The 72089-nt window shown below is 41.9% G+C and overlaps 1 protein-coding gene and 1 pseudogene across 1 annotated transcript; one reads left to right on the top strand and one right to left on the bottom strand.

Moving 5' to 3' along the window:
• Positions 1-24860: 24860 nt before the first annotated feature.
• LOC134357652 (U2 spliceosomal RNA) lies at positions 24861-24992 on the bottom strand (annotated as a pseudogene).
• Positions 24982-71768, top strand: aldh7a1 (aldehyde dehydrogenase 7 family, member A1). The gene is made up of 18 exons (XM_063068734.1): positions 24982-25377; positions 32487-32540; positions 32656-32721; positions 36206-36286; positions 41784-41907; positions 45715-45847; positions 51397-51441; positions 52382-52459; positions 55097-55194; positions 55315-55356; positions 59353-59447; positions 60381-60465; positions 62113-62219; positions 63033-63149; positions 63411-63508; positions 64045-64118; positions 66508-66583; positions 71409-71768. The coding sequence occupies exons 1-18, from the start codon at positions 25192-25194 to the stop codon at positions 71461-71463; spliced, it is 1614 nt and encodes a 537-aa protein (XP_062924804.1). The 5' UTR covers positions 24982-25191; the 3' UTR covers positions 71464-71768.
• Positions 71769-72089: the final 321 nt, after the last annotated feature.

Below are 72089 nucleotides of genomic sequence, written 5' to 3'. Positions count from 1 at the left end.
AGCTCCAAGAGAAATGTAGGGAACAGAACAAGGGATTGTACGTGATGTTTGTCGACCTTGCCAAAGTGTTTGACACCGTGAGCAGGGAAGGTCTGTGGCAAGTCATGGGATTTCCTCAGCATGGTCATCCAGCTACATGAAGATCAGAGTGGCCAAGTTAGACACAACAACAACCTCTCAGAACCCTTCCCAATAGGCAATGGAGTAAAGCAAGGCTGCGTTCTCGCGCTGACTCTCTTCACCACCTTCTTCAGCATGATGCTCGAAAGGGCCACAGAAGACCTTGATGACAAGGATGGTGTTTACGTCCAATACCGCACCGATGGCAGCCTGTTCAACCTGAGGTGACTACAGTCTCACACCAAGACATTGCTTCGCAGAGGCTGCTAAACTGTTCGGACTGGAAGTCAGCTTGAAGAAGACAGAAGTTTTCCATCAGCCCGCACCTCAGGAAGATTACCACCCTCCCCGCATCACCATCAGTGAGGTAGAGCTGAAGACAGTCCACCAGTTCAGCTACCTGGGGTGCACCGTCTCGTCAGATGCCAAGATTGACAAAGAAATTGGCAAAGGCAAACAGCGCATTCAGCAGGCTGTACAAAAGGGTCTGGAACAACAAACATTTGAAGAAAGGCACAACGATCAGCATGTACAGAGCCATTGTACTGACCACCCTCCTGTACGGCTCCGAGTCGTGGGTCACCTACCGTCACCATCTACAACTCCTTGAGCGTTTCCACCAGCGCTGCCTCCACACCATCCTCAACATCCACTGGAGTGACTTCGTCACCAACATCGAAGTTCGTGAACAGGCGGAGGTCACCAGCATCGAGGCCGTGCTGTTGAAGACGCAGCTGCGCTGGGCAGGGCACGTCTCCAGGATGGAGGATCATCGCTTGCCCAAGATTGTGCTGTCTGGCGAACTCTCCACTGGCCACCATGACAGAGGGGCACCGAAGAAGAGGTACAAGGACTCTCTGAAAAAATCCCTTGGTGCCTGTCACATTGACCATCACCAGTGGTCTAATCTAGCCTCCGATCACGAGGCCTGGCGACACGCCATTCACCAGTCTGTCTCCTCCTTCGAGAACGCATGCAGGGCTAGCATTGAGGGCAAAAAGAGAAGGAGGAAGAACTGTGACACAACAGCACCAAACCCAGAACAGAATTTCCCTTGCAGCCGCTGTGGCCGGGCCTGCCTGTCCCGTATTGACCTCGTCAGCCACCAGCAAGCCTGCAGCAGACGTGGGCAGCCCCCTTCCTAAATCTTCGTTCGCAAAACCAAGCCATGATGATGGAGGAGAACAAACAGTTGACTTTTTTGGGCTGAAACCCCCCTCATCAGGGCAGGAAAGAAAGGAAAATCAAGCCAGAATAAGAAGGTGGGGGGAGTACAAAGAGCTGGCAGGTGATTTGTGAAACGAAGTGAGAGGAAGGTGGCTGTGAATTTTATGTCATATGTCAGTGATAATAATTCTGATTCTGAAGAGGTTTAGATGAAGGATTTGTTAGGTGCATACAGGAGAGTTTCTTAAATAATCATGTAGATTGACGCACAAGAGGAGGGGCCAAAATGGACTTGGGGTTAGGTAATGAGATTGCCCAGGTGGACTGACTTTTTAGTGGAAGAACAATTGGGGAACACTGACCACAACTCTCTGTCTTAAGATAGCTATATGTAACGATAAGAATGGACCTTGTGGGAGAGTATTCAATTGGAGCCAGCCAAATTGTGAGAGTACCAGGCAGGAACTAAGGGGAGTTAACAGGGAACAGCTGTTTTGGGGTAAGGTTATATTTGACACGTGCCAGGTGTTTAAAGACTATCTACACTGACTACAGGACGGGTTCAGAAAGAAGGAAGGCCAAGGTAAGGGAACCTTGGATGTTGAGCTCCAATGAATATCCCTAGTCAGCTCAACCTCTCTCTCTCCATTTTATTTTATTTAGCAATACAGAGCAGAGTAGACCCTTCTTGCCATTTGAGCCATGCTGCCCCAGGAGCCCTACAGTCCAGATTCACCCTCACCCAATAATGGAACAATTTAAAATGACCAGTTAACATACTCAGTAGGACTGTGGGAAGAAACCTGATCACCTGAGGAAACCATGCATTCCACAGGGAGGAATCAGAAACAGATTTATTATTACTGGCATGTAACATGAAATTAGTTAACCTAGCAGCAGCAGTTCAATGTAATACATAATCTAGCAAAGAGAGAACAAATAATAATAAATAAAATAAAACAATAAATAAACAAGTAAATCATTTACATATATTGAATAGATTTTTTAATGTGCAAAAGCAGAAATACTGTATATTAAAAAAGTGAGGTAGTGTCCAAAGCTTCAATGTCCATTTAGGAATTGGATGGCAGAGGGGAAGAAGCTGTTCCTGAATTGCTGCAACACACACAAAAAATACTGTTTGAATTTCCAGCATCTGCGGATTTCCTTGTGTTTGCGTTCCTGAATCGCTGAGTGTATGCCTTCAGGCTTCTGTATCTCCTACCTGATGGTAACAGTGAGAAAAGGGTATGCCCTGTGTGCTGGAGGTCCTTAATAAAGGATGCTGCCTTTCTGAGACACCCCTCCTTAAAGATGTCCTGGATACTTTGTAGGCTAGTGCCCAAGATGGAGCTGACTAGATTTACAACCTTCTGCAGCTTCTTTCGGTCCTGTGCAGTAGCCCCTCCCATATCAGACGGTGATGCAGCCCATCAGAATGCTCTCCATGGTACAACTACAGAAGTTTTTGAGTGTATTTGTTGACATGCCAAATCTCTTCAAATTCCTAATAAAGTATAGCTGTTGTCTTGCCTTCTTTATGACTACATCAATACGTTGGGGACCAGGTTAGATCCTCAGAGATCTTGACGCCCAGGAACTTGAAGTTGCTCACTCTCTCCTCTTCTGATCCCTCTATGATACAAAGGTATGCATTCCTTCATCTTAACCTTGCTGAAGTCCACAATCAGCTATTTCGTCTTACTGACGTTGAGTGCCAGGTTGTTGCTGCGGCACCATTCCACTAGTTGGCATATCTCACTCCTGTACGACCTCTCATCGCCACCTGAGATTCTACCAACAATGGTTGTATCGTTGGCAAATTTATAGATGGTATTTGAGCTATGCCTAGCCGCACAGTCATGTGTATACAGAGAGTAGAGCAGTGGGCTAAGCACACACCCCTGAGGTGCACCAGTGTTGATTGTCAGCGAGGAGGATATGTTATCACCAATCCGCACAGACTGTGGTCTTCTGCTTAGGAAATTGAGGACTCAGTTGCAGGGGTAGGTACAGAGGCCCAAGGTTCTGCAACTTCTCAATCAGGATTGCGGGAACGATGGTATGAAATGCTGAGCTATAGTCATTGAACAGCATTTTGTGTTGTCTAGGTGTTCTAAAGCCATGTGGGAGCCATTGAGATTGCGTCTGCCGTTGACTAATTGTGGTGATAGGCAAATTGCAATGGGTCCAGGTCCTCGCTGAGGCAGGAGTTCAGTCTATTCATAACCAACCTCTCAAAGCATTTCATCACTGTCGATGTGAGTGCTACCGGGCGATAGTCATTAAGGCAACCCACATTATTCTTCTTTGGCACTGGTATTATTGTTGCCTTTTTGAAGCAAGTGGGAACTTCTGCCCATAGCAGTGAGAGGTTGAAAATGTCCTTGAATATTCCCGCTAGTTGGTTGGCACAGGTTTTCAGAGCCTTACCAGTTCCACTGGGACCTTCTGCCTTACAAGGGTTCACTCTCTTTAAAGACAATCTAATGTCAGCCTCTAAGGCAGAGATCACAGGGTCATCACAGAGACTCCTTAAAGAATGGCACTGGAATTGAACTGTGAACTCCAGAACACTCCAAGCTGTAACGGCAGTGAGCTAACTGCTGTGCTACCATGCCACACATTTCTAAGTCCCTTGAGTCCCAGCAATATCTTCATAAATCCCTTCTGCACTTTTTCCAGCTAAATGGCATCTTACCTGTAGCAGGGTGACTAAATATTAAAATAATACCCTCCGGCACATCGGGCAGCAACCTTGCCGATCTTTAGCGTTTGTATTTTCCACGTGACTGAGTTGCTAGCTCGAAGCTCAAACCAGCATGGATGGAAAGCGTGCAAGGAGCTGGCCAGATTCGAACCAGGGACCATTCACCCCCAAGTCCGCTGTGAATGCCACTACACCAGTAAACGGCAAAGGGTGACTAAAATGTGACACAACATTCCAAATGTGGCCTCACCCAACTGCAACATAAGATCCCAAAATAACATACTTGGACCCCTAACTGATGAAGGCCAGCGTGCCAAAAGCCTTTTTCACCACCCGGTCTACCTATGACACCACTTTTAGGGAACCACGTACACGGGAACCAGGTCCCTCTGTTCTAGAGTACTTCCCATTCACTGTGAAAGTCTTGGCCCGGTATGCCTTTCCAAAATGCACACCTTTCACTATGTGAATTAAACTCCATATGCCTTCTCTCAGCTCACATACCCAGCTGATTAAGATCCTATTGTAGCTCCTAATGACTGCAAGGGATTCAGGAGTTATGAAATTACATGAATAGAGCATATATCAATTTGGAATTAGAAAGCTAGCTATGTAAACAACAAAATGCTGGAGGAATTCAGCAGGCAGTTGATGATTCGGGGCGAGACTTTTCTTCTGGCCCAAAACATTGAATGTTTACACTCTTTCCATAGATGCTGCCTGGCCTGCTGGGTTCCTCCAGCATTCTGTGTGTGTTGTTCGGGATTTTCAGCATTTGCAGATTTTCTCTTGTTTTTGTAAAACAAGCAGTACTGGATACAGGCACATGCTGTTGACTCACAGCAGGGACTGGCTGATCAAGAGATATGGTCTGCAAAGCTAAGTGACTAGGAGATTATTTTTAGACATCTGCCATACATAAAACAATGGGATTCATCAAACCAGGCAATGTGGACTAAGTTAATTTGCACCATTGTGACTGAGTTCAAGAAAACTTGGAGACCAGGCTGATATTGTCACTTACCAGATTAAGTCTGGTCACAGTCACATTTGATATATCAATAATTGGGATATCTGTGTTCTCAGAGAGTTAGCCTAGAGTTTGGATTCTCTGTCTTCAGAAGCTTTTTGAGCATCTTTGTAAATTACTTTCTCCCAGCAAAATTTGAACGTTCAGAGCTGGCTCCCATTGGGATATATGTAGCTCAATGGAAGCATTGTTAGACTCAGAATATTGAAGTAAATAATGTCAAAGTAAAAATAAGTTTATTATCAAAGTACATATATGTCATCATATATTACTGTACCTTGAGATTCATTTTCTTGTAGGTGTTTACAGAAAATTTTTTAAAACAATAGAATTTATGAAAAATTATACATAAACAAAGACTGACAAATAACCAATGTGCAAAAGGAGACAATTGTGCAAATTAAAAAAAAAACACTGAGAACATGTATTTGTAAAGTCCTTGAAAGTGAGTCTGTTGTTTGTGGAATCAGTTCGGAATTCAGGTGAAGTCATTGTAACTTGAAATTTGATTGAATCACTTGCTGTTAACTTTGATCTCAAGAAATCAGAAGATGACAAAGAGCTGATCAAGGACATAAAAATTGTGTGTGTGTAGAACTATCTGACAGTATTGGGTAGTTTGGTGAGACATGGCCACCAGCTGTGAAATTAGGTTACTGACTGTTGAGGAGATCAGAGAGGTTGTATGTACAGTACATCTTTGGGAGACAGTATAGTATTGTATTTATTTGTGAGTGTTTTTTTGTGTGGTAGTAGTTTTGTGTGGAAGGAATACAGCAGGCTTTATAAGCTCAGTAGCACAGGAGGAGGAGACTGTAGAGAACGTACCCTCTGGTTTTAAGTATGTGGCCTCTCAAAATATAGAAAAACTACAGCAAACTCTCAGGTCAGCTGTAAAGGACATTGGCTACAGTCCACCATTACTGCAGGACGTGTGTGTCCAGGATAAAGAAGCACGCAGTAATTCATTATGGACACTACCTACCCTGCAAACTGCCTTTTCCAAAAGCTCTCTTCTAGAAAGCACCTTTGGGCTATTAAAACAAAAAATTCATGCCATCTTAAAAGTTTTTTCCCCCAGGTAGTTATTCTGATCAACCATTCGAGTTAGCCCTCCCCGCCCTCCTTGATCTGTTGCCTCATTTATTGTACTGCGTTGTACACACTTTAAATCATTTTTTTCATAATCCTGTTTACATTGTAAATACGTGCTGGCATTTATTTATGCACATTTTATTCCAGATCTGTACTTTAATCTCTAAATTTATTTTTATATAATTTGTTTATCATTGTTGAAAATTGTTGCTTTTTGTTGCATGTTGTGCCAATACACCACAGCATATTGCTAAGACATGCCAATGTATATACAGTGAATAAAGTTGATCCTTATCTTATTTTTACCCTTCCTTTCTCTTTGTTTAGTATAGGAGTTAGCATGGAAGTACCTGCAGCAGAGAAATAAATGTCCAACATAGAAAGAGACAAAATGGAGAAGGAAAGGGACAGGTACAGAGAAGAGCTAGACAGGATGCAAATTGTGACGGGGATATAACGGACAGTTAGGGAGAGGAATTAGCAAACAATAAAAGGATGGAAAAGTGATAGACCTTGATAGGCTGAGTAATAAATGGAAAAAGACCTTGTAGGTGGGTAGCAGTTATGGGAATGGCAAAACAATGAGGTAGATTTGGTGGTATTGACCCATGAAGTTGAAAGGACGGAATATGCCAGCAACCAGGAGAGGTTGTAGCCAGCCACGCCTGTTGGGATGGCACGTAATAAGATCAGACAACGGCCAGGGCAAGAATCCTGATGTAGACAGCCAGCCCTTAACATTGATTACCATTATCCATAAACCCTTCACCCCTGGGAATAAACAGAACATTTTGACTGAGCTGCCCTCAAATAAAATTGCTTGTGCGAATGCAGAATTCCAGTGCAAGCTTGAAGAAATGATTGAAGTTCATCAAAAGCATCCCAAAGTACATAAGTGTTGGTTAAAGCTAAATGGCTGAGGAATATGTGGGCGCCTTGGTAGCCTAGAGGATAGTACGATGCTATAACAGCTTAGAGTTTAGGATTTTAGGGTTCAATTCCAGCGCCGTCTGTAAGGAGTTTGTACATTTTCTCCACGGCCATGTGGGTTTCCTGTGGGCCTCCTCCCATGGTCCAAAGATGTACTGATTAGTAACTGGCCATGTAAATTGTCCTGTGATCAGGCTAGTGTTAATTGTGTCTGGCTTGTTGGACCGGAAAGGCCTGTTCTACACAGTATCTCGAAATAAAATAAAATAAAAAAGTATAACCCGCGTTGTGGGTTGGTATATGGGCAACAAGGGAGTGGGCCAGTAACAAGGAAAGATATTGCTACTCTGGGGAGGAGAAGTGTAACTGGGAATAATAGTATCAGTGGTTCAGAAAGATGACAAATCCACCATGGACTATGCAGAGCAGGAATACTCAGGGCTGTGCAATCCAGGAAGGGATGAACAGCTTTCCTTATAAGGAAGGCCTGAGCTCAGCCCACCAGGAAGTTTTGGTCTTGGGAATAGCTGTGGGATGAAACTACTCCTTAACAGTGTCATGGGTCGGGGAGAAAGACCAGAGGAGAAGGAAGAGAGTAGTGCTGCAAGGACATGGAGGACTTATTTTGTGTGCCAGTGACTGGGACACTGAGTGAGGGACTGCACAGAAAGGTAAGTGAGATGATTTGTTACAGCTGGGGTTTCTCAGGCCATGGTTGGAGGCAGTGTCCTAATAAGGGAGGAAGATGTGAAAGTTACCCACCAAAACAGATCGAGACCACAGCAGCACCCTTTTCTGTCTGGTAAGGTCATAGAATCAGTGAGGACAGTATCCAAGTCAGGCAAATGTCTGGTGACAGTGTCCACTATTAGTACCGATCAGCTATGGATGCATACAATAGGGCTATCACGTATTCAGGAAAGGGAGAAATTACATGGATGAGTCAGGGTCAGTAAACAGTAATTATCCACAAAACAGACATCATGGCCACAGCAACCTTGATAAGAGGGTTAGGAGACAAGATAATGTGTGTGAATCATGCCAGGAGGTCCCAAGGGTAGGGGCCATACTCAGGTTAGATCCTTAAAAGCAGATCAGCTGCCTGCAGAGGTGGCAGCAATTAAAGTAAAAATACACCAGAAAGAAAACGCAAGGAGCAGAAAGCGAATCAGTGGCCATTTAACAGGACAAAAAATGACATGAGACAATAGAAATTAAAAGAGTAGAGGAAGAAATTACAAAGGCCAATTTCTTTAGATTATACGGAGATGTAAAGGAAAATCGTAACCAGGATGAAGTGTTGAGGGACAGAACAAAACAGCAGCAACATATTGCTGATCGGACAGAGCTGGAGGGAGAGAAGATAATGCTCCCACAATCGGGTGACCAAGGGAGTTGCCTGAAAAGCTGCCTAGGACCACAGGGAGTTCTATTGATGAATGACACCATAGTTTGTGTGCAGACCCAGTGAGGCAGCCAGTGGAAACACTGGACTCAGGGCAAATGGTATGACTCATTTTCTTGTTGCCCTCACAGGCAGACCGAGGGACCAAGCCCACCAACTCATGATGTAATGGCAGAGAACTTAAATGGCCAGCCCGCTGCGTCACCACTGATAGAAACATAACAATGAATGAAAAGGAACAAGAACCCAAAAAGTGTGTGCCAGCCAGCCACAATAAAGTGTCAAAGTATAATGGTAATTGTACTTTGTAATAAAGGCTAATCTGGAAGGTAGATGATTAGCTCTATAGATCAAAATAGAAAGATATTGGGAGAATAGATGGTAAAGTATTTGAGGTATGAGAGACATCAAGTTCCACAATATCAAAAGCAAGGCAGACCTTGGGTGAGGGTGGTGGGAGAGGAGTGAGAGTGTGTGTGTGTGTGAGAGAGAGAGAATCAGAGTGAGAGAATGAGAATTGGAGAGGAGAAATTGTAGAGCATTTGAAGGCAGTCACTCCAGCCTGGATGGGAGTGAACCTAAATGAGATGTGCCCCTTCAGTGGTTGCACTAGTGAATGTAAGGACACTCCAGGAGTCATCTTTGGGGTGAGATCCTTACCGCTACTCAAATTGAGACTACCCCAAACCATCTTGTAGACACATCAATAGACTGTGAGATGTGATTATTCTGACAATTTTCTGTCATGGCATGGAAGATGTTGACAAAATGCTGACACAGTTGGTGCCCTTGGTCACACAATTACTGACAGCCATATCTGATAGTTTCAGTTATATAGAGACTAAATGGGCAAGAGTTGTGATGTATACCATGATGGATCAGTAGGGAAGGAAACAGCAAGGAATGTGTTATGAGAGACAAAGCTGCATTCTAAAGACTGGTTAAAGTTATCAAGGAAAAATGTATTCAGGAAGAAGATATGATCAAAGATCTGGAATGTGCATCACAACCTGGTATGGAAGTTGTCCTGTCCAAGACCAGAAGAAGCTGCAGAAGATCGTGAACACAGCCCAGCACATCACACAAACAAATCTTCCGTCCATGGACTCACTTTACACTGCACGCTGTCGGAGCAGTGCTGCCAGGATAATCAAGGATACGACCCACCCAGCCAACACACTTTTCGTCCCTCTTCCCTCCGGGAGAAGGTTCAGGAGCTTGAAGACTCGTATGGCCAGATTTGGGAACAGCTTCTTTCCAACTGTGATAAGACTGCTGAATGGATCCTGACCCGGATCTGGGCCGTACCCTCCAAATATCCAGACCTGCCTCTCGGTTTGTTTTTTGCACTACCTTACTTTCCATTTTCTATTTTCTATTTATGATTTACAATTTAAATTTTTTAAATTTACTATTGATTTGTAATCCAGGGAGTGTGAAACACAGAATCAAATATCGCTGTGATGATTGTACGCTCTAGTATCAATTGTTTGGCGACAATTGACATCACTACTAGAGTCTTGCACATAGCTAATTAGGGAAGATGGATAGTTCAGATGTCGATCCACTTAGGGACATGTTAGTCGAGTGATTGGAAATGAGACTCTAAGCAAAGAGCATTTTTGCTACCCCTATTTAATTATATCCTCCTTAAAGTTTGGCATTCTGGGGACAGATTTCTTTCCGGGGTCAAGAATGGGATATATAGTAGGGATTCTGTGAAAGTAGTAGCTATTAATTCAACCAAGAAACAATGTTCTTAATGTAAATTGCTAAACAGATTGAAGCTGGAAAGGTTTATAAAGAAACAGTACTGTCTACAGAGACTGCTGGCCCACAGTAGGGAACTGGATGCTCAGCGGACATTGTTGCAAAGTGAAGTGACCATGAGACATCCTTGTGTGTATTAGTCAAACATTAGACAATGGGGTCATGTTAATTGTTCTACATCAAACCAGGCAACATGGGCTATGTTATTTTGAACCACTGTGACCAAATTCAAGGAAGCTTGCACACCAGACTGATATTATCACTTACCACATAGGCATGGTCACAGGTATATTTGATCTAGCAATAGCTGGGATACTTGTGCACTCAGAGAGCCAACCCTCACAACATTAACTTTGGGTGTCTGGGTTCTTCAGAAGCTTTAAGACCATCCTTGTGAGTTATTTGTCCCGGTAAAGATGTTTAAATATTCAGAGGTGTCTCCCATTACAGATACGTAACTCAGACTCAACATATTGAAGTATGTAATCATTGTAACTATGGAAATTATATTGAATCATTTACTTTTGCCTTTGATCTTAAGGGTATAAAATGTGATACTCATTTTATACTTTTTCTACCAAGAGGTTCTCTGGGTGTTTGCCTAATTATTGTGATGAATAAAGACTTCAGTATCACCTGTTTCTGTGCCCCTTCAGTAAGTTAACATCACAGTCACAACAATAACTATCTTGGCTGTCTATGACACCACTTACGTTAGTGTCATCTGCAAACTTAATAACTAGACCTTGTGCATTCTCATCCAAATCATTCATATAGGTGACAAATAACAATGGGCTCAACCTGACCCCTGAGGCACACCACTAGTCATGGACATCCAGCCGAAGAAACAGTCTTCCACCATTAGCTTCTGCTTCCTAGCATCAAAGTCATTGTATACACTGTTAGCTAGCTCACTCTGGATCCCAAGCAATTCCAAGCCTGTTATGTGAAACTTTAATCAGTGTCTTTACTGAAGTCCATATAGACTAAGTCTACTACCATGCCCTCATCCACCTTCTTGGTTACTTCTTCAAAAAATTCTATCGAATTCATGAAATACTATCTCCCTCACACAATGTGGTGTGGACTATTCCTAATCAACCAGTCTTTCCGAGGGCATGCATATATAATTGCTCAGATTCCCCTCCAGTAGCTAACACAGATGTTGGGCTAGCTGGTCTATACATTCCAGGTTTTTCTTGACAACCCTTCTTAAATAAAAGCACAACTTTAGCCACCCAGCAATCCTGTGGTCAACAACTGGTGTCCTTCAATTTCTTGTATTGCTTCTCGCAGTGTTCTCATCCGGTCCCGGAGATTTATTTACCTTTCTACATTTTCAGATGTCCAGAACTTCCTGTACTGTAATCAGGACCATCCGCAAGGCATTCCCATCGACTGTTTCAAGTTCCGATGTCTTTCTCCACCGTAAAAGCGGAAGAGAGATATTCATTAAGGACCTCACCCATCTCCTGTGACTCCACACACAGATGTCCACTTAGCTCTTCAACTACTCTTTTTTTTCTGAATATACTGATAAAATTTTTTTTGGATTCTCTTAATCTTCTCCGCCTACACTTCGCCGGCTGCCTGTATCAGCCCACTTTTCTTGACCAGAGCCCCGGTATCCCTCATCATCTCAGGTTCTCTGCTTCCTCCAGCCTTGTACTTCACTCTAACTGGAACATGCAGGCATTGTACCCTTGCTATTTTACTTTTAAAAGCCTCTCACTTGCGGATCTCGTCCCTTTGCCTACAAACACCCTACTCCAATCAACATTTGCAAGTTCCTGTCTAATCGATTCAAAATTTTCCTTGTTCCAATTTAGAATTTTAACTTGTGGTCCAGATTTCTTTCTTTCCATTACTAATTTATAACTAATAGAACCATGATCACAGGTTTTAAAGTACTATATTAACACTGCCCTTCCCTATTTCTCAAGAATAGACAAAACTTTGTTTTTTCCCTCTTAAGACCTTCTATAAATTGCCTGAGGAAGCTTTCCTGAACATGCTTAACAAATTCCACCCTGTCTAAGCCCTTAGCACTATGGCAGTCTCAGTCTACCTTTCTTTCTGCGTGCTGCTGCCTGTCTTTAGTCACACATTTATGCACTATATCCTTCTATGCTTACCTACACTAGTAACTGGCACTGGGAGTTATCCAGAGATTACCACACTTTAGGTCTTGCTTTTTAACCCATTTCCTAACTCTAATATTGACTCCACAGTCCTGCACCTATATAGCATTACAGCACAGAAACAGGCCCTTTGACCTGTCTAGTCCATGCTGACCTGTATTTCTGCCTACTACTATTACCCAGACTCGGACCATATTCCTGTATGTCCCTCTCATTCATGTATCTATCCTAACTTCCCTTATATATTGCAGTTGAATCCACAACCATCACTTCTATTGGCAGTTCGTTCCATACACCCTCTGAGTAACAAAGTTCCCCCTCAGTTTCCCCTTAACTATTTCACCCTATGATCTCTAATTCTAATCTCACTCAACCTTAGGGGAAAAAGTACATGCATTTACCCCTCCATATCTCCATAAGATCTCCCCCCATTCTCCTACACTGTAACCTTTCCGTATAACTCAGACCCGCAAGTCCCAGTAATGTCCTTGTAAATGTTGTCATTGTTCCACCCGTTATCTGTGCCAATGTGCACAATGACTGCTGGCTGCTCACCCTCTCCTTCGTGAATGTTCTGCAACTGCTCAGAAAAACCCTTGATCCTGGAGGCTTCAGGAAGGCAAGATACTATGCTGGACATGAGAAAATCTCCAGATGCTGGAAATTCAAGCAACACACACAAAATGCTGGTGGAATGCAGCAGGCCAGGTAGCATCTATAGGAAGAAGTACAGCTGACGTTTCGGGTCGAGACCCTTCGTCAGGACTAACGGAAAAAAGAGATGGTAAGAGATTTGAAAGTGGGAGGGAGAGGGGGAAACCCAAAATGATAGGAGAAGACAGGAGGGGGAAGGGATGAAGCTAAGAGCTGGAACATTGATTGGCAAAAGGAATACAAGGCTGGAGAAGGGGGAGTATCATAGGACGGAAAGCCTTGGAAGAAAGAAAGGGGGAGGGGAGCACCAGAGGAAGATGGAGAACAGGCAAGGAGTTATTGTGAGAGGGAAAGAGAGGGGAAAAAATTAGGAATAGGGTAAGAAGAGGAGGAGGGGCATAAACAGAAGTTGGAGAAATCAATGTTCATGCCATCAGGTTCTCTACCCTTGCACCCCTTTTGCCAATCAACATTCCAGCTCTTGGCTTCATCCCTCCCACTCCTGTCTTCTCCTATTATTTTCGATCTCCCCCTCCCCCTCCCACTTTCAAATCTCTTACTATCTCTTTTTTCCGTTAGTCCTGACAAAGGGTCTTGACCCGAAACGTCGACTGTACTTCCTCCTACAGATGCGGCCTGGCCTGCTGCGTTCCACCAGCATTTTGTGTGTGTTACTATGCTGGAGCCCCTTTGCCACCATAAAATCTCCTGTCTGCTCTCCCCAAATTGTGCTGCCCTGTCCTCCCAATCAAATCTCCCATCACTATAGTCCTGACAGACTTCACCTTTCCCTGCCATGCCTCAGCGCCACTCTTTGTTCCAAGTACTTGGATACCGATGCTACTCCTTTTTCCTGAAGTGTTATCCCTCCCCCATCAGTGTTCAAAATGGTATCACGAGGAATTCTGCAGATGCTGGAAATTCAAGCAACACACATCAAAGCAACTTTGATGTGTGTTGCTTCAAAATGATATTCTCGTTTTCAAGGTGAAAAACCACGTGAGAACCCTGCACTATCTGCCTACCCTCTCTACCTTTCTTGCTGGACTTGCAATTAGCTGCAGAAGCCTCAGGTTACCAAGGCTTTGTGTTTTTTAAGGGCGAGGCTGGAGTTGGCTTGACTGGAAGCTGGCTGTGTTTTGCTTGATGCGTGAGTGTGTTTTGGAACCTGTTGAGGGAAAGAGAGTGGGGAAGGAACAGAAATTGCTGGGAGGGGGTCGTGTGGGTCTGGTAATGGCAGACAAGATAAGAGGCGGGGTTGAGGGAAAGAAAGTGGAGAAGGAGAGGGATAGAGACTTGGGACCAGAGGTAGGCAGCTGGGGAGAGGTGGATTATTGTGAAGGGAGAAATAAAGGGAATGAGGAGGTAGTGAGGGGTCGGATGAATAAAAACCAAGACAAAGGGAATAAAAGAATAAGAAATGATAGTGGAGAAAGCTCTGAAAGTGAGGAAGATGAACAAGCTCAGAGAGGAGGTGTTGTCATAATTAGGTTTAATGAGAAGGCTCAGGGACATATGAAGAAAATTAACCCATTTGTGCTAACAACAACTCTGACAAATAAGGTAGGGAAAATAGTATTTGCAAAAGTCCTTAATGATGGCAACTTATTGGTAAGATGTGCGAATGAGGAACAACTTGAGAAAGCACTCAAGCTAAAAGAGATAGGAAAATGCAAGGTGGAATACACTGGGAGGGTGGGAGCACAAAACAATGGTTGTAAAGGAGTGATCACGGGGATACCAATGAGTATAAATATGGAGGAGATAAAGAGGAATATCAAAGGAGGGAAAGTAATGAATGTTCAAAGACTGAAAATAACAAAGGAGGGAGTGAAAAAGGAAAGTGAATCTGTATTGATTGAATTTGAAGAAGAAAGAGTGCCAAGGAAGGTGTTCCTGGGTTTCATGAGTTACCCAGTAAGGGTGTATGTGCCAAAGCCATTGAGGTGCTATAATTGTCAAAGGTTTGGACACGTGGCTAAAAACTGTAAAAGGCAGAGGAGATGTGCTAGATATGGGGGTGATCATGAATATGGAAAGTGCGGAACAGGAGTTCAACCAAAATGCTGCAATTTTGGAGGAGCTCATAATGTTGCATATAGTGGGTGTGAGGTTGTGAGACGGGAGACTAAAATTCAAGAAATAAGAGTGAAAAGAAAGATCACTTATGCAGAAGCTGTAAGAATGTCAAGAGAACAGAATAATGTTCCTAATGACAGGGAGCAATAGGGATACCAGAGATGCAACAAAGAACAAATGACAGGATTTATGTAGACAAAAAGGCTCTAGTAACATTCATTGCAGGAGTGATTAATAGTACTGCTGAGGTAAAGTCAAAAAGTGACAAAATTCAGCTGGTGGTAAAAGCAGCAGTAAACCATTTAGGGTTAGTAGGACTGACATGGGAGGAAGTGAGGGAGAACCTCAGTAATCAGTCAAGCCAGGAAGTGTCATGTGTTGGTTAATACTAATTATGGTGATTTCTTTTACAATGGAATGCAAGGAGCTTACTGGCCAATAGCCAGGAATTCAAGCACTTTATTAAAGAAATGGTTGTAAAACCGGATGTAGTGTGTATTCAGGAAACTTGGTTGAAACCAACTTTAGACTTTGTGGTATATGGGTATACAATGATAAGGAAAGATAGAAATCTAGGGGGAGGAGGGGGTTGTGCTATGTTAATCAAGCAAGGTATACCATATAGGGTACTGGAAAAAGGAGATGATCAGGAATACATAGTGGTGGAAGTGTGCGAGAAAGGGGAGGGAGTGGTTATAATTAACTACTACAATCCATGTAAAAGGTTGGATTTGGACAGCCTACTAAAGATACAAGGACAAAACAGACATAAAGTAGTGTGGTGTGCAGATTTCAATGCTCATAGCACAATATGGGGGGATCAGATTACAGATCCAAATGGAAAGGTAATTGAAGATTTGATGGAAGAAAGGGATTTGGTGTGTATGAATGATGGTAGCGGCACAAGGATAGATATAACAACAGGAACTGAGTCAGTGTTAGATATTACGTTAGTGTCTAATACCTTGGCTGGCATTAGTAACTGGGGAGTTTGGACTGCTTCAACAGTAGGCAGTGATCACTACCCAGTTTTGTGTTCAGTGGGTGAAAGAGTTGAAGTAAGACCAGGTGGCGGAACCCCAAAGTGGGTGTTTGAAAAAGCTGATTGGGGTAAGTTCCAGGAGTTGAGTGAAGAAAGGTTGACAAAGATTGATATTTCTGGAAATGTAGATGAATTACACAGTCAGGTGACTTCAGCAATTATCATGGCAGCAGAAGGATCTATACCTAGGAGTAAAAATAGGATGAATAGAAAACTGGTACCATGGTGGACAGAGGAATGTTGTCAGGCTGTAAAAAACAGAAATAGAGCATTCAGGCTAGTTAAAAGAACCCATAATATGCAGCATTTGGTTCAATATAAGAAAGCACAGGCAGAGGTGAGAAGAACTATACGTCAAGCTAAAAGGGCAAGTTGGAGGAGTTTTTGCGACAAGGTAGGAAGAACAACACCCGTGGGAGAGATATGGGGAATGATTAAGAGGATGGGAGGAGATAGAAGCGAATGGGAATATCCAGTAATGATATCTGAGGAGGAAACTGCAGTCTCCAGTAGGGATAAGGCTGAGGTCATGGCCAAGTCATTTATACCGATACACAGTTCAGAAAATTTGTCTGAAGAAGGGAGAAGAAGAAGGGAAAGAATAATGAGCCAACACCCAGGTGTGTTAAGCAGGAGGGAAGGAACAGATGATATAATTGATGATCCATTTACATTAGCAGAAATGGTGAGAGCAATAAAGAGATCAAGACCAACCTCCCCAGGGAAAGATCTGATATGCTCTGTGATGCTAAAAAATCTAGGAGAAGGAGCGCTCTTGAAGTTGCTGCATTTTTATAACAGAGTGTGGGAGGAGGGAAGATTACCAAGTGCATGGAAAGAAGCAGTAGTAATTCCAATAAGGAAGCCTGGCAAGGATCTGTCAAAACCCACTAGCTACAGACCAATTGCATTAACATCAAGTATGTGTAAGATAATGGAAAGGATGATAACAGAAAGGTTATCATATGAGCTTGAGAAAAGGGGAATGCTGGCAAGTTATCAGAGTGGTTTTAGAAAGGGAAGGAATTCCATGGACTCAGTGATTATGTTAGAGACTGAAATAAGGAAGGCCCAGGCAAATAGAGAGTCAGTAGTGGCAGTGTTCTTTGACATTGAAAAAGCCTATGATATGATGTGGAAGGAAGGATTATTAATTAAACTGCACAAGATGGGGGTTGGTGGGAGAGTTTTTAATTGGATTAAAGATTTTTTGTTTGGTAGAAAAATTCAAGTTCGGATTGGATCAGAATTATCAAAACAGTACATAGTGGAAAATGGCACACCTCAAGGTAGTGTGATTAGTCCATTACTTTTCATGATTATGATCAATGATGTCTTCACAAAGGTACCAGTGGATATAGGTAGGTCACTGTTTGCAGATGATGGGGCCTTGTGGAAAAGAGGCAGGAACATGGACCATATAATCAGGAAACTACAAGAAGCAATTGATGAAGTGGTGGAGTGGGGTTATGATTGGGGATGTAGATTTTCAGTAGACAAAACTCAGACTGTATTTTTTACCAGGAAAAGGGTTGAGGTAGGGAAGAAGTTAAGGATGTATGGGGTTGAATTAGAAAGGGTTGCATCATTTAAATTTCTGGGAGTTATATTTGATTCACGATTAACATGGGCAGACCGTATCAGGAAAGTTGAGGAGAAATGTAAAGAAGTAATAAGTGTGATGAGATGTTTGACTGGTAGGGAATGGGGAGCAAGTTGTTCAGCTTTGAAGAGAACGTATGTGACTTTAGTAAGATCTGTATTGGATTATGGAAATATAGTATATGGATCAGCAGCTAGGTCTCTTATAAGGAAACTGGATGTGATTCAGGCTCAGGCCTTGAGAGTGTGCAGTGGGGCTTTTAAAACGTCACCAGTGTCAGCCCTACAGGTAGAAATGGGAATAATGCCTTTGGAACTAAGAAGGATGCAACTGATGGCAAACTACTGGGCTAACTTGCAGGGGCACAATGATTCTCACCCTACTAAAGGAATGTTGCAGGAGTGCTGGGAAAATGGGAGGTTTCAGAGGGATACCTTTAGTCGGGTAGGGAATGATATCGCGAAAGAATGTGGAGTATTTGATCTGAGGATAAGTCCTTCAGTAGTTTATCCGGTTGTAGCTCCATGGAAGCTTGTATGGCCTGACATAGACTGGCATTTGTTAGAGGTAAAAAGGAAAGAAAGATATAAAACAGATTTGGTAAATGCATTTAACTGTCATGTGATGGAAAAGTATAGTGATTATACTCACATTTATACGGATGGTGTGAAGGAACCTGAAACAGGAGTGACAGGGTTTGGGGTGGTAATACCAGCAAAAGAAATTGGAATCAGCAGAAGAACATCTAATAAGTTAGGGGTGTTTACAGTGGAGATGCTGGCAGTGTTGGTTGCGTTGCAATGGGTGCAGAAAGCCAGACAAGCCAAAGCATTGATATGTTCAGATTCATCCTCAGTTCTAGCAAGTTTAAGGTCTTTTCACACAAACAGTTGGCAAGATGTACTTTATGAAGTCCTTCAGTTAGTTACAAGAATTGCAAATCAGGGAGGTCAGGTAAAATTTCTATTGGTTCCAGCACATGTAGGGGTGAAGGGGAATGAGAGGGTGGATGAGTTGGCAAAGAGGGCGTTAAAGAAAGAAAATGTGGAAATGCACATTAGTATCAGTAATCAGTTAAGTGTGTAATCTGGGAAAAAGTCAACCGAATGTGGCAAGAAAGATGGGACAGGGAGGGGAAAGGGAGGCATTTATATCAAATACAAAAGAGTGTTGCAGTTACTAGGGTAGATAATGGAAACAGAAGAGAGGAAATTGTGTGGACTAGGTTAAGGCTGGGGCACTGTGCATTAAACAAAACATTGAAAATGATAGGGAAACACCAGACAGGATTGTGTGAGGAATGTCAGGAAGAGGAGTCAGTAGAACATGTAGTTTTGTGTTGCAGGAAGTATGGGATACAGAGAGAGATGATGAGAAATAAATTAAGGGAGTTGGGGATGCAGGAATTCACATTAAAAGGGTTGCTGGGCATGGGTGAGAGAGCACAAGTCCGGGTATTTTTAGCGTTTTTAAGGGGTACAGGGGTTTTTTATAGAATATGACGAATAAACAGGAATAGGATACTAGGATGGTCAAAGATGGGAGGGTGAAGTGTAGGTTTGTGTGTGTGTGTGTGTGATTGGGTGAAGGGATTTAGAATGTATGTCTAGTGCACATTCTGGAGCAGAGGGTGGCGGTAATGCACCATTAAGCTGGATGCCAACCGCCGTAAAACAAGATACAGACAGACAGACAATTAGCTGCAGCCTGCACCTTAGCATGACTCATTGAAACTGATGCTCCCGGAGTCGAGCTCCTTGACACACGCAGCCGGGTGTACTTTCCATAGACACTGGAAGTTTCCCCGATCTCCCATACCATGCAGCCCTTTCATCTGTGATTAAAGGTGTCAGATTTATTTGGTCAAACTCCTATTATGTCTTTAATGAAGCACTGTCTAAGAATTGACTAGTGTTGGAGTAAGGAAGATATTGTTACGTACCAGAAATGAGTTGTCCGATCGCATTTTAATAATGGTCAATGAGGTCAATGAGCCGGGGGTGGGGGTGCATTTGAAAACAAATCCATGTTTATTAATGTAATTCCCCAGTACAGAGAGGTTGTGCAAATTATATTTTTTTAAATTTCAAAATATACTTTATTCAAAAATAAATATATACAATAAACCATTCAATAACTTTTCATCCTTTACATACGTTTCCATTATACTCAGTACATATCCGTATTTATAGCCACCCACGTGGCACTCCAGTAGTTCAGCTTACCATATCATTGTTGAGGGGTATACTCCCCGCCCCCCGAGCCCTCCCACTCCCACGGGTGGAGAAACCTATTCTGTGGTCCTTCCCCACCGGGCCCTTGTGGTGGCTGCCCCGAGTTTCAGTGTGTCCCTCAGCACGTACTCCTGCAGCCGAGAATGTGCCAGTCGGCAGCATTCTCCCACGGACATCTCCATGTGCTGGTAGATCATCAAGTTTCGGGCCGACCAAAGAGCGTCTTTCACCGAGTTGATGATCTGCCAGTCGCACCGGATGTTGGTCTCCGTGTGCGTCCCCGGGAACAGCCCGTAGATCAGAGAGTCCTCTGTTACGCAGCTGCTGGGGATAAAACGTGACACTAGCCCATCCATCCTCCTCCACATCCTCTTTGCGAACTGGCAGTGTGCAAAGAGGTGGGTCACAGACTCCTCCTCACTGCAGTCCTCCCGTGGGCAGTGGGGTGCGGAGACGACGTTCCGGGCATACAGGAGGGCTCTGACTGGGAGGGCCCCTCTCACCGCCAGCCAGGCGAGGTCTTGGTGCCTGTTGGTGAGATCTGGCGATGAGGGATTTTGCCAGATGAACTGGACAGTCTGCTCAGGGAACCACCCCACTGTGTCCATCACGTCCTTCTCCTGCAGTGCCTGCAGGACACTACGTGCCGACCACTGCCTGATGGCCCTGTGGTCAAAGGCGTTCTCCTGGAAGAACTTTGCTACGTAGGATAGGTATGCCGGCAACGACCAGCTGACTGGGGCGTTGCACGGGAGTGGGGCCAGACCCATCCTTCGTAGCCAGGGCGACAGGTAGAACCTGGGCACATAGTGGTACTTGGTGCCCACATACCTGGGTTCTACACACAACCTGATGCAGCCACATACGGAGCTGGCCGAGGGCGACATTGGGGACGTTCTTGCCCCCGTTGTCCAGGGACTTGTGCATGACGGTCCGTCTCACCCGCTCCATCTTGGATCCCCAGACGAACCTGAAGACAGCCCGGGTGATTTCCGAGCTGTAGGAGCGGGGGACGGGCCAGACCTGCACCAAGTACAGCAGCCCTGAGAGCACCTCACACCTGATGACCAGGTTCTTGCCCGTTATCAACAGGGAGCGCCCTCCCTACAGTCCCAGTTTCTGTTTCACCTTGGCAGTCCGCTCCTGCCAGTTCTTGTTGCACGCCTCAGCCCCTCCGAACCAGATCCCCAACACCTTCACGTGGTCAGACCTGATGGTGAAGGGGACGCTGGATCGGTCGGGCCAGTTGCCGAAGAGCATGGCTTCGCTCTTCGTGCGGTTGACCCTGGCCCCTGACGCTAGCTCGAACTGTTCGCAGGTGCCAATCAACCTGCGAACTGACCTCGGATCAGAGCAGAAGATGGTGATGTCGTCCATGTACAGGGAGGTTTTCACTTGGGTCCCTCCACTGCCTGGCAGCGTCACCCCTCTTATGCCCTCATCCCTCCTGATGGCTTCCGCAAAGGGTTCTATGCAGCAGACAAACAAGACAGGGGAGAGGGGACAGCCCTGCCTGACTCCAGACCTGATGGGGAAGCTGTCTGTTTCCCACCCGTTGACCTGCACTGCACTACGGATGTCTGTGTAGAGCAGTCTAATCCAATTCCGGATTCCCTACCCAAATCCCATTTTGGAGAGCACGTCTGCCATGTACGTGTGCGATATCCTGTCGAAGGCTTTCTCCTGGTCCAAGCTGACCAGGCAGGTGTTCACCCCCCTGTCCTGCACGTAGGCGATGGTATCCCTCAGCATCGCGAGGCTGTCTGAGATCTTCCTGCCTGGTACAGCACAGGTTTGGTCTGGGTGGATCACCTGTCCCAGAGCAGACTTGACCCTGTTGGCGATAGCCTTGGACAGGACCTTGTAGTCCACATTCAGGAGAGAGATGGGTCTCCAATTTCTAATGTCCTCTCTTTCCCCCCTCTGCTTGTAGATGAGGGTGATGATGCCCTTCCTCATGGACTCAGACATACTGCCGGCCAGAAGCATAGCGTTGTACACTTCCAGCAGGTCTGGGCCCATCCAGTTCCACAGAGCCGAGTACAACTCAGCCGGTAAGCCGTCGCTTCCGGGAGTCTTACCCGACCCAAAGGAACGGATGGAGCCTGTCAGCTCGTCCAGGGTCAGTGGCTGATCCAGACTCTCCCGCTTGCCGTCGTCTAAGACCTGCGTAATAGACGACAGGAAGTTGCGGGAGGCTGTGGATTCTGTGGCCTTTTCGTCGTACAGACCGGCATAGAAGGACTTGCAGATCCTCAGTATGTCAGTCTGCGAGGACGCGACTGAGCCGTCCTCTTCCTTAAGGTTGTGAATCACAGAGCTCCCCCGTGCACCTTTTGGAAGAAGAAGCGTGAGCACGTCTCGTCCTGCTCCACGGTTTGGACCCTTGATCGGAAGATGATCTTGAAGGATTCGGCGGCGAGGTGCTGGGCTTGCCAGTCCTTCACCTCTCGCAATTCCTCCCCGACATCCACCCCCTTCAACTGCAGAAGGAGAAGTTGCTGCAACTCTGTCTGGAGTTTACGCAGTTCCCTCTGCTCCTGCCTTGCCTTCTGGATACCCTTGCGGATGAAGAACCTCTTAATGTTCTTCTTGGTGGCTTCCCACCAGTGAACCGGGGAATCAAAGAAGGCTTTCCCTCTCTAGTTCCTCGATGTTCTCTGGGGTCAGCAGCTTCACGTTCAGCTTCCAAGTCCCCCTGCCTGCCTTCTGGTCCTCCCATAAGTGACAGGTGGCTCTCGGAAGGCAGTGGTCAGAGAAGAACACCGGCGTGACGTCGGTGGACCTGACCGTGAGGGACTCAGACAGGAAGAGGAAGTCGATCCGGGAGCGGGCTGAGCCGTCCGATCGTGTCCAGGTGGCTTGCGGCTGTGCTCCACCTGTGGGGGTGCCAAAGGTGTCGCGCAGCTTGGCTGTCTTTACCGTTTCCATCAGGAGTCTGGAGGTACTGTCCAGCCTGCTGTCAGCACTGCCGGGTCCTCCAGCTGCATCAATGGTGCAGTGGTAGTCTCCGGTCAGAACGACCGGCTGGGACGTCACCAGCAGCTGTGGGAGCTGCTCGAAGACGGCCAGCCGCTCGCTTCGCACGGGGGAGGCGTACACGTTGATCAGCCGGAGCGGAGTGCCCCGGTATTTGACGTCTGCTACCAGGAGGCGCCCCGCAACCACCTCTTTAACTTGGGTGATTGAGAAGTTGCCTCCCCGCAGCAGAATCCCCAGGCCGGAAGCGCGACAATCGTTGCCCCCCGACCACACAGACAAACTACCTCCGGTAGTTACGGAGATGTGGTAGTCCACACTCCTGGAGGAAGGTCACGTCGGTCTTTACAGTGTCCAGGTACTGGAGCGTGCTGACGCATCGCCCAGTACTCTTCAAACTTCGCACATTCAAGCACACCAATTTAAGGTCTGCCATCATTGTAAGTCTTTTATTTTGGCTGCTCTCCGTCCTCACCCTTGCCATCCTGAGCCTTCATTCCCACCGCCTTTGTGACGTTTTCCACCTTCTGTGGGCTCAGGTACTGCTGGTAGTACTCCTCCGTGTGTGGCCATTCTGGTTCTGGGCCTGGGGGGTTGTTGACTTCCTGGGCTGCTTCCCCTTCTGGCTGCTGGGTGCCAGCCGTGGCTCTGCTCCCGGATTCCCGGAGCTCTGTGTGTCTGCTGCTCTCCGCCTCCTGTACTTGGGGGGTGGCCAGCAGACTTTCTCCCTCCTCTCTCCTCCTCTCCACCTGTTCTGCCAGCCGCTTCTTCCGCCGGGGCTGCTGGCCTCCCCCAACTCCTTCCTCCTCTGAAGAGGACAGGGTACCAGAGGCTGTGTGGTTCCCTGCCCTTTTCTTGTGTTGCTCTGCCTTCTGTTGCTTGGCCGCCGCCTTTTGGGTCTTTTTCCGTTTCACGACCTTCCATTCCGTTTCCACCTCAGCTCTCCCCTCCTCCATGGACTCCTGCTCGTCGTTTGCCTGGTCCTGGAGGGTCTGCAGTGGGGTGGCAGGTCTTGGGGTGCTTGCACCTTCCTCCCTGGTTTCATCGTCCGTCCTGTCTGGTGCCTCGTCTGCAGCGCTGCGGGTACGTCCGAAACTGCCTGGGCCCTTTCAGGGCCAGCACCTCCCCTGGTCGCCTGTGCGTAGGTGCCCCCACGCCTCGGGCAGGCTCTGTACAGGTGGCCAGCCTGTCCACAAAGGTTGCAGGACTTGGCCTGTGTGCAGTCTTTCGTCGGGTGGCCTTCGGTTTTATAGTTCTTGCACATCACCACCCTGCATTGGGCTGCGATGTGCCCTGCCTTTCCGCAGTTTCGGCACACCCTGGGTTGCCCCGCGTACACCGTGTACCCTCGGTTCCCTCCGATGGCGAAGACGGAGGGGGGGTGGATGACACCGCCGTTGGAATCCAACCTCAGCTTCACCTTGACCTGCTGTTTGCTGGTCCAGATTCCCAGTCCGTCCTTCACATCCGCTGGTGTTCCTACGCTCTCCACATACCGAGCGAGGAATGTAAGGACATCCATCACTGGTACGTGCGGGTTGAACATGTGCACCGTGATTGTCCGTTCCTGTTGCGTAGCCATTGCAAAGAGGGCCTGCGCTTTCAGCAGCGACAGCGGCGCCTCTGTCCCCTTCAGTTGAAGCTGCTGGTACAGCTTCTGCCACCCTGCAGCCTGCCGGAAAGTGACATCGAAGAAACCTGCGAAGTCCTGGACGCAGTAGATGTCGTCGGGCGTAAATCCGCCGCATTCCATCAAGACCTTCCAGATGAAGGTCTCTCGGGTGAAGCCGGTGCCCCCGTTCCGGTCTCGCACTGTCAGCCTGACAGTGCTCTTGATACCCAGGCCTCGAGCAGATGCACTGCTCGCTGCTGCCATCTTCCTCACTGCTGTCTTCGCTGGTATGGGGTGTTAGATTGGAGGCCAATCAGCATTAGGATCCACCCCTGCGTCAGCTCGAACTCTTCTCCTCCGCCTTCTGGTCTGATGAGAACAGATACTACACTTGATCTTAGCCAAAAGGCCGAGAAGCGAATTATATGGAGCTGAACTATTATACTTTAACTGGAACTATTATCAACCAAATTCCGGCCGTTTTCTGAATTTTGCGCGCCGTACGTCTTGCCTGTGGATGGGTGGTACTCGCTTCCACCAATCATAGTTTCCGGCGTAGGGATTTGGCTTTAGTTCCAGCGAGTCCTTCCCCGTCTGCCGTGCGTGTGTCTACCATAACGATGCAGCGAGTGACGCTGTCCTTAGCCTGGCCTCTGCTGCGAAGAAAGGCTTTCTGGGACTGGAGATCGTCCGCGGCCATGTCCAGCCTTCTCATTCAGCAGCCCAGCTACAGCTGGTTGAAAGAACTGGGCCTGAAGGAAGACAACCACGGCGTGTTTAACGGGAGCTGGGGTGGGAAAGGCGAGGTAAGCAGGGCAGCCAGTTTGCGCTGCGACATGCACAAACCGAGTGGGGTGGCTATAATTAGAAAGGGCACACGGCAATCTCAGAACGACTAAATAGTTTGCTGATTTGGAACGGTATTTTTCTTCTGCTTTGTGCAATCTCCCACGAAACTTTAATAATGTGATTTTTGTACCAACCCGCCCCCTCCTTCACCAAAACTCCAATTAGTGCAGCAAGTAAGCAACATTTCGAAGCGCATATTTTAGTCTACTGTTCGAATCGGGACTCCACCTTCAAATCAAGTTAGTTTTATATTAGTAGTTAGCTTTAATTTGCAGCCAATTAATAATGTGTGCTCTCAACATAAATGTTTTATCTAAAAATCTTAATTAAATAGGATAAATATCCTGTGAGATACCGATGTTGCTGTAAGTGTGAAAGTCAGCTAACCGAGTGTTTGGTTCCCCTTGCGTTTAAAAATTGCCATATGCCGTAAATACTCGGATTAATGGTTAGAGTACCATTAGCATTTTTGGTTTATGAATAGGAAATTTGAATCACTTAGAACTATTCGATATTCATGGCAAAAGCACATTAAAGTGTAGGTTTGTCATTAAAATGTTAACATATACATTATATTTACAACATTCTCAACTTGGTGGTTACAAATATACCTCAAACTAAAATACAATAATTCTTATTCAGGATTGATTGCAGCCCCTCAGGCACTCACGGATAGCCACTAGACACTACCTGCTCTCCGTTCAGGGACATCCAAGCATGACTATCCTCAATGAGGGGTAAGCGTTTGGTTGGGGCAGTGCCCTCCTTGGCCTGCAGCCTGGATTTGTGATGGCGGACGTGAGCCAGAATCAGGGGCATCTGACAAAAAGGTCCCCTGTTAGGCCTGTCCTCCTCCTCTCCTGTCAGGAGAGTGCTGTGGCGCAGTGGAAACTTGAGCAATCCCTTCATCTACTCAGAAAGGGGCTGCACCCTTTCATGATTGGACTCCTCCATGCCCCAGAAATAGCAGCCAGCCTTGGGAAACCGTGAACCTGCTTAACAACTATTGCCTGACATTGCTCTATGCAACTTTCTTTGCCCCAGCCTTCTGATGTAAGGGGGGGGGGAGTGGAGGAGGAGAAAGGATCATATTGTAGAGGGACTTCCACTGGGGGACTGGAATGTTTGGAATGTCCCGTCTGGTAGGCAGATGAGGCAAGGAAGTCCAGAAGCGGCCTCTACAAAAACTACAGTGGACCTATCTCAGATACCCTCCTGTTATGAAGGACTGGCTCCTGAGGAGAGTTTTAGGATCTGGGTCCCATGAGCAATTCCAATTGTGTGCCCTACACTCACACCCTGTCAATGCATATTGTGTCAGGGCAGCTGGATGCTTTGGCTGTGAGTCCTAGCGGCATGCAGTTCATTCCTATACCTTGTGGTTTGTCCCTTCATCTGATCTCCCTGGCAGCCAGAGCACCACCCTTCCCTGGCAAGGTGGTATTCTGACTGGAGGCGACCACAGCCCAGACTCTGTAATGGTCTTCAAAAAGACGGGCAACTCCTGCAGAGCAGTGCTTCTGATGCTTGCCACCAGAAGTCATCTTGAAGGCATTGCTTGGAAGTGAGAAAAAACTTATTGCCATGCACACTGTCATGGAGGATACTCGACATATTGTTTGTTCCGTAGAGTGCAAAGGCATGGAATCACCACCTGGGTGTGGTTGCATATCAGCAACTTTATAATACCTCCTTGCACGTTGGTGAGATTTTTGGGTTTACTTCTATGTTAACTGCCATTCTATTCTTGCATACTGTAGTTATCAGCTTTATTTTCTTCCAGTAATCTTGCTGCTTAGACTGGTTCTGGCTTGAAGGATTTGCTTGACATCCATCTGTCCCGCCCTCCTTTGTTTCTTCCTATTTTCCATCTCCCTCATCAGCCAAGTGTCCCTGGCTGCAGTTGCCATAACTTTCCCTCTTGTAGGATTGTGCTGAAATATATCATTAAAGATCTCCCACTGATGATTTGTTAGATGTCTCTGTTAATCTTTGATTTGTTTTTAACTTAGCTAGGTCACTTCTTATCGAAGTTAATAAGTTAGTTTTTACAATATTCCTAATTCTTCTCGATTACTAGTTTATAGTATGCAGATAACTTTTGCCAAAGTGCCCTTGTGTCGACCTTTTCTTTGAACAACCTCAGTCCTGAACAACATTCCTGGCAATCCCTTCTTGCTAGTGTGCAAAAAAAAAATCTACTAGTCAAGGAAATTCTCCTAAAAACATTTCTAACTATCTCTCTCTCTCCAATGTAACATGACCCCAGTCAATATCTGGTTAACTAAAGTAGCCAAAATTACCATTTTGTACTTCTTGTACCTTATCTGCAATTCTGTGATTTGTTTCTCTATTTCCCTCTCTTGTGGGCCTTTGGAATAAGCTGGGGAATGATCATGCCCTTTTTACTTTTTGGCTCTAACCTAGTGGATGCTGTCCTTGTCACTTTTCATAAATCCTTTCTTTTAATGTGACAATGATTTTAATCAAACTTCCACCGTACTTCAGTTTTTTTCCCCCTTTTTCTTACATCTCTGAATACTGAGCTCCCTTCTCCACTTCCAAGCCTTATTGCCACTACCTCACATTTCCATGGGGCTATTTGTGCTTGTAGTCTATCAATATTAATTGCCACATTTTGTGTTTACATATATAATTATAATGTCTTTATATTCCTCATGGTCCTGGTGATAGATTGTTACTTTGTTCTCTATGTTTATGCAGCCTTCATATATCTTATTCCTTTTTTCTACTTCTGCATGATCATCCCCATTCTTCTATCAATATAAGTTAAAGTTTCACAAACCCCATTGATGAACCTTGAAGTTCAGCTTGCCCCTTTTGATTATTGACCTCTTGCCCCAGTCTGGTTGCAAAACCCCAAGGACCTGCATTGCTGGCTCCTATGCTCTACCTCAAACTATGCATTGATGCTACAATGCTCTTTATCACCCTAACTAAGATATCCTAGAACAACTGCATTTCAGTGCTTTATCTTGTGGTGTTTGTTGTACGTTGGTGGCATGGTTTGGAATTGGAATTGATTTATTATTGTCATGTACACTGAGATACCGTGAATAAAGTTAGTTTTGCAAGCTGTGGTGTACTGTTCAGCTGGGTCTTCTAATGTACTGTAATAAATTACAACAAAATTCAGAGTGGATCAAATTATAAGTGCATTTATTTACTTGCAAGGGAAAGTCTACCTCCATATATCAAGTCGTTAGAAGGTATTTTCATCTTACAGCTCAAACAAACCATTTTTATACATTTACAAAGTCCAGTAGTTCATCAACTTCATGTCTTTTGAGGTTGTTCCATCCCATAATTGCATTCCTTCCTTATCTACATCTGTCTCATTTGTCTTTTTTAGGTTTCTTCCAATTCTCCACCCCCCCATAACAGCTGTTTCTTTGTTGTCAAAACACTCCCTTCCATTTAATCTGCTGTACCACATACACACACCACTATAAATCACACCTCCTGCTTGCAAGCCTTCTGTCCAAATAAATCAACAAACTGGCAAAGCACATTACATTTTACAAAAGCTAAATATTCATAAAGACATCAAGGCTGCAGATACATTTACACAGAGCAATGCAGATTATTTCAAAATATAAAGACATTGAGATAGAACAATGTAAAAATGATAGCAGAATGCAGAATATATTATCACAGAGAGTACAGTGCAGGTAGGCAATCAGGTGGAAGGGCCAAGACATGGTAGATTATGAAGTCAAGAGTAGGGCCAGAGGAATCCACACAGTTGACAACTGTTATACAGGTTAAGTACCCCTTATCCAAAATGCTTGGGGCTGGAAGTGTTTTGGATTTTTTGCTTTTTTTGGATTTTGTAATATATCCAAAGCTTGGGATTGCCATCATTTCCAAATGAATTTATGTGCTACTAGTAAGCAATCTTTGTCTTGTATTGTTCATCACACATATGCACTGGACAGTAAAAATTATTACATACCATTAATATGAAAATGTAGTGTGCGCAGGGTAAAACAGCACAGCAGCATCGGGAGAAAATACCTGTATCAGCTGTTGAATAACAACCAACAATGGCAGGCTTTCAGTCTCCGCCTACAATGTCATGTTTTGTTTAAAAGGTTACATTTCTCTGTATTTCATTTTTTTTAAGGTAAGATACAATAACAAACATTGTAGACTTGGTCTGGTGCTAGATTTTCATGTTCGGATGCTTTAAAAATTTAATGCCTTACCTTTTCTTAAATTTCTGCGACCTGCTTGCTGAATATTCACAATTTGTTGTGATAGATCTTTGCTTGTTTCAGGATCAGCGTACAGCTAAGCGGAATATGTTCACTCTGACACTGACGATACATAATCGGAATCTTCATGTTTTGCTTTATGCAGTTTTTTTCTATTTTTCTTTAACTTCTGTTCATTACATATATGAGGTCACTTCTCAGAAATTTGTGGAATTTTCCATTTCTGACATCATGTCAGCACTGAAAAATAATTCAGATTTCGGAGGCTTTTGGATTTTGAAATTTCAGATAAGGGGTACTCAACCTGTTCCACCATCAAGCCACCATGCCATCACACACTCAGTTTGGGATGTCTGATCACCTGGCTTTACTTCAGGTACTGGCAGAGTCTGAAGACCATACCACTAGTGGTGAGGACAAAGAATGTATGGTCAAGGGAGGTGGAGGAGTGCTTAGGCCTGCTTTGCGTTGGTAGACTGGACAATATTCAGGGATTCATCTTTGAGTCTGAATGAGTAGGCCACAATTATCACCGACTTATCAAAACCTGTGTGGATGAGTGTGTGCCTTTGAGAACATGCTTAGACCAATAGCCTGTTGAGAGCTCGATCTGCGGAATTCAAGACTGGTGATCCAGAACTATACAAGAAGTGTAGGTACAACCAATGGAAGGCTATTTTAAGGGCAAAATATCAATTCTGATTGAGGCTAGACATGGAATCGGTTGCACACCATCTCTGGCAGGGTTTGAAGGCCATTACTTCCTACAAAGCAAAACCTAACATAATGGATGGCTGTGATGCTTCATCACTGAACCATTCCCACATATTGTAGACTCAGTTTCAAGGACTTTTTATCTCACTTTCTTAATATTTGTTGCTTATTAATTTATTTTTTTTTAACTTTTCTAATTGCACAGTTTATTGTTTTTTTTGCATGTTAGTTGTTGTCCCATCTGGGAAAATTGCTGCCTCCTACACCAGTGTAAGGGGTTTCTTTTATGTTTCTGTGTATGGTAATTAAAATGGCTTCTTTGTTATGTTAAATGCTGAGAAGGTCTCTAGCTAGCACTTTGCTTGGGTTAATACAGATAGCAGAGTACTATGAACCAATGAGTGTCCATGTTATTCTTTCTCGGGGTGATATGCTGTCTCATATGGCTGGGAACCAGGGGGTTTTGGCGTGGAGTCGGAGGAGAGACCCTGAGGACGACGGACGTGGGGTAAGCTCAGATCGATCATTCCGGGTGGTCCCGAGCTGCGAGTCGATGGGGTCAGGGTAGTCCCGAAGAGGTCCCCGAGCTCCAACATGCACGAAGACATTGAACTTTGATAAGTCTGGCGCCTTTTCCATTCCTTTTTTGTATTGAACTTCTGTTAACTTAGTAATATCTATAAAGTGTAATTGGTAAAACGTACATTGTGTGCTGGCTGATGATTGATGTTTGAAGCTGAATCAGGTAGCAGTTGTACAGCAACCAACGTAACTGGGAGACGAGGTGGGTGGCGGACAGGGTTTCTCCTAGATAAATACGAGCCAATATAGCTGAGCGTTACACCAGGATGCTGTTTGCGATTTTAGCTCAGTGTTTAATAGGATCACCCCTCCAAAGCTGGTGGGTAAACTGCCTTCATGTGTCAACACCTCTGTCTGTAACTGAATCTTGTTTTTCTTGATAGAAAGACTGTAGTCTGTCCGTGTTGGCAGCAACATCTCTAGCTCCCTTGAGCTAAGCACCGGCTTGTCTCCCCTGGGGCAGCATGCTCGGCTCACTGTCATTCACACTGCTGGCACATGATTGTACAGCTAGAACCATTTCAAATCAATTCAAGTTCGCTGATGACACAACAGTGGTTGGTCTCATCAGCAACGATTATCAGATGGCGTACGGAGCGGAGGTAGACTGGCTTGGTAACATAACTTGAGTCTCAACATGGACAAGACTAAAGAGATAATTGTGGACTTTAGGAAGGTGCAAACTGGCCCCTCCTCACTGTACATAAACAGTTTATCCAAGGAGAGAGTAAGGAGAGCAAGATTCAGAGAGTGCACATAACAGTCAGTCTCACCTTTTAGTCAAGAAAGTACAGCAGCGTCTCCACTTTCTGAAGAGATTGAGGCCTCATTCTAACCAGTTTTTACAGGAGCACCATTGAGTGTGCTGAACAGCTGCAACACAGTCTTGTACAGGAATGGCAAGGCTTCTGACTGTAAGACCCTTCAAAGGATTGTGAAGAGGGGATCATCGGGCAGGGTTTCTCTTCCACCTATTGGAGATATTTATCAGGAGTGCTCCATACACAGGGCCCTTAGCATTGCCAATTAACCCTCCCATACATCCAACAAACTTTCTGCCCTGCAACCCCCCCCCCCGACCATTGGGCAGGTGGCATCATTGCATTATGGCAAGGATTGTTCAGATGGAAGACAGCTGCTGTTTCCAGGCTGTGAGACTACTGAACTCCCTCCCTCCACCCAGGTATCATCACATATGAAGTGTTATACTGTTTATTTTTTGAACTTGTGTTGTAAGTGCACCTTACTGTCTGTTAATTGATGTGTGGTAATATTACTTCTTGTTATGTACTGTGATGTGCACCTTGGTCCTGAGGAACGTTATTTCATTTGGCGGTAAACACCTGCATGGTTGAGTGACAATAAACTTGAAAGATGCCTGAAAGCCTTTGTCCTTACTCCATCATTATTTTGTGCCTTTTCTGAAATTCTTTCCAGTGATTAATACATTAAAGGTGAAATTTATTTGGATGAAGTTGACTCTGAGAGTGTAATGGTGAGTAATGAAATTTCTCTGCTCTGCTTTACCACAGGTTGTCACTTCCTATTGTCCAGCAAATAATGAACCAATAGCCAGAGTAAAGCAGGTAATTACTTTTTATATATTCAGTCTTGGAATTTATTTGATAACCTATTCCTGTGAATTTGTTGGACAGTGATGACATCATTTTGTTTTTGGCTTTAATCTGTGTCATATTCTAGGCCACTTTGGAGGACTATGAAGAAACAGTACAAAAAGCGAAAGAAGCATGGGAAATTTGGGCGGACGTAAGTGTCCTGAACCAATACTTTGAAAGAAAAGTTTACTATGGCTCCACACAGCAAAGTTGCCGCTGAACGCAGCAGGCCAGGCAGCATCTCTAGGAAGAGGTACAGTCGACGTTTCGCGCCGAGACCCTTTGTTAGGACTAGTCCTGATGAAGGGTCTCGGCCCGAAACGTCGACTGTACCTCTTCCTAGAGATGCTGCCTGGCCTGCTGCGTTCACCAGCAAATTTGATGTGTGTTGCTTGAATTTCCAGCATCTGCAGAATTCCTCATGTTTACTACAGCTTAATAGCTCTATGTATTAGTTTCTGACCGTCAATGTCCTGGGTATGAATATTATCCCTAAGCTTGGATAAGACATTTCCTGGTTTGATTTTTGTTAAAAAGATTCTAAAATCCATCCTACATTCAATGCCAGTTCATCCAGAGCTCTGCTTGCCAACATTTATTTATTTCTTTCCCTAATTTACAAACCATGAGACAGGTCCTCCCCAGTTTCCATTCCTGCAGACTGATTGTACATTGATAATTGTGCCACGCAGAGTTCCCACAAGGCAGAAGATCCCTACAGCGCCGCAGCAGCTGCTAACTCCATGACACTGGTCTCCCAAAAGCTTGTTTATATGTATGGGCTGTGCATAAATTGGGTGCGTGTATGCTGGGGAGAACCTGTTGTGCTTGAGTTTGAAACCTAAATCCTTGTTTACAAATGCATTGTCAGTCTCGCGACATCCTTTCATTGTGTTGTACTCCTACTTGGCAAACTAACTGTGGGGAAAAAAGATAACGTTGTATATATACTTAGAAACAAATGTGGACATTGCAAAGTCAATCCCTGTCAATTAAACTTGTGCTGCACACATTTCAAAATTGTGGGAAATGACACTTAACAGCCTGACATTGTTAAAGTTCCACGTGACAACATCTGGAACCAGGGGTCAGTGTTTCAAAATAAGGAATGTTCTATTTGCGTGACTTGCATTTTGTTCTTCCAGAATCTTTCCACCATCTCTAAGACATGTAATATTTTACCCTCTACTTGAACAGTTGCGACCAAGTAGATCCATGCAATCTACTTGATTGGCTCTTCATCCACCATTTGTTACATTTTACAATAGCTGTTCTGCTTGTCATCTAGAATATCTCTTCCATTAAATACCAGAACAACATCACATAAACCCACAGTCTTTGATATTATGAAGGCCAGAGGGTGCCAATGCATAGGTCACAACCATTGCAGGCTCTCTTTCAAATTACTTTCTGTGCATACTTGGAAAAACATTGCTCTTCCTTTCATATTGTTGCATCTAAATTATGGAATCTCATTCTGCAAAGCATTTTGGGAGTACCACTCCCTGAAAGACTATGCAAATTTAAGAGGTCTCTAATCAGTTCTTTCTCCTTGTGGGATAAGCAGGGATGACTGTGATGTCTTTTACCCCAACAAATGAATTCTTATTTTTGAAAGGAAATGTATGGTGTTTTAAAGATTTCTTTTGATATTTCAACTTCTACCTTATGTGTGCATTTTTTATGTTGCACTGAATGGCTTATAAAAATACACATTTTTGAGATTGAGTTAATTTGATTACTTTAATTGGATGGTTTTGATCACTAAAGTGTTACAGAAGTTTTTAAATCATTGTGCAAACAGCATGGAAAACAGCTAACTCCTTGCACAATAGTTGCACTTTGAACTTGCCCTTTTACTTCTGAAATTAAGGTGTAAATCCAATGTTAATGTAAAGGAAATTGGCTGCAGTGTCACTGGATTTTGAAAAGGGAATGAATAATTTAATACTTTGCCACAGAAATTTTGTCTCTGAATTGGGGGTTATACATTACTACAGAAAATTGGCTAAAGGACAGAAGGTGGGAAGCAGGAGTAAATCGAGCTACTTTGGCTGGATGATGGTGGGTTGCAGTGATGATCATAGATGAACATTCAGCTGGTTATGTTTTTGAGTGCCATCGAGTTGCTGTCGACTCATGGTGACCCTGTGGATATTGTGGTGGCCCTTAGAGTTTTCCTGGCAAGATACAGAAGTAGATTGCCAGGCCTTTCTTCTGCGCAGACACTGCTGCTGCCTAGTTTGGGACCTGGTCAGATTCAAACTCGGGAACATCCGCCTCGAAGTCCAGTGCTGATGCCACTACTTTACCGACCGGCCCAGCTGTATTAAATGGAATAAAAAAACTAAGTGCAAGGTATCCCAGATTGTTAACAATATAAATAGGAAAAGTAAGCTGCAAGGAGGTTTGATAAACCTGCAAAGAAATATGGATAGGTTAAAGAGAAGAGAAAAATTCATAGGTCAAGTATAATGTGGAAGAGACTGAGGTTAGGACCCTCAGTCATAAGAACAGAAGCAGTGTATTTTTTTTAATAACATCCTTGTAAGTTTTGATCTGCAGAGCAATTTAATTCACAAAGTTAGCCTGCAGGCAAAATGAACAATTCAGAAGGTGAATTGTATGTTGACATTTCTTTTAATGAAGTAGATGTAGAGGCGAAACAACATGATGTAATACTTGTGCGGAATTTTAGTGAGATTACATTTGAGGACTTTATCCAATTTTAGTTGCAACACCTGAAGGAAAAGTCTGCTAGCCATGGCAGCAAAGCATGGTAGATACATAAATTATTTTGCATTGAATGTGTTCCTAGGGGAGCACGAATGTTCAGTTGTTGGGTAGGCCATGCGTGAGATATGGATGGATAGATTTTGGGAAATTAAGTGAATTGAAGGACATGTGGATTAGGTAGGAATGGATTGGTGAATTTGACCTCTACAAGATGCAGCAAAGAAAACAAAAGATTTAAAATGGATTGTTGACATTACGATCTTCAGGTTAACATACGACCTAGGATAAATGCAAGTTAGTGTTTCCTAGCTGAAGGTGTTACAGATACCTTTACAAGAAATACGCACTTTTGCCACTTTCAGAGAACCCATTTTAGAAATCTAATTATTACTGAACCAGCATGGTGAGGTGAAATGGCTACAGAGAAATGCAACCTCGGGGGTGGTGGGAGGGAGACAGAGCAGAGCTCTAAAACTATGTTTGCTGCCAATTTTGCTTTTACAGTTTTGTTCCGACAGAAATCAACCTTTTTCCCCCACGTATAAATTTTGAATTAATATATTTTTAGTAAATCACCAATAAAACAAAATCCAAGAAAAAAAAATAGCCTGAATTTGTTTGGTTTGGTCCAAACAAATATGTAATGAACACAATCAAACACTTTGCATAAGTATATTATTTTTAATACCAGGCACAATTACACTTCCAGTAACTTTGAGTACAGAATCTGTCTTTATAAATGCAACAAATTATGGCATGTAGTTAGTCTTTTTAACTGCTATTTTGTTTCAATGTCTTATAATTGTTTCAAATTAAAATCATTCAGTGCCAATCAGTTAACATTTGAAATACAGGCCTAAGAGAATGAAACAGAGTTTATGTTTTTGTATCTTGTTCAGATTCCAGCACCAAAACGAGGAGAGATCGTGAGACAAATCGGTGATGCTCTGAGAAAGAAGCTTAAAGTGCTGGGTAACCTGGTGAGTGTCATTTAGTAGAAATTTTTATATTTTCCTTTTAGGAAAAGTATAATTTGTAAATTTGTAATTCATCATTTCAAGTAATTAACGTTTTTAGTAGCCTTGTATCATTCAGCTTTATCATTTTGCATAAAAGGTCAGCTAGGACAAGCAAGAAAAGTGTGTAAAAACTTAGAGCTCTTTTTGAAAAATCTTAGCTTTCAGTCACAAAAGCTTTTACAAAGTGTTTTGTGTGGAGAGAGGCATTTTGGGGTCGATGATCTTGTTGCCATTTTTTTGTATGGGGTTGGATTTGCTGTTGCTCTTTGAACTGGCTTCCATGTTTCATGGCTATCTGGAGAAGAGAAATTTCAGAGATGTATACAGCATACATACTTTGATAATAAATGAACCTTTGAGCCTTTGAACCTTCGAGTATCTGGCAGTGGTAAAGCAGGCCAGTCAATAGAATTTTCCTAAATTCCTTGCATCTTGTGTTGGGTACGTGGCCAAGTGGTTAAGGCGTTCATCTAGTGATCTGAAGGTCGCTAGTTCAAGTCTCAGCTGTGGCAGTATGTTTGTGTCCTTGAGCTAGGCACTTAACCACACATCACTCTAGTGTCTGCGAGAGTGGCGCCCCACACAGGCTTCCAATCTGCACCTTGTAAGGCATGAAAATGCCCGACGCAGGCCTCTCATGGTCGGAGTCAACGTTCCCTCCCTCCCTCCCTTGCATCTTAATTTTACCTTTTAATCAATGAATTATCACTGGGAGAAAAAAAAACCCTTTTATAAAGGAGAGGGAAGCAAATACAACATATAAAAATATTAGATTACGCTTTCATTCTTTATTTATTGTGTTCACTCAAGGTTGAATTTCCAAGGAAGCAAATGTTTGAGCAATTAAGGACTTTTTTAAAAACTTGTTTTTCCAGTCTTCCAGCATCCACAGTTTTCTTTTGATTTTTACTTAACTTTCCCAACAGTAAGCTGAGGTGAGAAAGCTCAGGGAATGAAATCTAGAACTCCAAACATACATGAAGTGATCTGAATTTTATTGGTTATCAACTGTCTTTTTTTTTTCTTTTCTTTTTAAATCTTTTTATTAAATAAGTATACAAAAAGGTAAGCCATATAGACACTAATACACGGTTAGACTATAATAAAATTACAGAAGATATTAATACAAAAAAAATACTACAAACAATGTAATTTAAACATAATATACCAAGGTAACATAATAGTATACTAATTTTATATATATATATATATCAATAGAGAAAAGGAAACCCCCCCCAAAAAAAACCCACCGTGCAACTAACTAAAAGCAAAGCAAAGCAATGGGCTAACTTGAAACCAAACAGAGTTAAACTTAAAATCACGTCCTCAATCCCGACCTCCATTAAAAACAGTAAAAAAAAACAAGGGTATATATTACATTAAATGAAAATATTGAATAAAAAATCTCCAAGTCTGTTCAAATTTAAATGAGGAGTCATAAAGATTGCTTTTAATTTTCTCCAGATTCAAGCATAATATCGTCTGAGGAAACCAAAAAAAGGTAGTTGGAGCATTAAGCTCTTTCCAATGTTGTAAGATACATCTTTTCGCCATTAAAGTGAGAAATGCAATCATTCTATGGGCTGAAGGGGAAAGATTACTGGAAATTTTAGGTAGTCCAAAGATAGCAGTAATAGGGTGATGAGAGATATCTATATTCAATACCTTGGAGATAATATTAAAAATGTCTCTCCAAAAAGTTTCCAAAGTAGGGCAAGACCAAAACATATGAGTTAAAGAGGCTATCTGTCCCGGACATCTATCACAAAAAGGATTAATATGAGAATAAAAGCGCACTAACTTATCTTTGGACATATGTGCTCTATGAACAACTTTAAATTGAATTAGGGAATGTTTAGCACAGATAGAGGAAGTATTGACTAATTGTAAAATCTGCCCCCAGTCATCCACGGAAATGGTAAACCCCAATTCCTGTTCCCAATCTACCCTAATCTTATCAAATGGTGCTTTCCTAAGTTTCATAATAATATTATAAATCATAGCTGATGCACCTTTCTGACATGGATTAAGGTTGATTATAGTATCTAAAATGTATGTAGGAGGAAGCATTGGAAAGGAAGAAAGTATAGTACTTAGGAAATTTCTAACTTGTAGATATCTAAAAAAATGTATTCTTGATAAGTTATATTTATTAGATAATTGTTCAAAAGACATAAGGGAACCATCTAAAAATAAATCCAAAAACCGTGAAATACCCTTAGTCTTCCAAGTTTGAAAAGCACGATCCGTAAAAGAGGGAGGAAAAAATATGTTACCTAAAATAGGAATCGCTAATCCAAATTGATTAAGATCAAAAAATTTTCTGAATTGAAACCAAATACGCAAGGTATATTTAACTATCGGGTTAGACACCTGTTTAAGGCGTTTCAAATCAAAAGGAAGAGAGGAACCTAAAATAGAGCCAAGTGTAAAACCCTGAACAGATTGTAATTCCAATACTACCCATTTAGGAATGGATAGTATATCCTGGTCCAGTAACCAGAATTTCATATGTCGAATATTAATTGCCCAATAATAAAATCTAAAGTTAGGTAATGCTAAGCCTCCATCTCTCTTAGCTTTCTGTAAATGTATAACTGCCTTTTTAAGTATGCCAAATGTTTGTCAGCCATTTCTGCTTGTAGTTTTGTATTTTCAAAATGAGGATAAAACTAATTTTTGGGGCCAGTGAAAGTAACTATACCTCTTATTAAGCAAATATAGATCGACATGTACAAGGTACTGTTTAACAACAAAATGAAAGCTTGTGCTCGTATTTTTCTTAACCTTAACATTTTGTTATAAATTACGAATGCTACACTTTTATGTGTTTAATGCTGAATCCAAAAGCTGAACAGTAACAAGTAAAAAATTGGAATTTCTGGAATGGGTTTACCAATATTTACATTTGAAGAAGAGGTTTTAAACAAAAGACACAAATTTAAGCATGTCTGTCTTTTAGTATTGTAGAATGCTAATGAGTTACTAGTTAAAATTTCCATTGAGGATATCTTGTCAGAATATAGAAGCAACATCATCCTCTGCAGTGGCATAAATAACTGTTCATATAAGTTTGTCAGTGTTTTCCTTGATGTCATAGAAAAAAGGAGGATCCTTAGAAATTCCTGTTGCTTTATTAAAGATGAATTTAATTTCTTTTCCTGCACAAGTTGCATCAACCTTCAATAGATAAACTGTTGAGGTAAATAGCTACTCCTCTTGTGTTAAAGATTAATTATGGTGACAACAAACTTACCTAAGTGGAGATAAGATCTCCATGTAACAATTTCATTGTAACAAATACTAGTAATTTTGCTCCACATTTATTTAATTAACTGGATTTAATTGCGAGATTTGTACACTTAACTTTTGGACCTTTAGTTCATCTCGGTGGATTATTGAGGTAACAAAAACTGCGATTTCTTCTAAATTACAGAAAGGCAGTGTTAGTGAAATGATGAATACAAGGTTGGAAGCGCAGGTTAGCATCATGTTGGCTGCTGAGACTGTATATAAAATTGTTTAATCCGAGATGGAGCTGGGGGTGGGGGGGGGGAGAAATGAAATGAATTATTATGATGAAGTTATGATAGGAAATAGATCATTTTCAAAGTAATAAGTGGTTGATGTACCAATTCAGACTTTTGAGTGAAATAATATTCTTATGTAGTTGCTTAGTTAGGGTTGAGACTACAAAAACTCATTATAGACATTGCAGATCTTTAGAATTTGTATCGTAGAGGAAAAAAATGTTCAGTTCCTGGGGTGTGCCATCTATATCATCTAAGTACAGATTATAATCAAGAACTTAATTTGTATAGAATCCAATAAAGAGTTGTTGCTCTTGGTGAACGAATGCTCACTTTAATTAGTATAAGGAGCACAGAGAACAAGTAAAAGACTGCAGAAGCTGGAAAGCTGAAATAGAAACAGAAAATGCAGAGAATATACCATATACCAGAAGGTGAAAAGAAAGAAGTAGTTAATGTTTAGCTCAGTGATTTGTAGGTTTGATCTGATGTTACTTTGTTCTCCCACCGCTGACCATGCATCTGCTTGTATCTATGATTTTCTTTCACTTGTGATAGCATAAGTGTACCACGTGAGATGTAAAGGGAGTTGTACATTTTCTTTGTTTACCTTGGTTTGCTGATAAAATGCACATGTCAAAAGTAGGTTTGATGAATCTGAGTGAGTGCAAATTTGTATTAGAAAGGGAAGATTTTGAAGAAAATTGGGAGTGTTTCTTTCAATGCTGCATAATTCTTTAAAACAGAGCCAATATCTTTTAGTTTTTTGTTAAAGTTCTAAGTTCAAAGTTCTTAGTTCAAAATAAATTTGTTATCAGCGTACGTACTGTATATGTTACCAAATACCACTGAGATTCATTTTCTTGCGGGCATTCTCAGATAAAAAGAAACACAATAGGATCAGTGAAAAACTACGCATAACCAAAAATGGACGACCATTGTGCAAAATACAACAAATAGTGCACCTACAATAGGAAAAACAAAATAATAATAAATAAGATGGAGAACATGAGTTGTAGAGTCCTTGAAAGTGAGACCATAGCTTGTGGAATCAGTTCAGTGTTGGGCGAGTGAAGTTGTACACTCTGGTTTGGGGTCAGGTGGTTGAGGAGTAATAACTGTTCCTGAACCCGGTGGTGTGGGACATAAGGTTCATGTGCCTCCTTCCTGATGGCAGCAGCAAGAAGAGAGTATTGGCTGGGTGATGGGCATCCTTGATGATGGATGCTGCTTTCCTGCTCCTTGTAGATGTGCCCAGTGGTGGGGAGGTCTTTACCTGTGCTGGATTGCACTGCATCAACTACTTTTTGTAGGCTTCTACATTCAAGGGCATTGGTGCTTCCGTACCAGGCTGTGACGCAACCAGTCACTATACTCTCCATCGTACATCTGTAGAAATTTGTCAAAGTTTTACAATACATGCTGAATCTTTGCAAACCTTTAAAAAACTAGAGGCACTTCCTTCTAATGGCACTTGCATACTAGACCCTGGACAGATCCTCTGAAATGATAATGCCAAGGAATTTAAAGTTTCTGACTGTTCATCTGCTTTATGCGAACTAGCTATCACATTTTCTTTATTAAAGCAATGACTGCATTTCAGAAAGTACGTTGACTGTAAAGCATTTTGGATTCTGCCTTCTTTTAGGACATGTTGGAATTGCACATTTCTAACTGAAATACAGTTTGTGTGAAAATTGGAAAGGAAAATTGGCTTTGCAGTAGTTTACAAGACCTATTTTAAGGCATTAATTGAAGTATCTATGGAGGCTGATTTGTAACATTGTAAGGGAATTGCTTTACTTTTATTAATGTATTGCTGCATAACATCCAGATTGGATGTCTCAACATTCATGACTGAGAGCTTAATATAGCAGCCACAAATAATTGAATTTCCTTCTAATTTTTTCTTCTGTCGACTTCTTTAGCTTTCGTTGGAGATGGGGAAAATTTCCGTTGAAGGCGTAGGAGAAGTTCAGGAATATATAGATATTTGTGACTATGCAGTTGGTCTATCACGAATGTTTGGAGGACCTGTATTACCATCTGAACGTAAGTGAGTCCATATGTTTGAATGAATTCATGTTGTTGTGAATGCCCATTGTATTGCTCTGTTGTTTTCCATCTGCTAAATGCTGTTGAACAGAAGCTGCAGTTAAGATGTAAAAATGGAATAAATCCTAAATAAATTATCCAGATTTGGGTAATGCCAGTTTCACCACCGATGCCAGGAATCTTCTGTCTGACAAGAGTCTAGTTTCTTACAAGGGAATATTTTTCACTTTGCAGTGACCATCAGGTTATTGTGAACAATATTATCCAGTAATTGTTTAAAGGTATTAAATATTTAAAAGCAAGCATCCAACTTGGTTTATAAGCAACAAGTTGCAAAATTATTTTTGCTTCTATCTTGCTGTGTGTTACATGATCATTGGCAATTGTCAGCTGCAAAATATTTCCAATTAGATGAATTAATTCTATATTAATTAAAATTTTGGTATATTATTGAAAATTGTAACAATTTATAATTGTTTTAATAAACACCCTAATGTTAATAGGATAAATAATCCTTTCAACTGTACAAATTTATCCATACTAATGCCATCACAGACATTAAATTTAGAAACTATTTATAGTTTTAATGTTTGGGGATGTAGGCATCACTACCCATCTCTAATTGACTTCGAAAGGAAATACTGAGCTGCTGCCTTGATATACGGCAGTAATCATGGTGAAGAAACTTACTGTACTATAATAAAAAAAACAGAAAATGCTGACAACATTCAGCGTGTCAGGCAGTGTTGTGGGGTGATAAGGTAGTATAGTGATTAGCACAACACTTTTACAGTACAGGCGACTTGGGTTCAATTCATGCCGCTGTTTGAGTAGTTTGTACTTTCTCCCCATGGCCGCATGGGTTCCTTCCACAGTCCAGAGATGTACCTGTTGGTAGGTTAATTGGTCATTGTAACTTGTCCCGTGACTGGGCTAGGATTAAATCGAGGGCCGGATGAGCCTTCTCCGAGCTGTATCTCAATAAATAATTAGAAATAGAAACAGTTAACATTTCATTTGAAGAGCCTTCAGTAGAACCAGAAGAGATTGAAAATGAGTTACTTTTAAGTTGAAGAAAATGTGGGGGTATGGGCCATGAGGATAAGTCGTTGAGATCATCGAAATGTTAATGGTGCAGTTAAGTGAGAAGGGAAAAAATTGGGTAGTATCTCTGACATGAAGGTAGTTAGAGAGTGAAAATCAAACAAAAGCATGTGAAATGCAGGAATATAGGACATCCTGGCATGACATGCTGTGAAAGGAGAAAAAGTGACCTGATTTTATAGAGTCTGACTTGCATCAAAAGCTCATTTATGATACCAAAAGTAAGCTAATGAAGCTATAGAATCTGGAAGGCCACAACATGCTCACACAGAAGATATATTATTCCTCAAGTTTATATATAGAGACTCATTATAACAGTTCAGAAGACCACAGAGATCAGAATGGGTGTGGGATTAAAAAGTGGAGTTCCAATCCCCCATCTTGATAACCTGATTTGTGTTTGAATGTAGAATATAGAACAGTACAGCACAAAATCATTCCTTCAGCTCACAATGTGGTGCTAAACAATTGAACCAATGAGTGGTAGTTAATTGAATTCCTCTTGCCTGTGCATTGACCATATCCTTCCTTTCTTTGCATATTCATGTGACTATCTGAGAGTCTCTTAAACATTCCAATGCTATCTGCCTCTACCATCACCCCTGGCACTGCATTCCAGGCCACCGCTGCTCTCTGTGTAAAATCAAAAACTTGCCTCGCACATTCTCTTTGCTCACCTCAGTACTAGACATTTCAATCCTGGGAAAAAGGTACCAGTTGCTTTCTCTATATATGCCTTGCAAAATTTTTTAAACCTCTAATAAATCTCTCAGCCTTTACTGCTCTGGAAAAATAGACCCAGCGGTCCAAACTCTCCACATAGTACAGGTGAGTATGTGGTAAACATGCTCTGTGCCCTTTCCAAAGTCTGCACATCCTTCCTATGATGAATTGACCAGAATTGAGTGCAATACCCTGTACGTGGAGTAATCAGAGCTTTATAAAACTCAAATGCAACTCCCTGGCTCTTGAACTTAATGCCTTGAGTAATGAAGGCAAGTATGCCTTATACCACCTTTTCCATCCTATCAACCTGTACAGCCACTTTAAGGGAACCATGTATACTTGTCTGGATTAAACTTCACCTGTCACTTCTGTGCCAAAGTTGGCAGGCAGTTCATTTACATCCTTCTGTAACCTTCGGCAATCCTCTTTATAATCCACAAAACTGGCAATCATTGTGTCATCTGCAAACATGCCCATCCTATCACAGTTTCATCCAAAGTATACATATATGACAAACCATAGAGGTCCCAGTAGAGATCCTTACAGAACACTAATCACAGACCTTCTCACTTTGTTCATTGTAGAGAGAGTGTTTACCGAAGGCCGTGCATTAGAATGGACATGCAAGTGAATTGCTGTTTCACTAGAATAGATTGGGACACGGGATTATAGGAAGTGAAAAAGCAAAAGGTGGGTATGACATCTCCTACAGTATAATTGCATGCTGCCTTAAGAAAGTCAGTAGCTGCTGGAGGTGGAAGAGCGCACTAGGGAGTCAGCTTTCAGAATGCTGAGAGGGGAGATGAAGATTTATTTATTTTATTTAACAATGCAGAGCAGAATTGGCCACGCAGCCCCAGCAATCTTGATTGAACCCCAGCCTAATCACGGGACAATTTACAATGACCAGTTAACCTACCCGGTCTGTGTTTGGACTGCACAAGGAAACTGGAGCATCTGGGGGGAAAACCCATGTGCTGTGCTGGGAGGACGTACAGACTCCTCGCATGTGACAGTGGAATTGAGCTCCAAACTCTGACGCCCCGAGCTGTGATAACATTACACTAACCACTACGCTACCGTGGCGCCCTAATGATGCGGTTGAATATTGTTGAAGCTGTCAGAAATTGTGAACCCAGAGATGGCTGAGATGTAAGGTGTGGACTGTCAGAACACTATCCTTCTTCCATTTAGAAGGAGGGTCGAGCGTTTTGTCAACCAGGCATTTCTGTGGAAAGTCTCAATGGATCAAGTAAAATGGAGATTAAGAAACTAAAAGAATAGTTTGAAGTTCTTGCAAGAGGTAGAGTTGTAGGAAGTTTATGGCCTGTCCATTCACTTATCCTGTGCCTTAATTAAATGACTGTTTAACTGTGATTTAATTCTTCATGGACAACCTGTTTTAACCTATTCTTAAACAAGTAGTCTTCAACTTGGGGTTTGTATTATAGAACTAGTAAGTTAAAAGGAAGGTAAATTCAAGGTGCAGTAAATTAGAATAATTGAAGTAGAATATGTTCTCAGACCAGGAGTAGAATTTCTGTGTGGTTTCTCCCATCCACTGACCAGGACTTCAGTGGACTTGCCCCTGCCACAACCACCACCACCGCTCCTCCAAATTATGTCATATCTGGAAAATTTCAATGAAATTGTACTTCTGTAGGCTTCTGTTTACCCAGCAACCCACCTATTTAATCCTAACCTAATTGCAGGGCAATTTATAATCAATTAACCTATTAACCAGTAAGTCTTTGGAATGTGGGAGGAAACTTGTGTGTTCACTGGAAAGACGTTCAAAGGGACAGCAGTGGATTTGAACTCTGAACTCTGACACCCCAAGACGTAATAGTGTCGTGGTAACTGCTGTGCTACCGCGGTGCCTCCAAATCACTGAATCAGAATCGATCATCACCTGTCTCCACTCATAATGGGGAATATTTTATTGATTTTTTTTTTCCATTAAATCTTTTCAAGGTCCCGGACATGCCCTCATTGAAAAATGGAATCCACTTGGTCTAGTTGGAATCATCACTGCGTTTAACTTCCCAGTGGCTGTTTATGGCTGGAATAACGCTATTGCACTCATCTGTGGAAACTGTTGCTTATGGTAAGTTATGTTGACAGTGATGCAGCTTGAGCTGCATTCATTGTGCTTCTTGATTGTGTTACGTAGTTTATGAACATTCAAGAGAATGGGGTCATCTAGGAAAATTCTTGACTTTTCCGAGAGATGGGCTTATTGGCTGATTACGTTCCTCTCCCTCTCTCCACTTTTTCAGGCTAAAAATGTTCTGTGGAGTGCAGTGTCTTAATAAAATGGACTCCATGTTAATGCCTGGTCTACTGATCAGATAGGGTGAGATAAGATTTGGTAAAGCCTTCTATAGGTTTCCCCTGCCATCCGAAGTTAGAGCATTCCTATGAAACGGTTCGTAAGCTGGAATGTCATAAAGTGAAGAAGCAATTACCATTTATTTATATGGGGGAAAAATTGTGAGCGTTCGCAGACCCAAAAAATAACCTACCAAATCATGCCAAATAACACATAAAACCTAAAATAACAGTAACATATAGTAAAAGCAGGAATGATATGATAAATATACAGCCTATATAAAGTAGAAATACTTTTCTACAATCATTGCCGCACTGTCCACTGTAGCGAAAATCTCACGCAAGTGCTCTCGGCAGAAACACTCTCTCCAGTAACCTTTAAACTATGAAGCTGCCAAATCATACCAAATAACACATAAAAATGCACAGCCGATATAAAGTAGAAATAATGTATGTACAGTGTAGTATCACTTACCGGAATTGGGAAGACAGTGCCAAGCACACTGATGGTGTGTTAGGTTGAGTCGTCGGAGGTTGGGGCGGTGCAGTTGTCCCCACCCTCCAGGCTGTGGACCGATACCGATCCGCGAAGCATGCAGCGGTGGCTGGGATGCGCCCAGCACATCTTTAAGAAAAAGCCGAAATAAACAAGCTAATTAATTACGTGCCGGGCAGCACCTAATTAATTTTAGCTTGTTTATTTCGGCTTTTTTCTTAAAGATATGCTGGGCGCGTCCCGGCCACCACTGCACTGCTGCATTTTTCGTGGATGGGTATTGGTCGGCAGCTTGGAGGTTGGGGTGGTGGAACAGTGGGGTGTCATCTCATCGTCGTCTGTTTCCATCAGGGCAGGCAGGTCATCATCTTCTATGTCTGCCTGCCTCAGTGTCAAAGGTCGAGGTTCGTCGTCTGCTGTGGCTGATGTGGAAGGCTTGAAAAACGACTATGCTTGATTGCTTAGCCTAGTGCATTTTTCTATCATACAGTTCTTTGTAAGCACTCAAACCGTGCTGTAAATATGCCCTAAACCTACGTACCCTTTCAAAATTAATGTCGTACTTTATCATTGCAGTGAAAATTTCACGCAGTTGCTTCATGTTCAGTTCCTGGACGACTTCACTTTCGGTCTGTTAGCTACTGCATTGGGTTTCGATTGTTATCCTTTCCTCTTCCAATTGTGTCAGCTCTTCATCTATCAGTTCTTGGTCATGGGATGCCAAAACCTCTTCAACATCATCTTTGTCAACTTCCACAAGCCAGACTCAGTTTGTCCTTACTTCGTTCACCATGATCAAAACGCTTAATTATGTCTAGTTTTACGCTAAGTGTAACACCCTTACGAGCTCTTTTAGGCTTTTCCGATACCTTAGAACTCATCTTGCTAACGGATGCTCAAAATAAATCGAGATAAAGCACAGATGCTCACAGGCACGTGTTTAAGCAATGCCGGCTAGAATGCTGGGGGAGGAGCTTGGCTGCTGGGGACGTGGGCTGCCTTTTTCGTTACAGTGAAAACACCTTCTGTTAGCGAAAACTGGTAACTAATGTAGGTCTTTCGTAAAGCGAACGTTCGAAAAGCGATGGGCACCTGTATATTCTTCTGCAGAACGGAATTGGAAGTACTTGATGGGTACTGAAGGGGTGAGACTGAAGCCTTGACAATACTTTGGAAGGATTGGGGAAAATGCTTTCTTTAGTACAGTATACCTCATTTAAAAAGTGTTCTTGAAATCTATTTCATATGCAATATCTTGTCTTGTAAGACAATTATGCAATGGTATTATTTATTAACAATACAATGTTAATAAGGTATTGCTCGATTTTTAGCAAAACAAAAGGGAAAAGGGGTTCCAGGGTAAATTGGGCTGTAATTTTTTTGTAATTTGGGGCTCTGTAATAAAAGATGTGATCTGATGTGCATTTTTAAAATCCTTCTTGGTTTGTTTTCTCTTTGTTGTTAGACATTTATATAATTTTATAACGTAGTGGCTTACTGCATTGCTTGAGAGGAGAATTAAGATTGAGTTCTGTTGATGTTTGACTGGAATTGCACTTGAACAATTTCATAATTATTTTCTGATACTAACTTACAAATAACTATTTATTCTCAGATCTGACAACAGATAATTACTACTTGGCTCTAATTGTAATGGCCAATGTTTTGTTAGCCTTAAGTGACCAACCTTACAATATTCAGTTATTAACTTGAATCTCTCAATTTGCAGTCACTGTAGCTGTGATTATGCACTTTTATCAATGTGGATATCTTGTCATATTTTGAGTTCTCCATTTAAGCTATGGACAATCTCAGCATTTTTTTCACCTGCTCCTGTTTGCACCATTTTGCAATTAAAATGTTCAGCTTTTGTCTTATTCCTATCTCTTTCCTTGCAGTATGATGAAATGTCTTCCTTGTCCTAGCACTACAGCTCGACCTGTTCACTCTTTTAACTCCAACTGTATTTTAATCCTGCTAACAGTGACACAACAATGCGAATAAAATACTGAGAAACAAAATAAATTTTATACAGCTAGTTTACAGGTTTTGGTGCAAAATCAGGTCTGGGCACAAAATTAGCTTGGTATTGTTATTCTTTGAAAGAGTGAGTGCTCACTTGAGGGCCTGAATAACGTTTTTTTACACGACCATTTTCTAATAGTGGGTGTATACTGGAAACATTTCAAATGTATAGAACTGTCAAAAGGGTACAAATTCATTCAACAAAATCTGTGTTCAGTTTCTTCTGGGAGTTAAAATTTTGCGTGTGTTGAGTTGTGCAACACAGATGAAACAAAATAAGTTGGAGATTTGTAGTGTCGATCTGCAATTAAGGTTGAGCAGAAAACTCCTGACACTAAATCAGCCATTTCCTGATTTTGAAATTGATTAGCTTTGTAAAGAGAAAGCTACTCAGTTGTGTACATTTGCCCTAAGAAGAGTACCAAGTGTTGGAAGACATTTAGAAAATACATTAGAAAGGCAAAGGGAGATCACAAAATATCCCAAGTGCTGGATTAAGATAATTCAGAAGATGGTTTATAAGAACATTGAGGGCAGAAGAATAATCAGGAGTAGAGTCCATTGGGACAACCTGTGTGTGGATCCAGAGGTATAGGTGAGGTTCAAAATGAATACTTCATTGGTATTCACAAAGAAAACACACTATAGATGGAGGTTTTGATGAAGGGGAAGGTAAATTCTAGTGCAAATCTCCATAAGTAAAGAGGAGGTACTCCATGTCATTGAGGGTTTAAAACTGGATACATACCAGGGCTGGATGAGAATTATCCCAGGCTAAGATGGGAGATGAGGGAAGAGCCTGTTGAGGCTCCATCAGATTTGTTTAGATCTTTGCTAACCACTAGTGAGGTACTAGGAAAACTGAAGGACAGCAAATATGGCCCCTCTTTTCGAGAGGCATCTGTTTATTATAGATTTGTGAGCCTGGCAATAGTAGCAGAGAATCTATTGGATGGGGGGGGGGGGGAACCTGAACAACAGGATTAATGATCACTGGGAAGGGCAGGAACTAATGGGAGGTGACAAACATGATCTAGTCAAGGATCGATTCTGCCTGACCAATCTGACTGGATTCTTTTGAAAAGGTGGTGAAGGATATTGAAAGAGTCCCTGCAATAGAGATGGTTTCAGTCAGGCCTTTGATAATTTCTGCGTGGGGAAGCTGGTTCAACATGTTAGGGATTATTAGATGCAGGGCATGTTGGTAAAGTGAAATGGAGGGTTGTGTGAGAGAGAAGGGTTAGATTGATCTTGGAGTAGGTTAAAAGGTCGGCACAACCTTGTGGGCCGAAGAACCTGTGCTGTGCTGTGCTGTCCTGTGGATCTAAAGTTGGTTTGTCAGTAAACAGGACGATGGAGACGGTTGCTTTTATTGTGGATGCCCGTGACTTATGATGTTCCTCAGAGGCTAAGTGCTCAGACCCTTGCTGTCTGCATTATACATTAATTAATTGGATATGGATTTAGAAGGCATGATCAACATACTTGCTGGTGGAGTTGTTAATCATGCAGAAGGTAATCTCGGATAACAGAGTGAAAATCAATGTGCTGATAAAATAGCCTGCAAAATGCCAGATGCACTTTAATCTTGATAAATGTGAGGTGATGCGCCTTCAGAGTACCAGTGAGGCTACGATATACACAATGGTTCTACGGAGCATTGAGAACCTGTGGACCCCGACGTATGTCCATGTATCCTTCAAGGTGACAGCATAGCTAAATGCCACAGTTATTCAAGTTATATTGGATATTGTCTTCATTAGTCCTGGCTTTCAATACGAGAGCAGGGAGGTTATGCTGACACGTAATAAAAATTTAGTCAGACCTCAGCTGGAGTACTGCTTGCAGTTCTGGTAGGAAACATTAAATACCATTGGAGAGATCGCAGAGGAAATGCACCAGGATGTTGCTTAGAGCAGAGTGTTTCATTTATGAGGAGAAACTACGCCTACTTTCCCTGAAATGAAGGAGGCATAGATTAAGGATAAGGGATAAGAGATTTAGAGTGGATCATAGACATAGGAGCAGAATTGGGTCATTCAGCCCATCAAGTCTCCTCTGCAATTCCATCATGGGTGATATATTATCCCTCTCAACTTCATTCTCCTGCCTTCTCCCCATAACCGCTGATGCTCTGACTAATCAAGAACCTATCAACTTCTGCTTTTTATATATCCAGTGACTTGGCCTCCACAGCTGCCTGTGGTATTGAATTCCACAGATTCAAAATGTATTCCTCCTTGTTTGTCTTCTGAAGGGATGTTCTTCTATTCTGAGGCTGTGCCCTCTGGTCCTAGACTTTTCCACTGTAAGAAACATCCTCTCCACATCCACTCTATCTAGGTCTTTAAATATTCAATAGGTTTCAGTGAGATCCCCCCTCATTGTTCTAAACTGTAGCAACTACAGGCCCAGAGCCATCAAACACTCCTCATCCCAGTGATGTAATAAACAAATTTCCTCCCTTAATCACAAACAACAGGAATTCTGCAGATGCTGGAAATTCAAGCAACACACATCAAAGTTGCTGGTGAACGCAGCAGGCCAGGCAGCATCTATAGGAAGAGGCGCAGTCGACGTTTCAGGCCGAGACCCTTCGTCAGGACTAACTTCGTTAGTCCTGACGAAGGGTCTCGGCCTGAAACGTCGACTGCGCCTCTTCCTATAGATGCTGCCTGGCCTGCTGCGTTCACCAGCAACTTTGATGTGTGTTCCTCCCTTAATCATGTTTTTTTCCCCCCAATGGCTATTTATTGACAGTATAAGTGCATTAAGAATTTCTATACATTTGTTTTATGTTGTAGGAAAGGAGCTCCGACCACACCACTCACTAGTGTAGCTGTAACAAAGTAAGTATTTTATACAGACGTTGTTTTGCTCTTCTTCATATAGTATAAGTTCTGTGTTCTAAAATAGTTTAATGTATAATATGATCTTCATATCTTCATGCATATTTTATTCTTTGATAAAATTAAATATAAACAACACAGGAAGCATTCAGTGGGTCTGATCTGTAACTTCTCACCTTTTTAAACAAAACTGTTTTAAACATATTGATCAGTTGTGTCCGAAGGTCTAACTTATTGAGGTTTAAATATTAAGCTTAAACTATGTTTTCGGGTTAGTTTTAATGAAGTTTTGTGTATCACTGAATTCCCATTTTTAAAGTCCAAACTCTGTCCTCGGCTCCGTCAGCATCTTGCAGTTAGCAGTTTTCTGATCCAAAGTTACATGAACTTGATTGAATTTTCTAAGATTAATTTTTTAAATCAAATGTCTTTCTATTTTGTCATTACAGTGAACTGTGAGTTCCTTCAGTGGCTTGTTTCTATCAATTTTGCAAAGCTTCAGAAAGAAAATCACATCTTAAGGCAACTAAAATAATCTTTTTGTGAACTTAATATATTACACGGTCCCATGCCAGCTCCCAACAGAACAATCACCTGCCTTCCATTGCCCTGTTATTTCCCTGTAGCCCTAAGACTAGTTCTGTCACTTGCCCATCAATTCCCCTTTAATTCTTTTGCCACTCACTTGCAAAAGGGGTGAGTTGCAGTAGCAGCTTAACTTGCTGCCATGTTTTAGAGCTGTGGGAGGGAGCTGGAGCATCCAGGGGAATTCCTCACTTGGAGAACATACAAACTGCACAAACACAGTGCTTGACATTGGGATCATACCTGTACTGCTAGAACAATGAGGCAGCAACACTGCATTCTTTAATTATTTTACACTACTTCATATTAAAATTAGACTTCATTTACAAGATGCTGTTTCTTATTTTTTTAATAGAATTATTGCGCAAGTTTTAGAAGATAATAAATTACCTGGAGCTATTTGTTCCCTAACCTGTGGCGGTGCTGACATTGGGTAAGTGAAGTGTGAATATTAACTTTATGCCAACTCTGAAGTTCATTCTCTTTAAGGGTATTGGGTTGTTTTCTATGTGAATAGTATTCGACACGGCAGAGTAAAAGTACCTAAAGAAAATAGTATTCTTAAATACATCTCTTGATCTCTCATGGATACCCTGGATGTTTGTAGCTGCAGGGTGCAAATGATCATCTTGCTTCAAACTTAAGTTACCTTGGTGTCAGCGGGCAAGTAGATGCATATTTGTTAAGTTAGAAAAGGCTGCCCGCTCCTCCATTGAGAAATGCCTTTAAAGTGGCTGGCTGTTTACCCAAGGTAGGAAAGGACATTAAAGTCCTGACATGGATAGTTAGATATGAAGTAGGACAGGAGTGAGAAGGAGTAAAGGTAACCAACAGAAATCAGATAGGGGAAGGGTAACAACTGGGATTGATTTGAGGGGTAAATTTTCCAAAACACTTGATTTGACAAAGTTTCTTAAAATAATAATATGGGTAATAAAAATAAATTAATCAAAATATGCAATTATTGATTGTAAAATACAAACATTACTGTGGATTCAGTTAATTGGAACACATCGGAACCAGTACGTTTTGGCCCAAATAAGCAACTGCCTCAATTAGCCAGTTTCTTGGAAATAGTTTAAAAAGGTTTAAAAAAAAGATGAGCTAAGTAACAAATTATGTATTTAAATGAAATACAGAAAAAATTTAGAACACTACCAATACTAATGCTACTATAAAACTGTGCTATTAGTTCCTCATACTTATCGATGGAGGAATTAATCTGCGTCACGCTCTTTTGACCATAAATTAACAAAATCAGCGCACTCACCAAATGCAAATAATGGGCTGCCTTCAACAACTGCGTCTTCCTGAACTTAATTTTCATTGTAATGTTCAAGATGGTTGTCGACATTGTCAAATTTTTCATAGTTTGTAACTTGCTGAAGTAGTGAAATTGTTTCATTTTTGCTCACGGCTGTTTCTGGCATCTCCAAGCCTGAATGCTTGAAACCATGGTGAGCAAAACAGTTCTGAATTGCCTTACTGCTTATTTCTCACCAACTATCAGTGACAAAAATCACTGCTTTTTGAACACAAACGCATGCAACTGATGCTCGTTAAAAACTGATTGCTGGAAGCATGGTGTTGTGTCTAATGCCATGCAAGTAAACGCTAGTTAAAAATCGTTCGGCAACAGTGTCCTGCCCTAATGTCCCAGGTAAATGAAGGGAACCTGGCTATTTTCTCAATTAGTTTTTGTTCTTTAAGGGTTGTCCCAAATAAGCCTCAGTGAATTGATGGCCCAATTAACCAGAATCTATTGTATTGTGGGGGGGAAATGCTACAATCCAAAGGAAAATCTGTGCAGTATGTGTCATGGAGGCATTCCCATTTCAATGGAAATCCACAATGTCATAGTTACTGCCTATATTGATATATTGTCAAACTTCCTATTCTATTAACCAAACTGCATAGATTTCTTAAGTCATTTCTGGTCAAAAGTGATTCATTTGATCCCATATCTCCTCTCTTCCTGTCTCCAGCTGGAATCAAAATCTAATTTGCTTTTTATTTTAAGTAGTTTATTTGGCATCATTCCCCAATCCCCCTCCAACATTATTCCCTGCTCCAAAGTTGAATAGGTTCATAACCTACTCCTTCCTATTAAGTTGTATTTTTGCTTTTTTTTCCTCACTGTCTTCCCCGCAGCCTCTCTCCAGATCTTGTCGCCATCCACATCCCACAAAAGCAGTGCTTCCTAATTTAAATCAGTCACGATTTCCTGTATGCAGTGCTACATGGCAGTGTACATTTGAAAAACAGCTATGTTATAGACAAGAGAGAACCAGTGTTCACAATATGTGTTTATGTACTGTATCAATATATCCCAAAGCACTACAGAGGGGGGGGGTTTTCAACAAAATTTGACATACAACATTAATAGAGGATATTAGTACATCGGATTGTAACCCTGATCCAGGACCTTTATGAGATACAATTAAAGCATATTGATGGGTCGAGAGGTTTCTGGAGGGAATACTTGATGAGTATAATTGGCAGTAGTGTACAGTAGTTAAATTCACATATGATTGCTTAAGAGACTATAATTGGTTGAGGGTGGATATATCAGTGGTGTGCTTCACTGTTTATGGAAACTTAGCAAGATGGAAAAGGATAAAGACTCTAAGACCCAGTATTGCTTAATCTGGAGTCATTGTTGGTCTTGTTCAGGCATGGACAAAATTATGATCTCAGTACTATCCCTGGAAATATAAGAGAATTAAAGCAGACAATATGGTGCTGGAGAAGGCAGTGGTGATTAAAGAGAAGGATGGGTAAACTATTATAAAGGGCATTTTGGATGGCCTTGTGACATTATAAGTTGATTTGGTACTGTAAATGGAATCTGAAATGACTTTGCAAGGGTGTTTTGGGTACGATTGGCACTGCTCTGGGAAGTGACAAAGTTCCAGGGATTTTGAGAGCAAAGGCAGATTGGAGATTGGGAGAGAGTTATTCATTGGATTAATTAACCTTGCCAGGTGCCAACTGGGTAAACTTTTCATGAATTCATAACTGAGTATTCTGGAAGGTGATTGACTTTCTAAATTTCTCTTATTACTTTCAGTACTGCAATGAGTAAAGATGAGCGAATAGACCTCCTGTCTTTTACTGGAAGCACAAATGTTGGAAAACAAGTATCCTTAGTAGTTCAAGAACGATTTGGTAAGAGATTATGACAGCAGCCCTAGGGAAGTCTGTGTTTTTTTTAATTGAAGCTGGTAATTTTGGTTTATGATTTAACAGTTTTGTGAAAAAATAATTGTTTTATTCTTTCCCTTTTAGGGCGTAAGCTTCTGGAGCTTGGGGGCAATAATGCTATCATTGGTAAAGTATTGAAGTATTTGGTGGATTGTAATATTTTAGTCCAAAGCCATAAAGTCATGTTGGAAATTCTGGTTAATTGGGCCAGTTGCTTATTTGGGACAACTCTTAAAGAGCAAAAACAGATCTAGAAAATAGCTGGGATTCCCTTTGTTTATTTGCGACATGGTGCTGCTTAATTGGGACAGGAGAATGTTGCAGAGCAATTTCCCGGATTAATTTAGCTAGGCTTGTGTCCCTTGGAACACTGGATGCATTCCTCTGTAACTATTAAAAACTAATACACAGTTTTATAGTACTATAGTAGTATTGCTAATGTTATAATTTGTTCTGCATGTAATTTAAATCGTTATTCAGCTGAATGGTAGTTTGTCTCTTTATACCTTTTTATTTATTTCCATGAAACTTCAGCTAATTGGGCAGCTGCTTAATTGGGCCAAAATGTACTAGGCCTGCTGTGTCCCATTAACTGGAATCCACCGTATTTTTTTTATTTCCAGTTCCTCCATTTGAGCTCAATACTTATCAGTGTTTGCTGGACCATTGGCAGACTGTCAAAAGAAAAGATTAATTGTGAATCCATAATGCACTGAGAATGAAACCATCATTAAAGAAGGGGTGAATGAAGAGACATTGCCTGGGTTGGAATGTTTCAGTTGTGAGGAGAGACTGGATAGATTGCATTTGTTTCCCTCGGAAGAGCAGAGGCTAAGTGCAGAAACCAGGTGTATAAAATTGTGAGAGGCATATACGGTGTATGTGCCTGGTAAGGCAATTTTCGTTGATACAGTGACTGCAATCTGGAACACACTGCCTGAGAAGGTGCCTGCAAGGAGATGGCTTCACGAGATTTAAGAAGCATCAAGATGAGGTACTTGAATTGCCAGGGCAAAGTAGGTGATGGTTAAATTGCTGGTAAATGGAATTAGTATAGATAGGGACTTGATGGATGGCCTGGACGTGAGGCTGAAGTGCCTGTGTCTGTTCTATGTGACTCTCAAAGGTGGAATTAATGTTAGTTACTGTATCATCAGATAGTCCTTCAAAGACTCTGTTAACAAGGATCATGTGCTCACTGAAGGTTCATTGCCAGGTTGGCCTTTTAGGTTGCTTGTTAACTTTTTTGGACTTTAATCTAACTTACAAGTAGTTAACTATAGCTTTGGAAAACGGTACTTGTGATGCTTTTGTCTGCCTACCAAACATTTTTACTACAGCTGTGGGAGAAATGGAAGGGTGACTCTGGGCCCACGATGGGGGAGTAAAAGGGAGCAGTGGCAGGGACAAGAGGGAAGAGACGAAGTGTGGTTGTGCAGAAAGTCAGACTCTCCGTGAGTCTTCATTGGGAACAATTGACCTGAAGTGTCTCCGCTCACGGCTATTTGGCATGTAACTCTCTAACTTGAACCCACAACCAGGTGTGTTCAGCAGCACCTTTGCCCCTAACCTTAATGCCCTGCACACCTTCCAGTTTGTACCAGGTAACTCAAGCGACTTAGAGTCATGGTCATAGAGTGCTACAGTACAGAAACAGGCCCTTCAGCCCACCTAGTCCATGCTGACCTGCTCTGCCTATTCCATCCATTAGCACCCACAATATTCTTCTTTTGCACTGTTTATTTTTATTGCAACACAGCAATGTTCTGGTACCTTGCACTGTACTGTTACCAACTAATTTCGTGACATGTTGGTGAGAATAAATCGGATTCTTCAAACCCCCCTCATCCACGTACTTATCCAAACTTCTCTTAAATGTTGCAATTGAACCCACATCTACCACTTTCACCGGCAGCTCGTTCCACACTTGCACTACCCTCTGAGTGAAGAAGCTTCCCTTCAGATTCCCTTTAAGTATTTTACCTTGCACCCTAAAACTATGACTTCTAGTTCTAGTCTCAGCCAACCTGAGGGTGAAAAGGCCTCAATTACTGTAATTAAATGTAGAATTGTTTAATATGTATGTACAGTTTTATTTAATTGGCTTGCGTACCAGCAATTTGGAAAAAATTATGTCTCTATCTGCCACACAGTTCAAAGATTATCTGCGGGTTGGGCGAGCCCCTACATTGTATTTAAATGTCTAATGTCATGTTGGAAAGGTAGTTATCTAACTGTCAGGGTTGCCATCGTTTGTTCAGTTTATTAGAGCAAAGTTGTGTGTGCTCTCCCAGGTGGATGTAAAACATCTCACGGTACTCCTTTTAATGGGAGCAGGAGAATTATCTCTCAGGTTATAATCAATAAGTACTCCTTAACCAAGACTATCATTACCTTGATCATTCTTAACCCTTTTAAAGCAAATTGGCTGTAGGATTTCCCTACATGAAAGTAGTATTATCATTTAAGAATGCGCTAACTGTGCATCTGTGGCACGGCACAGGAGTATAGCAGCTAGTGCATTGCTTTACAATGCCAGTGACCCAGGTTCAATTCTGTCACTGTCTCCAAGGAGTTTCTACGTTCTCCTCGTGACTGTGTTTGAGTTTTCTCCAGGTGCTCTGGTTTTCTCCCACACTCCAAAGATGTGAAGTTGGTTAATTGGTCACAGGGTCTAATTGGGTGGTGTGGGCTCGTTGATCCGGAAGGGCCTGTCACTGTACTGCATCTCTCTAAATAAATAACTAACTTGAGTAACATCGAGGGCAACTTCTTCATACCGAAGGTTGTGCATATAAGGAACAAGCTACTAGAGGAATCGATTGAAGCTGTTACAGTAACAAACAAGTAAAAGACAGGTGTGTGGATAGGAAAGGTTTAGATGGAATATAGGCTAAACAGAGGCAAATGGGACTGGCTTTGTCGGCATGAGCCAGTGGGCCAAAGGGCTTGTTTCTGTGCAGCATTAATCTGACTTTAGGACTCTAATACTTGATCATCATGTAGATTATTTTGAGATGCATAATACCTTAAGGTATTAGGAATTCTATACAACTTTGTTTCCACTGCTGCTCTATCTCTTGGTGGTGTAAAAGGAATTCTGATTTTTGGAGATGGAAGCATTTCAAGGAGCCTGTGTGCCACCTTCTGGTCAAAATAACAAATTGCAAGACTTCCAAATTGAAATTTGAGTTGAAGCTTTGTCAATTTGTTCTGTTTTGGAAATGCTGATAAGAATAATTCAATAAATTCTATATCTCCCACTTTGTTGGAAATGAATGCAATTTAGTACATTTGCAATAGTCTTTACGATATTTTATTTCTCTCAGAATGTGAACAGCATACAAAGTGTGGATCTATTAGATATTGTGCAAGCTTTTATAAATAGAAGCATTACAGAACATTACACAAAAATTACCAAATGTCACGTGTGGGTTGTACTGTAATTCTGAACTCTAGAATTGGTGCTGTTTAATGTTCTCAGCTTTCTGTTTAATTATAGCCAGTATTTTAAATAAGAAGAGACAGTTAACATATTCTAGGAGAATATTTCTCCTTGTATTTTTAAGTGCAATTGTGATTGTCTGTGAAGTTTGATAATTCAGAGAATATGTATATAATTGGCTAATCAACTTCATAATAATTCATCATTAGGAACCTAAATATGTTAACTATAAAATAAATATTGCACATGGAAGAGAAATATATACTAATTATTTAAATGTTGAAATGAAAGCAAGATTGTGCAGTTGGTGTTGTAATTTGTTGTTTTTCTAAATGGTTTTATTCCTAAATGCATGATTTAAAATATTTAATTGATCCTCTGTAGGTCTCAGCATTAAAGCATCTGACTTCAAACCTGTTCACAGGCCATCCTTTAGGACAGGGCTTCCAAACCTTTGTTGTGCTGTGGACCCCACCGAGGGGTCTGTAGGCCCCAGGTTGAGAACCCCTGCTTTAGGTTATCAAGCTAGTCTTCGGGTGCGTTGTCTGGAGACCAAATATCTGCTGGAAAACTTTGACGTGCATCAGAATGTGTTGGTTCCTGATTACTTTGGCAATGTTTGTTCCCTGATTGTATTTCTTCATGGGATTTGACTGGTATTGTCTCTTTCCTGGCAGTGTTTGATGATGCTGATCTAAATATGGTAATTCCATCTGTTCTGTTTGCTGCTGTGGGAACTGCAGGGCAGAGGTGCACAACAACCAGACGTCTGGTGAGTTGTTACACCACAGTTGGTACACGTTTCCTTAGTAAATATTTTCTGGACTATACCATCAGTCATTTTTAATGTAGTTTTACAGGGATTACAGTGCCAATTGGCTCAAACTTAAGTTTAAGTATTGCAATTTAACAACAGTGGAGTGCAGTCTGAATGGCTGCATCATCGTCTGGTATGGGTGGGGGCTGTACTGCACAAGATCCAAGTAAGTTGCAGAACCTTGTAAAACTGGTCAGCTCCATCAAGGGTACTAGCATCTGTCGTATCCTGGACACCTTCAAGGAGTGGTGCCTTAGGAAGGCAGCATGCATCATTGAAGGCCCCCACCACCCAGGACATGCCCTCTTCTCATTGTACTGTTAGGAAAGAGGTACAGAAGCCTGAAGGCACACACTCAATGATTAAGGAACAGCTTCTTCCCCTCTGCCATCCGACCTCTAAACGAACATTGAAGTCCGCGAACATTACCTCACTACTTTTTTATATTTCTGCTTTTTGCACTTTTTAAAAAAACTTCACTATTTAAAAGAGATTGGCTGGCTGATGGCGTAATGGCATCAGCGCTGGACTTTGGAGCGAAGGCTCCCGAGTTCGAATCCAGCTGACTCCCTTGCACGCTTTGTATCTGTACTGGGTTGAGTGTCGAGCTAGTGACTCGGCCTCATAAAAATAAGAAAGCCTGCTAAAAGAAACGCTGTCATGACGGTGTCCTGATGACGCCACTCGGAGTTAAGGGCTTTCTTCTTCTATTTAAAAGATATGTGTATAGTTAATGTAATTTAACTTTTTTTCCTCTATATTTGTCATGTATTGCTTTGTACTACTGCTGTAAAGTTAACAAATTTCACGACATATGCCAGTGATATTAAACCTGATAATGATTCTGAAGTAAATCCTTCTTTACCTTCTTGTTTTTTTTTCTTACAGTTTTTACATGAAAGTGTTCACGATGAGGTGGTGGAAAGACTTGCCAAAGCTTATAAACAGATCCGAATTGGAGACCCATTGGACTGTAAGTTTAAAGAAATTTTGTTGCTCAGATTGAAAGCCGTTGCGACCAGTAATTTGTTTAAGTATTAACTTTATCACTATGATTTGTCTGAAATTGAGAACATGTTTTATGAGGAAAGGTAAGGTGAGCTCAGGCTTTTGAGGAGACTTGAAAGAGGCACAGAGGATAATAGGAGACATAGCGTGATCAGCAGGGTGGCGAAAGCTGATACCAGAGAGCATCTGTTTGAGTTGAGTGGAGAAAGGTTTAGGGGTAATGGTTTAATTGTAGATAACAAAGGTAGGTTTTTTTTAACACAGAGTGGTAGGAGCCTGGAATGCATTGCTGGGGGCGGTGGTAGAGGCTGATAGATTAGAGACACTTAAGAGACTCTGAGATACGCACATGGATGAAAGAAAAATGGAAAGTTATGGGCTGTGTAGGAAGGAAGGGTTAGATTGATCTCAAGAATAGGCTAACTGGTTAGCACAGCATCGTGGGCCAAAGGACCCATTCTGTGCTGAACTGTTCTTTGTTCTGTGTCTCTGATTAAGCTGCTCAGGAAACGCACTGAATCACTAGCTTTAAAAATGAAGAGATGAAACTAAGTCTACCGTGCAAGAAACTTACAAACCAGAATCTCCATTGAAGCGGGCAAGGCAGATAGCTACTCTGTTCAGAATTATCAGGATGCTTAAATGAGCCTGGAGGAAAGGTTTCATTTCTCTACTCTTTACAATAAATAGTTAATAAAATTAATTTAATTTCTTCTGGCCATCTGTGATTAAGGTCATTGGCAATATTTTAGTTTCTTTTATAATTCTTCTATTTACCTTTTGTCAGGACTGTTTCTAATTGCTGTAAACATAATAAAATTTTGTTAAGATTAGATAGTAAAACGTTAACTCTTGCTTTCATAACCACTTGAGAGATAAGCCTGTAATTTCTGCTGTTTGATCTTCCCGTCAGAGGTTATGTGAATCAACCAGTCCAGTAAACTACCAGCTCACTTGCCTTGCTCCTGACAAGCTGCTTCTCGTTGCTTGTACTTTTCTGCTACCTATCCTTGGCCACACACCTCCCCGCCTCCTTGGCTACCTCTGCCAGAGTTGAGTGGCTGTCAGTATTCTTATCACCTCTCGTGTCCCAGTCGAAAGCAGGAGCAGATGGAGTTTATCAGCGGTAATAATAGGTGCTTTAAATGTTGTGTGCCAGCTACCATTTTTTTTTGTCACATTTTCTATCTCCCAGCTTTCGTCCAGTATGGCAGCATGCCAACTCTGACACCACACAATCTGATCCCAGACCTCGACAGTCTATAATTACATACAGCTGAAGAGAGAACCTACTGATTGCCCAGATTTACAGGATAGAGCACTTCATATGCAGACAGCATTAACATTAGTTGAAACACATACCAGGTAAACTAAGATCACGTGAGTTCAGGAACAAATTAAGGGGAAATAAGTATGCAGACATTACAAAAATGTTTATTTTATATCTCATGTTTTTAAAATAATTATAGCACCATATGCAGCAAAGTAATTATTGATTGTTGGTGATAGTCATCTGTTGAAAAGTGAGATAGTATTATAACAGGATGTGTTCTGCACTTTGGACTACTTTCTTCCCAGGTTGAGTAAATATTATGCTTTTCTCCCCTTTTAGCTAATACCTTGTATGGCCCCCTTCACACTAAGCAAGCAGTGGACATGTACAAGAATGCAGTGGAACAGGCCAAACAGCAAGGTGGCAAGGTAGTTTACGGTGGAAAGGTAAGGCGTTTGCCACCAGAAGGCGAGAGGGGAAAAGCTCTAAAGAGATGTGCAGGGTGGGTTTTTACACTGTGAGTGTTAGGTGACTGAAACAGGCTGCCAAGGGTTTGGTTGGAGCAGATATGGGGGCTTTAAAGAGGCTGTTAGACACATTAATATGCAGGGAAAGGAGCGTTATGGATCACGTGCAGGCAGAAGAGGTTTATTTTAATTCAGCATTGTGAGTTTGACACGGACATTGTGGTAGCTGTGATTTGAACAAGTAGTTTACAGTGTGAACTGAGGAAGAGGAGCTTAGGGATAATTTAGGGCTGCTGATAAAGGATTTTGGATCCAAGGGAGTGAAGTAAAAACAGAAATGAGTGGTTTTGGGGAGGAGGTAATGAGCATGCTTTGTGAGGAATGAAGAATTTTGACAGGTCTTCAAACTGTTCAACTAAAGAATGTATAGTCGAAGTCAGTCAGGTAATCTGACAGTAAGAGAAGTATTGGTTTTCACTCATTGTTCAATGTGTTCAATTATAAGCACACTGCCTTTGTGCTGTTTATTAACTGGGCTGTCTTGTCCTGTAACTAAATTCAAATTCCATATTGCTGCTTTAGGAGGACAGTATGCCAATCACTCATTTTGTTAAAAACATTGTCCTGTTGACTTGGACTGCATTGGCAAACTCATTCTGCGGGAGAAGCCAAGGAGAGGCATATCCCAGCTTGAAGCTGAGTTTGAATATGATTGCTTTCTTTGCATTTTGTTGTCTGCTTTAGCAGAAGCAAACTATGTGTACTAATATTGATCTTGTTGTTTTGTGATAGGCAATTGATCGTCCAGGGAACTATGTAGAACCAACTATTGTAACTGGACTTCCCCACAATGCAGCAATTGTTCACACTGAGACATTTGCACCCATTTTGTATGTCCTCAAATTTAAGGTAAAGTGAGTTCATTATTGCAAAGAGAGCATTTTAAAGTGCAGTAAAATAGAGCATTGAACTCTTGAAAGTTCTGATTTATTTGCTTATAATCATATGGCTCTAATGGAATAAAATACTGAGTCACCATTAGTTACCGTTTTTACAAATGAGCATAATTAAGTTTATTTATTGTAGTGTATGCTAAAACAGGGTCATCTTTTAATACATAATTCCAACAATAATGTCATGATTTTTTTCTTTATTTCTCTTATCTTTCAGTCTGAGAAAGAAGCATTTACATGGAACAATGAGGTCAAACAGGGTCTTTCCAGTAGCATCTTCACCAAGGATGTAGGTCGAATGTTCCGTTGGCTGGGGTAAGCTCTTTAAATTTATTTTTGCACAAATAATTTGCAATGATTTACTTCCAAACTTGGAAGCACTGCACTAACTCAATAGCTCTATAAGCATACAATAAAAAGGCACATACTCATACCTTCACCCAATACTGATTATTTATTTTAACAATGCCCCCTCCCCCCCCATGAAGAACCTAAAGGATTAGAGTGTAATTTGCTGTTAACTGATCTTTTTGCTGTGTTTACATCTGTCGCTGCAACGTTGTGAAATAAAAAGATCAGAACACTTCAGGCCATTCAGTACCTTTCTGCTTTATTTGACTTCTTATTACATAATTTTACTATTTTTTCTTTTCAGATTTTCTTTCAAACCTTGATTTGTGTTTTTGCATTTGCTCTGAAGTTGTATTCAGCAGCTCTAGCGATTCAACTCAGTGTAGACAGTACAGTAAAAAGTGGATGATTTTTAAAAATAATCTTTGTGATAGAAGTTTTTACTTATCATTTGTTTCCCATCAGTTCCTGATAATTTTTTTTTTACCTTTTCTGCTCAGACCCAAAGGTTCAGATTGTGGAGTTGTGAACGTCAACATTCCAACCAGTGGTGCCGAAATTGGAGGAGCCTTTGGTAATTTTAAAATTACATTTGTAACAGGAACTTTCTTAATTTACAGTTTCAGAATTATTTTACTCATTTTTAATGCAGTATGATGGGAAGTGTGTTGTAAGATTAATAATGTGTGGATCAGTCAGACACAGAATTGTACTTCGTCATTGAAGTATTCATGGCAGAGTAAACATCTGAATTGAATGGTTCAGCAAGAAAATGGGGAATCTTCAAAACTACGGAAACAAGCCTCTAGTCCAACTAATTTGTTCCAAAATATCATGTACCTTGTTGAACAATGATTCCTTGTTACTCTTAACATGATATTAAACTAGATGATTTCACACATATGTAGCAATTATTGCATCACATGGCTTTTCACAATTTGACAGCAAATAATTATGCAGAAATGAAATCAAATTTAAGTTATCTCAATTTTAAAAAATTCATTCAACAATGTACACATAAAGGTAGGTTTTCTTGATTTATTCATTGCATAATTTTTAACTCTGCCTTTATGTTTTATAATGAATTCTAAATGTCTGAGATCTTGCTTCTACTTTATTATTCTATCCTTTCTTAATAGAGTGGGGCTCACTGTTCTTCACTCTGCATGCAGAGTTGGGTGGGAAAATCAGTCATCTTAGATTAGCGATAGTGCTCGTTTTACATTCTAATCTCGGGTGGTTATTACTTATTGAATGCTTTGAGGCCTTGTTTAAATAATTAATATTTTGATAGTCAGCATCTTCCTGGTTTTAGATTTTGTTCACATTGAAGTTCACTAATTCCTGAGGAAACCCCAGGAAATCTTTGATACAAAGGTGGATGGATTTGTACCCGAGTGTGGTGACATTTACAGCCTTTGAAAAATGGTTTCCAAAGCTGCTTTTAAACTTTGATTCTGGCACAGTCCTGATCTAAGCAATCAGGTGGTGATTTGGTGACACTGTGACCTTGTTAGAGATCATACTTCTATCTCACAATGAATATATAGTGAAACTGATAATTCACTATCTCACTTTCTGTAAATCCTAAAAGTTCAGCAACTGACCTGTCAATTTCTTTTTTCCAATGTTGCCTTTATACACGGTAAGACTCTGGTTCCTTTGCTCTTTAAACTGGCTCGGGGCCCCCATTTCCTGTGCTCCTTTTAAATTCATTTGGTTCAGTGGAAAGCTGTTTCTACTACTGTAGCCACCCTTTTTAATTCTCCTTTCCATTCCCTTTCTAACATGGCAGTTCATGACCTCTTCTACTGCCATGATGTGGCCATTTTCATGCTGGAGAAGCAACACCTCATATTCTGTCTTGGTAGTCTCCAACTTGATGGCATAAACATTGATTGCTCTGACTTCTGGTAATTTCTCTCCCCTCTCCCTTTTTTCTTTTCCCCATTCTGGCTCTGCTCTTGCAACATCTTTTCTCCTCATCTGCCTATCTTCTCCCTTTGGTGTCTCTCCTCCTTCCTGTTCTCACATGGTCCACTCTCCTCACTTACCAGATTTCTTCTTCAGCCCTTTATTTCTTACACTTAACCCCTTCCAGCTTCTCACTTCATTCGCTCCTCCCCCACCCACCTAGCTTCCCCCTCACCTAGTTTCACCTATCACATGCCAGCTTGTACTCCTTCACTCGCCCACTACCGTATTCTGGCTTATTTCCCCCTTCCTTTCCAGTCCCGATGAAAGGTGATTAGTTCATTCCCCTCCATTGGTGCTGCTTGACCGCCTGAGTTCCTCCAGCAATTTTGTGTTAGTCAATTAAAATTATGTTTGTGTATTAGTAGGAGTACTATGCATCCTAAAACATCTGCTAGTCCAGTGCCACTAATGTCCCATGTTGATATGTTATTGGAGAGTTACTGAATTGTTGACATCTCCAGAAGTTATTGATGCAACGCCCTGCAGCCTGTTTTTGTTTCTTTTATAACGTAAGAGAGTTGTAAACTTAGTCAGCTCCATCTTGGGCACTAGCCTCTGTAGTATCCAGGACATCTTCAAGGAGCGACGCCTCAAAAAGGCAGCATCCATCATTAAAGACCCCCCATCACCCAGGGCAAACCCTGTTCTCTTTGCTACCATCAGGAAGGAAGTACAGAAGCCTGAAGGCACACGCTCAACGATTGAGGAACAGCATCTTCCCCTCTGACATCCAATTTCTGAATGGACATTGTACCCATGAACACCACCTCATGTTCAAAAAAAAATTCTTTGCATTATTTATTTAATTTAACTACTGTGTGTGTGTGTGTGTGTGTGTGTGTGTGTGTGTGTGTGTGTGTGGTACTTTAATTCATTTTTTCCTCTATTATGTACTGCATTGTACTGTTGCTGCAAAGGCGACAAATATCTTGACACAAGCCGGTGATATTAAACCAATTCTCATTCTGAAATGTGCATGTTTTTAGGTGGAGAGAAACATACGGGTGGAGGCCGAGAGTCTGGCAGTGATGCGTGGAAGCATTACATGAGAAGGTCTACCTGGTAGGTAAAAGGACAATTGGTTGGGTCACTCCGAATGACTAGAATATGAATGGGAGGAATGGATTAAATAAAAATTAAGAATATCTAGAGCTTTAAGTTTGATTTTCAGACATGAGAAGGAGGAGCACGATTATTTGAGCATGCTCTGTCATTCAGAAAGATCATGGGTGATTTGATGATTGACCTCAATTTAGTAAATATAACATGTTTCAGGATTGATGTCCTGAATGTTAATGTCTACATTTGAAGCTGGAAATCTTTTCATAGTCTGTCAAATCAGGAATAAAAAAGACAACTAGCAGGTATCGCATAGAACTTGTCACTGTCTACATAATGCTATGCTTGTAAGAACTGGATAGCCACACCATTTCAGTTCCAATGTATTATTGTGCGGAGGGAAAATGCCTGCTCGTAACTTGGTATATCGTTGGGAGCCCATGTGGTGTAGCCATAGCTCCTGAGGAAGGATATAGACGGATGCGCAGATGCTCAATTCAGATGGAGGTCAGGCTGAGATACAAAGTCATTTGGAATATCGAGCAACATGCACAAAATGCTGGAGGAACTCAGCAGGTCAGGCAGAGCTTGGACGGAAATAGATAGTCGATGTTTCAGGCTGAGGTGCTGCCTGACCAGCTGAGTTCCTCCAGCATCTTCTGTACATTGCTTCAGATTTCCAGCATCTTCAGTCCCTCTTATCTTATCTGTTAGAATATCTTTTTATAAGAATGTTTCTTCCTTATAGAATGTTTCTTCAATGTGTTGCAGTTTGTGTTCTTCCTTGTTTTCTTTACTCATGTGCTTTAAAAATAAAATACCAAGAAGTGCTCTGACATAGGTTGGCCAGATGTGTTCAGAGCATGGACACAACGGGTTTCCACATGCTGAGGCAGATAATCCTGCATTGTCTGTACTTCCCGATGTACACTTGTCCTGTGTCTAGAGCTTAGCGTGCAGTACCTGGAATGAGCGCAGTAAGTTGTATAAGACATTGGTGAGGCTAAATTTGGAATATCATGTGGCAGTTCAGGTCAGCCACCTGTCTACAGGAGAGATATTAATAAGCTTGATAGAGAGCAGAGAAAACTTACACGGATGTTGCTGGGATTTGAGGACCTGAGATACAGGGGATAAATAGGATAGGACTTTGTTCCCTGGAGAACAGGGGAATGATGGGAAATCTTAAAGTGGTATGTAAAATTATGAGGGGTATGGACAGGGTGAATTCTCCAGCCAGTGCTGTAGTAGCATCCATACCAGACTTCGAAGGGAATGGTCCCGGGTTCGAATCTGGCCAGCTCCTTGCACACTTTCCATCCGTGCTGGGTTGAGTGTCAAGCTAGCAACTTGGCCTTGTTTTTTTAAAAAAAACACACCAAACATGTATGTTGAAGTTTGCCGCCCAATGCGCGGAGCGGAACAAAAAAGGGTGAACACATGCAGGCTTTTTCCCCCTCAGGTTGGGCGAGACCAAGAATAAACATCATAGATCTAGGGTGAAAGGTGAAATATTTAAGGGGAATCTGAGGGAAAAATTCTTCACTCGGTGGTGCGAACATGGAATGAGCAACCAGTAGAAATGGTAGGTGTGAGTTGAGCTGTAACATTTGAGAGACGTTTGAATAGCTACATGGGTGAGAGAGGTATGGAGGTCTGGGTGCAGGTAGATGGCACTAACCAGGGCCTGTTTCTCTGCTCTATCACTTTATGACTCTAAAGCACCAATGCTGAGAGGGTATCATGGCATTTTATATGCAGAGATTCTGACAGCACAGTAGCACTGGTGACCTGGACGTGCCCCTACCACTTCTTGGCTCATGCAGTGAGCAGTTGGCCATGGCGGGCAGGACGAGGCCACACACGCTGATGCTGGTGGACAAGATGTGTGGGTAGGAGGGTCTGCAGCCGCATCAGCGTGGTGAATCGGGCCTTTGCTGCGGACTGTTAGCAGCCCTTCTGTGTATTGATAGTCCAACCAGATACAGCCGTCTCCCTCATCACTGCCTTTTGGGTGTGGTGGAAGCTGCCCAGTGTTGAGCATGTTGCTGAGGAGAAACCAAGTCGGCATTGCAGGGTGGTGGGGAAGAACACACCCTTCCCATCACACTCGACTGAAGGAGATGAGAAAGGCTGTAAGAACTGTGGATTGTAAACACAGGAAAGAAACTGCCTGCTGTCTGCTGCACTCCTGATCTCTCCTTTCAGCATGGAGCGGCTGCCGCCGCCCGCCAGGCCCTCCCCTCGGCACGGAGCGGCCGCCGCCCGCCAGGCCCTCCCCTCGGCACGGAGCGGCCGCCGCCCGCCAGGCCCTCCCCTCAGCACGGAGCGGCCGCCGCCCGCCGGGCCCTCCCCTCGGCACGGAGTGGCCGCCGCCCGCCGGGCCCTCCCCTCGGCACAGAGCGGCCGCCGCCCGCCGGGCCCTCCACTTGGCACGGAGCGGCCGCCGCCCGCCGGGCCCTCCCCTCGGCACGGAGCGGCTGCCGCCGCCGGGCCCTCCCTTCGGCACGGAGGCCCTCCTTTCGGCCGACCAGACTATGAGACTCTCATTATAGGCTCCCAGCTCATTAGGGGGTGGTCCAGGATGATGACTTTTCGTTAAGTATAAATGAGTGGCTACCTGTGGGTGTTGAGGCTAGAGCACCAAAAGTGATAAAGTGAAGCAAGGCAGTGCCATGCTGGATACACTTGTGTCTCATATTTTGTGAAACAGCAATAAATCGTGTTGAATGGACTGACAATGTTGCCTTGGAGCTTGGAGCGTTTTGATTGAAAAGCAGGTTTTTACTTGCAGATTCCTTCAGACCTGCTTTTCCCAGCAGCAGCTTCCCATCACAGTGGACCCCCCCCCCCCCGCTTGTGTGCACTCCTCCGCTCGCTCACTCCTGTTAACTGTGGCTGTTCCTTCAGCTTCTACTCTGGGGATGGTTAGAGTAACACCATTGAAGTGACCTGGGTTCAGTACACAAAGGCTGTGTGGTCTCCCCATGTCTGTGTGAGTTTCCTCCCTCATTCCAAAGATGTATGGGTTAATAGGTTAATTGGTCATGTGGGTGGCAGGGGCTTGTGGTGCTTGAAGGTCCGGTTACTGTGTTGAATCTCTAGATAAATAAAATAAATTTTAAAAAAAAATCTCTTAAGATACCCTCCATACACTTTCTCCTTGAATTTTAAGATTATCCTTAAAACCTAGTCTTGACTAACCTGCAGTTCTGGCAGTGTCTTTGACCATTAGTGTTAGCTAGTTCCATGTCTCATTCCACAAATGTGCATGACCTGCTGTATGTTTACAGTATTCTCTGTGTTATTTTCTGATTGATTGATTTATTTATTTTTTTTAGCTTTAGCTCACCCCTCCTGATAATTTAAATGATTTGGCATCTACTCCTTTCTCATGCTACGTGAAATGCCTTGGACATTTTTCTGCATTAAAAGAATTTCAAGAAACCAATATATGTTTCTTGTTGAATTTTGCAAATACCAACCTAACCTGTAGGTGTCAGCAGAACAGTAGGAAATTTTCCTGAGATGGTTTTTTTTGGGTTAGGAATTTTTTTGGGAAATTTCATAGGAAATTTTTTTCAACAAACTTGCTCAATCATCAAGTGTGTAAAGTTGAGTGGGTGTGGCTGAAATCAGGCCAATGAACCAAACACTCGGAAATCTTACCCATCTCAGGAAAATTGTTAGTTCTGAAACATCCTTAATCTACAGAACGTTTATTTCACTGTAAGACTGAAGAATCTTAACTTGGATGGGGTCCTCATGATGTTAAAATTCGCATAAGATGTTGATTGGTGTTTTGATCTCTCCAATACTTTATGTATTATATTGGTTACTCCTTCCCATTTTTGAATCAATTTTCCAAATTGGGTATGTCAGAATAGCACCAGTGTTCTGTGAGCACAAATGGAGTTTCTAACTTATCAAATTACTAATAGCTGTTGCAGATTTTTCAGATGCTGCTTAATAAATCAGAGGCCAATGTTAACAGTTCCTTTCTTCTGAATTACTATTTCATCAGTTACTGTTTCTGCAAATAGTTGTTTTGAGGGTGTTATCACAAATGCTTGGCTCCAGTACTTGTTAAACTTTTCATGCAATATCTTGATTCTGATATAAAAACAGAAAATGCTGACAGTACTTTGTAGGTCAGGCAGCATCTGTGAAGACAAAAGTACGAGCTAGGTCATGGTCCGCAGAAATCCACCATTAGCTACTGTTGAAGCTGAGCTCACTGCAGTGGGAGGGGACAGCAGTGTTTCTGCAGTGTACTGACCTGACTGGTAAAGGCAACAGGTCCTTTACCAATCAACATCAAAAAAAGGGTTTAGCTTAGATTCTATTTTTGTTTCCCTCTATTAGTAACCTGCCTTTACAATGGTTTAATGTGTTTTAAAGTTATTTTAAATTTTTAAAAATTTTAATCCATTCAATTGTTTTAATTGCCTCTGAATGGTATCAGAGGAGAGGAAGTGGCTGATGCTTCCATCACCTGAAGTCTACTTGCCACTTGTGGCCTGTTACACTTTAAGGAAGGATTATAACCACAGACAATGGATGAAGAATATCTGGACCAAGAACGGGTTGATGACCTATGATCATGCGTAATGAAAGTTATCAACTTTCCAGCATTTTTTGTATGTTTTTTCATAGTCCTAGCCTCTGCAGAATTTTGCTCTTGATCTTGGTAAACTGCAAAAAGTAATCCCAAGACAGCAAAGGCATAAATCATAAATTTAGCTGTTGTTTTCTTGCAGTTTCTCAGCCCAGATCATTTATTCTATAGACTGAAACTAACTCTCTTCTTTCCCCCCCATTGTTTTAGCACCATCAACTATAGCAAGGAGCTTCCTCTGGCTCAAGGGATCAAGTTTGAATAAAGATGATTGTGATATTATATCAACTATCAAGACTTTGAATGAGTGAGAATGAAAGATTAGAATAATTTTCACAAGAGGAATTAAATCATGTGCAAAATCTAGAATCTCTTGAAATGATTTTACCTATGAACTACCAGATTTGGACATTTGGGCCTTCTGCTTTTCTTCAAACTTTCGGAGATGAAACTGTGATGTAGTACGTCTGTTTTTCATTACTAACAGGATAACTTCTGTATAGAACAATGGATTCAGTTTCCTTCCAACGGCAAGTAAAATGAAAATAAATTCTCACACACTGAAATAAATTTGATCCAGTCCTTTATTTTCTTTGTTTTAACTGATTTTTATAATGGTCACTTGAGCACCTTGCAGTAATAATTGCTGTTATAGCACCTCTATTTGTGTAGGAAGTAATCTATATTTGGGGTCTTCCACTTTTGGATGGAATGTTAATTTGGAAGCATTTGTGTGATATAGTAATACTGTTCTTGATCCAGGATGTCTTCGAAGTATCAAGCAGTATAGTCACAAATGTATAAAACGATACATTGTGGGGAGCGGGGAATGAGAAAGAAAGGGCCCTCTACCCTACCGGAATATTCTTGATTTAAAAAATAACCCAGTGG

The sequence above is a fragment of the Mobula hypostoma genome, chromosome 16 (genome assembly GCF_963921235.1).
Source record: "Mobula hypostoma chromosome 16, sMobHyp1.1, whole genome shotgun sequence".
Lineage (NCBI taxonomy): Eukaryota > Metazoa > Chordata > Chondrichthyes > Myliobatiformes > Myliobatidae > Mobula > Mobula hypostoma.
The sequence above is the reverse complement of the archived record's forward strand: the minus strand, read 5'-3'. Positions and strand labels throughout refer to the sequence as shown.

Bases quoted from the DNA above. Each gene is read 5' to 3' on its own strand.
- aldh7a1 (XM_063068734.1), top strand. From the start codon at position 25,192: ATGCAGCGAGTGACGCTGTCCTTAGCCTGGCCTCTGCTGCGAAGAAAG. The intron at 32,541-32,655 runs GTAATTACTTTT...GTCATATTCTAG, and splicing joins CAATAGCCAGAGTAAAGCAG to GCCACTTTGGAGGACTATGA. The intron at 41,908-45,714 runs GTAAGTGAGTCC...AATCTTTTCAAG, and splicing joins ACCTGTATTACCATCTGAAC to GTCCCGGACATGCCCTCATT.